This window comes from Ochotona curzoniae, unplaced genomic scaffold (genome assembly GCF_017591425.1).
Source record: "Ochotona curzoniae isolate NIBS_2020 unplaced genomic scaffold, NIBS_Ocur_1.0 contig_2699, whole genome shotgun sequence".
Lineage (NCBI taxonomy): Eukaryota > Metazoa > Chordata > Mammalia > Lagomorpha > Ochotonidae > Ochotona > Ochotona curzoniae.
In genome coordinates, this window is record NW_024465561.1 from 9,621,020 (window position 1) to 9,691,361 (window position 70,342).

At 51.1% G+C, this 70,342-nt stretch overlaps 2 protein-coding genes across 2 annotated transcripts; both read right to left on the reverse strand.

Annotated features, from left to right (window-relative positions):
• Nucleotides 1-874: 874 nt before the first annotated feature.
• On the reverse strand, nucleotides 875-36,916 carry LOC121153816 (periphilin-1-like). The gene is made up of 3 exons (XM_040976559.1): nucleotides 36,896-36,916; nucleotides 33,627-34,146; nucleotides 875-1,884 (listed from the first exon to the last, which is right to left on the reverse strand). Exons 1-3 carry the CDS (start codon nucleotides 36,914-36,916, stop codon nucleotides 875-877), a joined length of 1,551 nt encoding a protein of 516 aa, XP_040832493.1.
• A 10,209-nt stretch (nucleotides 36,917-47,125) lies between these two features.
• CCNE1 (cyclin E1) lies at nucleotides 47,126-58,088 on the reverse strand. The gene is made up of 12 exons (XM_040976496.1): nucleotides 58,000-58,088; nucleotides 57,470-57,521; nucleotides 57,285-57,372; nucleotides 57,017-57,085; nucleotides 53,932-54,068; nucleotides 53,679-53,814; nucleotides 50,859-51,005; nucleotides 49,891-49,986; nucleotides 49,643-49,777; nucleotides 49,444-49,555; nucleotides 49,191-49,348; nucleotides 47,126-48,613 (listed from the first exon to the last, which is right to left on the reverse strand). Exons 2-12 carry the CDS (start codon nucleotides 57,490-57,492, stop codon nucleotides 48,491-48,493), a joined length of 1,224 nt encoding a protein of 407 aa, XP_040832430.1. The 5' UTR covers nucleotides 57,493-57,521; nucleotides 58,000-58,088; the 3' UTR covers nucleotides 47,126-48,490.
• Between the last annotated feature and the right edge of the window lie 12,254 nt (nucleotides 58,089-70,342).

Below are 70,342 nucleotides of genomic sequence, written 5' to 3' on the forward strand. Positions count from 1 at the left end.
TGACAGCAAAGGGCCCTAGCAGCCCACGGAGCAGTGTTCATCGCTGCCCTCAACCGGGGGCTTGAAACTGATCGACTGGGTACCAAGCATCTGGAGGCACCCGTCAGAGATAGGTCACATCATTCACATTACATTCACTCTGGGGTTGCTCTTTCGATATTTTCAACAAACGTTATCCAAACAATGGCCATGCTGGAGAAGGGAGTGGGAGACAGGAGGCCGGAGAAGGCCCGGTGAGGAGACAGCCCGAGCCCTGGGACCACCTCACTCTCCATCCAGATGCCGCTGGGCTGCAGCCAGTGCCCCAGTGGCCCTGCAGCACACGGAGGGCAGTGATGAGAACACCCGTCTGCCCCGGCACAGCCCAGGAACCCTGGGTAAGCTGCACACGCTTTAACTGTAGGCATTTTATCAGCCATGGCGTCTATAGAAAAATTAAAAGCAGACTTCCGGGTATTTCAAACATATTTAATGTTCTGAAACTCCCAACTTTAAACCCGAGGCCATCCCCTGAGGGGGCCTGCTGAGCGCTCTGTCTTGTCCACTAGAACCCCCACATGTCCCAGTTACCAGGACACTACACTCGAACACAGATGAAATGGGATGTCTGGGCCCTGGGCCTCACGGTGCCAGAAACTCCCACAGGAGGGACACACGAGGGGGAGGCCAGCACGTGGCTCTCTGGGGCTGATTCTCAGAGCGGGAGTCATCCGCTGTCCCACGGCCACTGTTGTAGGGGGAGACAGTTCTCCCCGAGAGAGCTGCTGAAGAAGCTCTATTTGACATGGAAAGGTGGTCACCTACCACAAAGGATGTCTCTTCAGAGCACAACGTCCATCTATGAAGGTTTTACACAGCTCAGGGTTCAGGGCATCTAGGAATACTTCCCTGCTGAGCGAGGAACCTCCTGGCTCAGCTCTCGGAGCCCAGGGGTGGCAGTGTCGTATTCGGTGATGAAGCATTTGAGCTCCCCCAAGCAGTGCTCGGCCAGTTCCTGTAAGTTCTGCCTCAGGGCAGGCTGGATGGACTTGGCTAAGGAAGGGTCCTTCTCCACCAGCATCTTCACAACCAGCCCGAACGTTTCACAGTCTTGCCGGTAAACCTGCTCAATCTCTCTGGTTTTCATTGCTATGGCTTTAGAACGAGCGCTGAGCTGGCTGAATTCAAAGAATTCCACGCCTTGGGGCGCACTGGATTCAGGTGCCTCGGGCTGCTCCGTGAGCAATGGTGCGGTGGCTGGCGCCTTTGATGAAGGAACCACGGCACGACTCGGTGGCGAAGTATCCCGTGATGTCTGCAAAGACTGGACAGGTGCCTCCTGACTTGGATGCTGCTGGAGTGAGTGAGCTTTGTTTCTTTCCGGAGAGCAGTTCCTGCTGCTGACGCTGTGAGCAGAGTCCCTGCGGCCCACGGGGCAGTGGCGGAGCAAAGGAGCGTCTCTTTTATGGCGACACCGGCCCCTCCCGCCATGGGAAGAGTGGATACTTGTTCTTCTAGAGCCATCTTTCCTGTCCCTCGTGAAAGAGGGAGCCTGCTGTCGCAGGGGCAGCGGGGGGAGAGGGAGTAAGGTCCGCCTCTTCCCGTGCTGAGGCTGTCCCCATCCAGGCCACCCACAGGGAGAGTCATGTCCTCCGTGAGGCGGACCGCTTTTCCCATCAGAAAAACTGCGGTCCTCGTCGCACACCCGGGAACCAGCATGACTGTAGGACCTACTGTGGCTTCCTTCACCCGGGCTGTCTAGCAGTGGGGGCTTCCTTGGCACAGTAGTAGTTACTCCCTGGCAGCCATCAGCAGGGTGGCTGCGCCCAGGCGCGGGTCCGCTTGGGGGTCTCGCATAGTCGCAGCGACCTTGAGGCCACATCTCACCTCCAGCGTCAGCCACGACTAGCCGCCGGAAACCAGGAGCGCGCAGGCCAGACTCCGCCCAGCCACTTCCGGCGCGCGCCGTGACGTCACACACAGGTCTACCAATTCCCCTTTATCCTCTAGACGATGAAGTTGGCTGGCTATACCAGGACACAAAAGAAGTCTGAATTTCTTTCTCTCTTTCTTTCTTTCTTTCTTTCTTTTTTTTTCTTTTTAAGATTTGTTTATTTTGGGGCCAGGGGCCATGGCCTCGCTGCTAAAGTCCTCGCCTTGAACGCCCTGGATCTCATATGGACACAGGTTCTAACCCCGGCAGCTCCACTTCCCATCCAGCTCCCTGCTTGTGGCCTGGGAAAGCAGTCTGACTCTGTAATAACAATAAAATAAATCTTTAAAAATATGTTTATATTTTTATTGGAAAGGCGGATATACAGAGAGGAGGAGAGACAGAGAGGAAGATCTTCAGTCCATGGTTCACTCCCCAAGTGACCGCAACAGCTGAAGCTGTTCCGATCCGAAGCCAGGAGCCAGGAGTTTCTTCCAGGTCTCCCACGCGGGTGCAGGGTCCCAAGGCTTTGGGCTGTCCTCTACTGCTTTCCCAGGCCACAAGCAGGGAGCTGGATGGGAAGTTGAACTGCCGGGATAGAACCGGCGCCTGTATGAGTTCCCGGCGCATGCAAGGTGAGGACCTTTACCACTACGTTATCACACCGTGCCCAGAAGTCTAGATTTCTACTTCTCGTCCCTAATAATTGTTTTTTGCTTTCTTTCTTTTTTTCCTAAAAAAATAATTAAAATAAAATAATAAGACTCTATGGAAGTCTTTAATTGGTTTTCCAAAGGCTCAGACTTGACTTCCCATACATTTAGACTTCTATTTTTTTTTATCTCACTGACAGCTGTTACCTTTATTTTTCTATATCTTAAAGTTTTTTTTCTTAAATTTCAGTCTTAATAATAAAACAATTGATTGACTCTAAAATCTCCCTGGATTGCAGCTCTAGCTGATTTCTTCAGTTTTGTAGTAAAATAGCTTTTTTTTTTTTTTTTACTTATTTCTTCTCTGATCCAGATATTAATGAAAAACCTGCTTGATTTCCAAGTGGTTTTCCCTCAGTCATTTTGAGAGAATTTGTTTAACCGCATTGTTCCTGCTGGTTTGAATAGAGCTTGTGACTTCTGGATTCTCAGTATCATTGAGATTTCCTGAGGCTTTGTTTGGGGGCAAGAAATTCCTGCTGCCTGGGAGCATCCTCATCCGTGGAGCAGGACCGTAACAGGGAAACTAACCCTAATGTGTTCCTCTAATCTCCTGCGTCTGCGACAGCTGACATATACCACTTCCTGAGAGGGACGGACGGGGAAGACATGGCCATGACCCAAAAACAACCAGAGGGAAGAGAAAAAACTGTTAAAGTGGAGCCTTGTGGAGGAGGCGAACTTGGACGCACACGTCAAAAGGCTTCCTGGGCCTTCCTTGCTGGGACATTAAACGGGATATTATGCAAACATATATTTTAGCCAACATTTACTAAAATGTAGGTTTCCATGCAATAATGTCATCGTTTTGAAAACAATGCACACATGAATACATCAGCCAACTTTCTTATATGTATGTTGCATTTGAATAAATTAGGATGTTTGCCTAAAAAACTTAGTCAAGAGGCCAGCACTGTGGCACAGCATATTAAGCTACCCATTGCAACACTGCCATCCTAGATTGGATCCCTGGTTTGAGTCCCCGCTGCTCTGCTTCAGGTCCAGCTCCCTGTTAGCAAGCCTGGAAGAGCAGCAGGTGGCTGGCTCCCTGGGCCCCAGGTGGGAGACCGCGCTGGAGCTCGGTTTTGGCCTGGTCCAGCCTGGCTTTTGCAGCCCTTTGGTGGAGTGAACCAACAGATGAAAAATCTCTGCTCCTCTTTCTCTGTTACTCTTTTATCTGTCTCTCTGTCTTTGATTCTTTGCCTTGCGAGTAAATACATTTCAAAAAAGACAGGGAAGGGCTGGCACAATAGCTCAATTGGCTAATTTTCTGCCTACACGTGTTGGCATCCACATGTGCCAGATTATGTCCCAGCTGGTCCACTTCCCACCCAGCTCTCTGTTCATGTCCTGGGAAAGCCTTTAGACTCTGCACCCGTGTGGGAGATTCAGAAGAAGCTCCTGGCTCCTGGCTTTGGATTGGCTCAGTTCCAGCCATTGCAGCTACTTGGGGAGTGAACAAGCAGATGGAAGATCTTTCTCTCTGTCTCCTTGTCTCTTTCCAATAAAAATAAATACATCTTTAAGAAGACACAGGCAGGGCCTGGTGGCGTGGCCTGGCGGCTAAAGTGCTCTCCTTGAACACGCCCTGGGATCCCATGTGGGCGCTGGTTCTAATCCCAGCAGCTCCACTTCCCATCCAGCAGTGAGTACGGCCCAAAGCTTTGAGACCCTGCACCCGTGTGGGAGACCTGGAGGAAGTTCCTGGCTCCTGGCTTTGGATCGGCACAGCTCCAGCCATTGTGGTCACTTGGGGAGTGAATCATCGGATGGAAGATCTTCCTTTCTATCTCTCCTCCTCTCTGTATATCTGGCTTTGTAATAAAAATAAATCTTTAAAAAGAAAACACAGGCAGTCTAATGTTGGTTTTGGAAAAGTAGTGTTTTCTGTAAACTTGCACAAAGACCTGGCGGTGTGCTCTTCACTGCACATCTGACTCTTGCAACAGCGCCGTGCTTTGTAAGTGGTAATTGATGGTACGGCCATTGTCCTAAGGGCATCTCTCTTAATCTTTGCTGTTTGTATCAGGCAGATTGCATTTAACAGAAACCCAGTTTAGCAACTTGCGATTGGAGCTTGTTTGTCTCATAAGACTAAAAGTCCAAGGGTAGACTGAAGGACAGTGCCATGCCCAAGGAGACCCTCACAGGCATGTGGCACCTCTGGCTTCTGGCCCCACCATCCTGCGGGCATCCCCTCCCTCCTCGCATGCTGCAGACAGCCTCTGCACCTCCAGCAATTCCATCCAGGCTCCAACTCAAAGGTGACGAGACCCAGGATAAAGAACCCCGCACGACCTGTCCCTTATTGATCAGGACAAGTAGACTTTTCTATTTCTCACTGGCCAACACGTCGTCAGATGTTTATCCCTGCCTTACTGTAAAGCAGTCTGGGTGGCAAGAACACACCCTGAGCAAACATGGGCTCTTCTCGGGGAGAAAAGAATGGTCAGCACCATCACGGACAGCTTCTGAAGCAAACATGCAATCACTTTCTTGTGAAAGCTTTTCGTTGTCTCAGTACGGTCCGTCTCCTCTTGGAGCGGGCAGGTGGTATTCAGCTGCAGCTCGGGAGGCTCACATCAGCGTACCTTCTGTTCAGGTTCTGGTTCTGTTGCTAAGGCAGACCCTGGGACGCAGCAGGTGGTGGCTCAAGCAGCGAGGTCCCTGTCACCCTTGTGGGAGGTCAGGGCTCTTGATTTCAGCCTGGCCCTGCTTTGGCTGTTGCAGGTACTTGGCAAATGAATCAGAAAACGCAAGATACCTCTCTCTTTCTGCCTTGATATAAATAAAAATGTAAACAAATATAATAATTTCTGCTCTCCGTTGTTTACCAGTCTCACCTGCGCAGTGGTTCTGCATGTAACTGCAATTCTCCAAAACTACTTTTCAAAAACTTCATTAAAATCTCACTTTTTTGCTTAACATTTGTGGATTCATTTCGCATGTGACAGATTCCATAATATTAAATTCTACAATTATCGAGAGGCTGACCATCAACAAGCTGGACACCTTTGCCCGTGTAAACTGCGGAGAACATGTGAGGAGGGGGTAATTTTATAAAATCTCAATTCGCTGGAACTAGATTCAAACAGTGGCTTCATGTCTAGCTAGCTGTGAAACTTTGGGCAAATTACCTAATCTTTTTGGGCAATTTGCCCTATTTCTTCATTTGTAAAATTGGTGGGGGCAGTGCTGATTAATTACCTATTTCTGCAAAATTACTCACCAAGAAATCCTAACCTACCATTGTTTTATTTTCTCATGTGAGTCAGCAGTTTGGGTTCAGTGGTTCTCCTGTTGGGGTTGCCTGGGTTACTCATCCAGCTGGGACTGGGTGGCTAAGAGAGGGCGCACACCCCTAGCTGGTGACTGCTGATCTTCAACAGGCTTGTCCAGGCTCCTACACAAGAGGGCAGAAGCGGGTGAAGACAGCAAGAGTCAAAGCTGCAAGGTCTCCTGAGCCTTAGCTCGGAAAGCAAAAAGCAGCTTCCGACACATCACATTGTCAAAGCAAGTCACAAAGCCAGGCTCCAGTCAACGTAGGAACAAGAGAGACTCTGCCTAAAGAACATGCAGGCTGCACGTGCTGGCATGGGAATAATGATCATCATCTTCTTAGCAAATACATAGACATAATCATGACAGTCTGTGGTAGGGACGGCAAAGGGAGATAGATAGATAGATAGATAGATAGATAGATAGATAGATAGATAGATTAATGATAGATAGGTAGATAGATACATAGATATATTAAGACAGGGAGACACTTAGCACCTGGAACCTTGGCTGGTAATTGTAAGTGATCAGTGTCTGTCAGTCTTTATTATCATCCTTTTTTTTTTTTTTTTTTAAATTGTCACTGTGCTGGGAATACTTTCATTTCCCAAGGCAACCCCAGCTGCAGGACCTGGAATATTACGTACTCAGTTAACAGGTCCGTTAGACCACAGCCTTCTCTTTTGTTTCTTCATGTCCTCTGTGATGCGACTTTTGCTCTCTGTGTTTGTCTGCCACATTGTTTGGAGCGTACATGTTTAGAAGGTGAACAATGCTTAAATGTTCCAGGATCTCCCTCTCCTGTTTGGTACTTGGCCCCTTGGGTTCTGTGTGCACCAAGATTGCTACCACTACTGAGCTTTCTTGTTTTCTGCATTTTCCTAGTCTCTCTTTATTCTAAAGTAAAGTCTTCACCTTTTTTTTGCACCTGCTGCAGACTGGCCTCCCCAGAAAGGGAGGGGCACTGAAGGGGAAGAACTGCACCCCACATCTGGGTACATGGTGGCTGAGCAGAGCCAAGAGGAATCCATGAAATCCAGGAGCTGCAACAGGGGCGAGAGGGCTTAGAGTTCTTCAGAATTGCTTGGGTGCTTGCCAGGCCAGGCTCGCCAGCAGTTAGGGGAAGTGGAGATGAGTGGGAGAAGAGGGAACCTGCAGACTGGGGTTGGCAGTGTGGGCAGGGACAACACTCTTCACATGGCAACCTCCTGGGTAGCAGGGACCACCCCTGGCCAAAGGGGGCCACCTGAGCCCAGCCCTCCTGGACCTGAAGGTGGCACGCAGTGTGTCTGTGCAGTCCCTAGTTCTGTTCTGTGTGTTGTGTGGCCCAGCACCTAGCAGTGCCTGACAAAGCATTGAGTCCTAAATGAACGAATAAATCTGTATTTTAGCAGCAGTGAAAAACTACATACAGCTCCCCCCAAAGGCCCTCCAGCCCCAGTAAGCTACAAGATTCATCACACACTTAACAGGCAGAGAAACCAAAGCCCACAAGGAAACAGGAACTGCCTGGACGGTCCAGCCTGGGCTCCAGGGCAGGATGTATTTAAAAGGCAGAACCATGGAGAGAGATCATCCCTCTGCTGGTTCAGTCTGGGCCAGGCAGACTCCTATATGGGTGTCAGAGGCCCAAGCTCCAGGGCCATCCGCACTACCTTTTCAGGTGCACCAGCAAGAAGCCGGATAAGAAGCAGAACAGTCGGGACCCTAATTAGCACTCTGACAAGGGATGCGGCTCCAGTAAGGGATGCTGGCATTACAAGGGTGGCGTAACCTGCTATGCCACAACGCTGGCCCCACACCATGTTCTTTCTAAGTTTGTGCATATGTTGTGGGAGGTGCTGCTGACTCTCACCCCCAGGTTGGGAGCACCGTGGCTACTGCACTCTGATCTCCATCCTCCATCTCCATAGCAGGCCAAGTCTCTGCCTGTGGCACTGGCATCCAATATGGGAGCTGATTCAAGTTCCAGCTGTTTACATTTGATCCTGCTTCCATCTAATTCACCAGGGAAAGCAAAAGACCATAACCCAAGTGCTTGGCCCCTAGTATCCACGTGGGAGAATTAGCAGAAGCTCCTGACTCCTGGCTTCGGACTGCTCAGCTCTAGCCATTGTGGCCATTTGGGGAGTAAACCAGTGGATGGAAGATCCCTCTTGCTCTGCCTCTCCTTCTCCCTCTATTAACTCTTCCTTTCAGATAAATAAGCCTTAAAAATATATAAATAGGGCCCGGCGTGATAGCATAGTGGTTTAAGTCCTCGCCTTGCACATCCGGGATCCCATATGGGTGCCGGTTCTAGTCCCGGCAGCCCCACTTCCCATCCTGCTCCCTGCTTATGTCCTGGGAAAGCAGTGGAGGACGGCCCAAAGCTTTGGGACCCTGCACCCCTGTGGGAGACCTGGAGGAAGCTCCTGGGCCCGGCGCGATGGCACAGTGGTTAAGGTTCTCGCCTTGCACATCTGGGATCCCATATGGGCGCCAGTTCTAATCCTGACAGCCCCACTTCCCTTCCAGCTCCCTGCCTGTGGCCCGGGAAAGTAGTCAAGGACGGCCCAAAGCCTTGCAACCCTGCACCCTCTTTGGAGACCCGGAAGAAGCTCCTGGCTTCAGATTGGCTCAGCTCCAGCCATTGCGGCTGCCTGGGGAGTACTCATCGGACGGAAGATCTTCCTCTCTGTCTCTCCTCTCTGTACATCTGCCTTTCCAATAAAAATAAAATAAATGTTCTTAAAAAGTATATAAAGAACTGAGTATTGGAAAAACAGCCTAATCTAGTCACCAAATGTTCACTGAACATCTACTGTGCACAGCAATCTACAGGGACATTGCGAAGAAGTTGCACTGTAGTGGCCAATGATGCCCATTACCCCTGCAGATGCATGAAGCTCCTCCCACCAAGGGACCCTTAGTTTCCCTCCCCTGGAATCCTGGCCAGCCTTGTGAACTGCTCTGACCAAGCCATCTTGACCTTCCAGCTCTGGCCAAGCACCACATTCACTTCAGTCTTCAGCATGACCCTAGCCAACATCACGTACAACAGTGGGACTGCCAAGCCGAGCCCAGCCACTGCACGCTGACTGGAAGCCCGTGACTTCTGCAGTGGCTGCATCAACATGTAATTGACACACAAGAGGAGCTATATCATAAACAATCAGCATCACAAATATCATCTACTACATTACTTATTATATCAATGATTAATGATTCCCAACTCTTTGGTTTCATGTCCATAAATATCCTCCTTTCCTTCTTTTAGGAATACGCATCCCTACACACTCAGGGCCTTCCCCAGCAGGTCTCCCTCCTTGGGGCAAGGCTAGGTGATCAAAATATCCCCCTAAAATGCAATGTCCACATCTGCTGCCTTCTTAACACATCAGGTGGGCTGTGTCAGAAACCCTCCACTCTCTTCCTCTGCCCCAGCTGTGCACCTGGCTCTAGACAGGTTCCCTCCCACCCACTCTGCCACCAGGGAAAGAAGGAAGTCTCGAACAACCCAACTTTTTGCCAAACTCATGGTATATACAATTTGCCCCCTGCTGCTCCCCTCCTGTGCCAGCCTCACCTCTACTTCCACACCCAGACACCAGCCTCTATAGGGTAAAGTTTCTGGAGTAGGGAAGGTTCCCAGGCAACAAGTCCTGTGGGCACCTGCACCCCTTTTCACCCACATCCACTCACCCTTGCTGTGGTGAGCTTGCACAGGGAGCTCCCCACCTCACCCTCTCTTCCTCTCTGGTATAGTCTAACCATGGCCACAACGCTGGGTTCAGGTTTGGATATAGAACCCAAGGCTCTGCAATCAGGGTGAATTCCAGCATATCCGTGTTTCTTTGGGGAAGGGAAACAGCATCTGTCATTAGATTGCTCCTTGCAAGAACAATATAAGCTTGGAGCTGCTAGGGCTGCCCCAGGAAGACGGCTTGCTAGGGAATGAGACCCACATGGCAGACAGCAGAGCTGAGCTAGAGACAGGGACGCGGGGATGGAGTGGGGAGGGGAGAAGGCAAAGGAAGACAGGGCGTCACAGAAGCAGGATGACCCCAAGAGCAGGAGTCAGGTGTCTGAGGGGTCCACCCTGGCAGGCCTGGGGGCCCCTTGCATTCTGTAGAGCACAGAACATGTTCAGGGAGACTTCAACAGATTTTACTGGCAAGTTCTTGAGTGTGAGCTACTAATGTCATTGACAAGTTAGATCATTAGCTTTTCATGTTCATCTGCATATAAGCTAGGGCTATAATGGGACTTGCAAGTGACAGGAAACTGATTTCAATTGGCACAAACATCCAGGGTGCTTATGAACTCACCCATTCTATCACAGGAAGAACAGGTGGCTTCACCTTCAGAACAGCCAGATGCAAAGATCAGGACACCCCAGGGCTGGGGTGGGCATTTGACTCAGCTGTGAAGGCACCCCTTGGAACGCCCCTAGCCCATAGAGTCAGCTTCCTGCCAAGACACATGCTGGGAGACAGCAGCTGATGGTTTGAGCACATAGGCCCTGGCCACATGTATGGGACACCCAGAGTGCATTCCAAGCTCTAGTTTCAGCTTGGTCCAACCCTACCTATCACAGGCATTGGGGAGTGAGCCAGCAGATCTCAGTCTCTGTTTCAAATACATGACAATAAACACCCTGGACCTTCTTCGCATGTCAGATCCATTCTGCTACAGACCGGCTTTGAGAGGCAGGGAAAGTGACCTCAAGCCTTGCCCCTCTAGCGGGAAAGCTTTTGATTGGCCAGAGTGTATCACATGTCCTTCCACGTGGCCAAGGCTAAGTAGGAAGGTTGGTGCAGATTTGGCCTCCAGGTGAGCTTCACAGCCAGTCTTTTTTTTTTTTTTTTAAATATTTAGTCACCTATGAGGTGAGTCTGAAGCTGCAGGTATGGGTGCTCTACTATCCTGACCATGTGGCTGCACTGGGAGAATCTGGGCCAAGTCCTTGGGCAGCCTGGCAATGCACTCTGGCATCTGGGGGGTGTGGGCTTATAGGGAGTCAGAGAGATGTCATAGATAGGGATTAGCAAGGACCTTAAGGTTCATGTCCAGGTGAGGAATGACTTCTCTGGAACTTCCATGGACAAGGCCACTGTACTTGAAAGGCTACAGCATGGAACCCACCAGAGTGTCAGAAAAGGGAACAGGTTCTGTGAAGCTGTGCCATGCAGTCCTCAAACACATGCGTGCATCAGGTCTGGGGGTAGAATCTGCAGGGGAGTATGTGGGCTCACCCGTGTGGAACAGCAATTTCTGCTGGCATGCACAAGAACTGTGGCTGGGAACAGGCCTGTTTTGGGAGCTAAGCGGATGCCTCAGCTGGGCCAACATCAGTGAACTCGAGTGCCAGAATCGGTGTATTGTCCTGGGATGAACACAGCTGCAGTCTGTCTCAGCATGGGTGTGGCCTGGCTCTGGGGGAAGACTGGGTTGGGCCAAACTCCAGCACCCACTGGTACTTGTGAGAGTCAGGGTGGGCATAGAACGGGTGGGGCTAGGTCTTGGCTCCTGCTGAACCACATGAAAGCTGTGTCTGGGTATGGACCAGGTGTGGATGGGCTGCAACATCTAACAGTAAGAACCAGGAAAGGGTATGGGCTGACTGGGCAAGGACACTGGTCCTGCCTGGACAAGGCCAGCCTGGGCCAGGGACCCACTGGTACGCTCAAGTGCATTAGCGTGGAACGCAGGCACAAATGGGGCAGCCAAGATTTGAACCGGCACCCAAGAGGAATGCCGCATCGCAGACCGTGGCTTATCTTGCTGTGCCCAGCAATCAGTCTCAATTTTGTGCATTTGGGATGGAGAGGACAAGAGGGGAGAAGCCACCGGGTGGACAGCACAGCCAGCCTGGTGTCCTGACAAGCAGCAGTGCCTGGGCCAGGGAAGCCCGGAGCCTCGGAGTGGGAGAGTGGCTTCCAGGCAGGAGGCCTGCCAGCCCTGTCAGGAGGGAGGTGCACGCACAGAAAGCTGACTCGCCTGTGAATTATGCAGAGTGGAGTTCATGGTAGCTTTGATGGTGTTTAATTAAATATTTGGCACATTTAATTAATTAAATATTTAAACGTTAAATACAGAATCAGATGTGACTTAGTGGACATTCTATCTCCACAGCTATTAGTCATTCAACAGACCTCTGAAAGGAGCCTGCAGAGCCCCCACCCCCACCCCTGCATGAAGAAAGACTCTGGGTGACGGGGGGGGGGTGGGCATCATTAATTAATCACCGGTAGGGACTGCACTGGCTCCACTGCCTCGAAATGTCACTTGTCACTTGGTGGAGCTGCTCTTGTTGGGTTCCAGAGTCAACATACAGGACGATGCAATAGGCAGAGTCCCCGACTCTGGATGGCAAAACCAGCCCTGAACACACACACCCCTGTCCCCTCCGTCAGTGCTCAGGGCCCCACAGGGCCATGGTGACAGGTGGCTTCTGTGGCTCCTGTCCTCTACCCAGGAGAGTTACGGGCTCTTTGACCGCCACGGAAGGGGGTGCCGCCTCACGTGGGGGGACATGCACACTGCACAAAGCGTGCTACCCTCAGTTCCCCTCCACTTGGGGCTGGGGAGTCCCTGCGGTTCCCAGCTCTTAGCACCTCCAACAGCCAGGATGGTAGAGGTCCCCGAGACAGTAAGGTAGGTCTGCTGTCACCTTGTTCTCAGGGTGGGAGGTGTCGACTCCCCCTACACACTCAGGCCCCGCTCCGACCAGGCACGGGGAAGGCCTGCATACGGTAAGAATGGAGCCTGGGGATGACAGGTGTTGGCAGCCTAGACAGCCTGGCAGGCCTAGCATGTTCCCTGCCTTTCGCTTGGCTGTCTTGCTCTTGCGGCCCCTTGCCTGGCGAGCCAGAGTCCCGTGCAGGATCTGGGCTTCCTTAGATCTTGGCACATTCTGTTCCCTCTGCCTGAAATGTCAAGATGCTGACTCCAGGAAGCCCAGCATCTCAGGGATACGCATGCAGTCCCAGGCAGGAGCAGCTGGATGGCCACCAGACTGCCTCATCTCGTTTCTAGGCACGTTCCAGGGTCTGGATGCGCAGAAATCCCACAGGCACCTGGGACCCTGTTGTGGAGAACAGTGGGTGCCAGTGGGTACAGGGGAAGTGGCCAGGAGAAAGACTCGGAGCTGCCACCTACTGCTCGCTGGGAGAAATGCCTGGCTGGTTCCAGAAATCACGACCTGAAAGGTGCCTGAGCAAGGGCTCCTGCCAGCCTACCTGGGCTCCAAGCACACACGGGAGCAGGGAGGAAAAGCAAAAAGGGGTGGGAAAGAAGTGGAAAATGGAGAGCATCGCTAAGACAGTACTTCAAAGAGTCTGGAGAGCGGCGTTGTGGAATAGCTGACTAAGCTTCATGTCTGTACCTCCAGCTTTTCATATGGGTACCAGCTGAGTCCCACCTTCCAATCCAGCTCCCTGCTGACATCCTGGGAAAGCAGCAGAGGACGGCCCAGGTGTTTGGCCTCCTGCACCCACAGAGCAGACCCAGAAGAGCCTCAGACCAGCCTGGCTCTGGCCGTGGTAGCCATCTGGGGAGCGAACCAGCGGATGGAAGATTTCTGTCTCTCCTTCTCTCTGCAATTTCGCGTTTTAAATAAAAATAAATAAATAAATAAATAAATAAATAAATAAATAAACAAACAAATCACCAGACCCACGGTCTATTTAAAACTGAACGATTTAGCATATTTTATACCAAAAATAAATGTGATGCAATACCATTAGTCTTTTCCTAAGAATCAGGCTGACACGGTGTACAGAATGAAGCCACTGTCTGAACTGGCATTCCTTATGGACGCTAGTTCAAGACCCAGCTGCCCCACTTCCCATCCAGCTGTCTGCCAACACACGGGAGACGATAGGTCAGCTGTTGGCATCCCACTGTCCACGTGGGACAGACAGAGCTCCAGGGACCTGGCTTCAGTGTAGCCTAGCCCTGGCCTTGCAGCCATTTGGGGAGTGAACCAGCAGATGGAAGATCTCTCTGCCTCTGCCTCCCACTGTCTCTTTGTAACTCTGCTTTTCAAATAAATCTCTTTAAAAAAACAACAAAGAAATAAACTGGAAGGAATGGGAGGATTTAATCTAAAAGCCATGCACTTGCTTATGCAGCTGCACAGGTGTGTCCTGCTAGGCGGCATGGGCCTAAGGCTGTGACGCTGAGTGACCTGCGATGGAGCCCGGGCCGCCATCGCTCCTTGCCCACAGGAGAACTGAAGCCGCAGCATGGAATAGGTTATCCCCAAACGGGGTCTGGCAACCCAGGCTGGCCCTCATTCCTCCTCCAGCTGCCAGTCCTGGCACAAGCCCCGAGGGCTCCAGGCTTCAGGGTCTGGGCGCCCACCTCCCCAGCCTCCCAGCCTTGCCTCCCTGCCCGTTTTATAAATCTGTATTGGGCCGGAGAGATGGCGAGGAGCTATTTTTGAGGGAGAATTCAGCACATTGACAAACTTCGTTATTCATGCAAACAGCCAGCCTGGCAGCCCTGATTACGCACACCGCGCATTTGTGAGTGACTGAGCGCTCATCAAAGACGCCAGCGGGTCGCGAGGGCGCCACCCGCCCAGCCCACCTTGCCCGCTGCCTTTGTGCTTCCCGCACACCCTCTAGCGGGCTGCCGAGCCGCGTTCCCCGACGTGCGGAAACCCCTCCGCGCTCCGTGTTAAAGGCTTAATTAACCTTGTGCATTGGCGGGGCCGGCTCCACCTGGCTCTCCACCGCATGAAAGCGCGGCGCAGCAGAGAGCTCGGGAGGCGCGCGGCGCGGGGCACTCGCGGTCTTCCACAGAGCAGGAGTTGAAAGCACTCGTTTGTTCCTTCCACAGAGTGCTGAAGGGCTTGGAGTAGTTCATGAAAGCTTCAATGTGCCTGCCTGTGTGCGCGCGTTCGTGTGCGCGCGGCAAGCGCATAGAGTTGGTGTGCAGAGAAGAAAAAAAAAAAAAAAAGACATCACACAGATTTATTTTCATCTCTCTGCCAGCCCACCCCATAGCAACAGTGAACACTTGGTCTATGTAAACTCGAGAAAACAAGAAATATTTTAGCAAGCCGTCTCTGCCGACGGCGAGTGCCAATTTTTCCTTTTTTCCTTTTTTTTTTTTTTTTTTAATTGGAGCGTTCTCCTTGGAGAGGGAGGCCCCTGCCTTCAGGGGAGGGAGGGAGGAAGCCAAGGAGATACTCAGCTTAGGGACAGGTGGTGGCCAGGACAAAGGGAGACAGGGCCACCCCCACCACCAAGAACCCTGGATGTGCAACTTCCAGAAACCCTTGTCGCTGTGGACTTTATCCCACCAGCGTCCTCTCTCCCTTCCAGCGGTGGAGAACCCCCCTCTGTCCGGGGACTGGAGTGGTCGCGTGCAGTGCTGTGTCTCTCTGGCTTCTGGGACTGGCGTAAGGACAGACCAGTGGGGCTCAGTTCAGAGGCTTGTGCTGGAATGCACCGGAAGGTCGTTCGTTCCTCCAACAGACTGGTCAGGTGGGGTTAGAGCTCATGACTAACCTGAGCTCAGACACACATCTTGTGACAGGAGACTCCAGATGTCAGCTCTCCCAGTGGACCTCTCTTAGGAGAGGTGGCTCTGCTAAGCAGGAATAGAAACCGAAATCCTATAAAAATCAACAACAACAACAACAACAATAATAAAACCCTACTGGGCTAACTGCCCGAGCCCCTTTAGATCCTCTCATGAGAAGGATGAGAAAGTCATGAGACCTGCCCCATCAGACAGCAGGAACTGTGAGGATGCCAAGCTGCCTTCCCTTATCAGCTCCAACTCTGCCTGCAGGTCCACAGCTCCGGGGAGGGGAGGGGGAGTCTGAAGGGGAGGGGAGGGGAGGATGAGGGAGGGGAGGAGAGGGCAGGGGAAGGGAGGGGAGGGGAGTGAAGGGGAGGGCGGGCTGCGAGCCCAGGAGCCTGAGACCTGGGGGTAGTGGGGGTGGGGCGGGGCCACTGCCTAGGAAGGGGTCCTAGACCCTGGCCCCCTGGTATCACAGCTTGTGAGTGCTTCGCAGACTTCCAGGTCTCCCCTCCACCACTCCGCTGACCGTAAAACAGTAGAAAGGAAGAGGAAAGTGACTTTTGACCCAGATCCAAGACTTTTCCTTCATTTACTGCAGCAGGGAAGATATGCCCAAGACAGAGCCAGGAAAATGTCATTTACTGTGAGTCCTGGCATGGGTCATGGGGGAGCCCTCCCAGCCACCGAGCGTCTCCCTCCAAGCCTCTGTTCTTGTCCCCGCAAAGGAGCTCACACCGGGCCATCCTTCTGTGGATAAACAGCCACAGGTTCCAACCCGACCTGAAGGCGCTGACCAGGGAGACACTGGTGGACACTGGTGGACACTGGTGGACTCAGCTTGCACCACTGGGCAACCATCTCCCAAAGCCTTCCCAACTTCAAGTCCAGGAACCTGCAACAAGAAAGTGACTGGAGAAATGGAGGCAGGAAGGGGCTCTTGAAGGGGAGTCTCGTGACCAAATGCTTAGAGCGCTTGCAGACTGTGGGACCTTACAAGGACCTGAGCAAGGTTACAGTTAAACACACACACAAATAAACCCGCAGGTGACAGGAGCTTAGTTTAGTCTCAACTTCATTGGACACAAAAGAGTATCCCTAACATTCAGAAACTTCTGAGATTTTCAAACTTGTCACCACTCAGAGAAATGACACATATCTGTGATGACAAGCATAATAGCTTGGATTGAATCACTTACACATGCATTTTATAGTATATGCGTATCCCAAAACATTAGGTTGCATACTGTAAATAAACACAATGTATGGTCACACCTTAATAAGGCAGGGGTTGGCAGGCATCAGGACTCTTTAGAACAGTATAAAGAATGCAGAGTTTCTGTAATATGTCATCACAAAGTCAACGCTAAAATCAATCACCCAACATATGCAGGTAGGAAACTGTATCCCAAGAGTGAGGAGGAGGCCCAGCGCGGTAGCATAGCAGCTAAAGTCCTCGCTTCGAAAGTGCCAGGATCCTGTATGAGCGCTGGTTCTAATCCCGATGGTGCTGCTTCCCATCCAGCTCCCTGTTTGTGCCCTGGGAAAGCAGTTGAGGATGGCCCAAAGCCTTGGGACCCTGCACCCTCTTTGGAGACCCGGAAGAGCTCCTGGATCTTGGCTTCAGATTGGCTCGGCTCCAGCAGTTGCGCTCACTTGGGGAGTGAATCATCGGACGGCAGATCTTCCTCTCTGTCTCTCCTCCTCTCTGTATATCTGACTTTGCAATAAAAGTAAATCTTAAACAAAACAAAAAAGCAAGATTGGTGGGACAAACAAAACAAATGGCCAAAATACACAATGTTATTTAACTATGCTATATATAAATAAAAATGTTCTAAATTTTCTAATTAAAAAGCAGAGACAATAACTAACTTTATTTTTCAAGTGTATGGGAACCAGTTCAGGCTGCTCCACTTCCCATCCTGCTCCCTGCCTGTGTCCTGGGAAAGCAGCAGAGGACGGCCCAAAGCCTTGGAACCCTGCACCAGCGTGGGAGACCAGGAAGAAGCTCCTGGCTCCTGGCTTTGGTTCAGCTCGACTCCAGCTGTTGTGGCCATTTGGGGAGTGAACCAGCAGATGGAAAAGCTTTTTTTCTGTCTCTCCTTCTCTCTGCAAGTCTGATTTGCCTTTTCAATATGAAGGATCTTAAAAAAATTGCTAAAAATAAAAAAGCTGGCATACTTTTATTAGTATATTAATGTCAAACTAAGTAAAACTCAGAATAAGGAATATTGGCAAGCAGAAAAAGTTACATTTCATCAGAATGAAAGGATCAGTTAATCATGAATACACTGAATTATAGATTCATGCACATCTAATAAAAGAGTTCTGGAGTGGATGTTTCATGTAGTCATTAAGATGGTGCTTGGGAAATCAGAAAAGATAAAAGTTAAAAAATTTTTTTAATTTAAAAAAAGATGCTGCTTGGGACATCTGTGTCCTACATTGGAATATTTGGTTTAAATTCTGGTCTGGCTCCTCTGCTTCCTGGCCAGCTTCCTGCTAAACGCACATCCTAGGCGATGCTTGTTCAAGGGCTTGGGTCCCTGCCACCTGTGGGAGGCCCCAGCCTGAGTTCTGGCCTCCGCACTTAGATCTGGTGTAACTCTAGTTGTTGCAGGTTTGGGGGAGGGAATCAGCCGGTAGGCTCTGTCTCTCTCTCTCTCTTTAAAATAAGTGAAACAAGTAAAAAGTGCAAATTTGAAAAGCTTCAAAGTATTTTAGAAATAGAGTAAAGAAACTGAAAGCAGAAGTGGAACAATTACATGGGTGGAGGCGTCACCACTCCTCCCGCGGTAACTAACAGCCAGAGTAGAATGTGAAACTGCCGTAGCATCAGGATGCACGTGTTTTCAATGATTTGTTTAATGTCTGTCTGACAGCATCATGGGCCTCAACTCTAGCCTCAGTGAGTCAGAAGGCTGAAGTCAGTAGAGACAGAAACTGACCATAATGAAATCAATTTAGAATTCAGTGACAAAAACAGTATTTGGAAAAATCTCCAAATATCCAGTAACTAAATAAGAGATTTCCAATAAAAGTAAATAACAAATTCATAATCAATCAAGTAGGAATCAGATGGCAATAAACAAAAAAAAATTTTGAAATGAGTGAAAACGAAAATAGAACATAACAAAATTTATGAGACAGAGCCCAGCATGATGGCTCAGTGTGTAAATTTTCACCTTGCAAGGACAAGAATCCCATATGGGCAAGTTAGTGCCCCAGCTGCTCCATTTCCCGTCCTGGGAAAGCAGTAGAGGATGTAGAGGATGGCCCAAAGCCTTGGGACCTTGCACCCACATGGGAGACCAGGAAGAAGTTCCTGGCTCCTGGCTTCAGATCGACTCAGCCCCAGCCGTTGCAGCCATCTGGGGAATGAACGGTGGATGGAAGGTCTTGCTGTCTCTCATTCTCTTTGTAAATCTGATCTGTCTTCCCAATAAAAATAAACAAATCTTTTTCAAAAGTTTTATGAGATACAGCCAAATCAGTATTTCAGGGCAAATTTATAGCTTTGCATGCTTTTAGTAGGGGCCAGCATTGTGGCTCGGTGAGCTGACAGCTGCACCGACAACATCCTACGTTGGAGCATGGGCTTGAATTCAGTTCCCTGACAGTGTGCCTGAGGGGACAGTGGAAGAGGTCCAGCTCTCTGAGCCCTGCCACCCACAGGAGACATCCAGACAGAGCTCCAGGCTCCTGGCTTCAGCATGGCCTAGCCTGGGCCATAGGGGCCATTTGGGGAGTGAACCAGTGAATGGAAAATCTCTCTGTGTTTCTGTCCATCCTCCTTCATATTAATTAATTAATTTTAATCTTTGCGGCCATTTGGGGGCGTAAGCAAGCAGATGGAAGATCTCTTGTTCTCTGTTACTCCCTGTATATCACTCTGCCCTTCAAATAACAAACACATGTCTTAAAAACGCTAATAGTACTGGGTCAGGGCCGCGGTGTGTTATGCTGGGCCTCTGCTGATGGCACTGGTGACCCATATGGGCACCAGCTCATGTCCCTGCAGCTCCATTTCTAATCCAGCGCCCTGCTTCTGACCTGGGTGAACAGTGGAGGATGGCCCAAGTCCGTGGACCCCTCACCTACTTGCGAGACCCAGTGAAGCTCCTGGCTTCGGCTCAGCTCTGGCCATTGCAGCCATCTGGGGAGTGAACCAGTGGATAGAAGACTTCTGTGTCTCTCCTTTCTGCAGTTGCCTTTTCAATAAAACTAAATCTTCAAAAAAATGCTCATTGACCTAAACCTAAATGCTCAAGACCTAAAACCTACCCTGAATGTTGAAAATCTAGGGCCCAGCGCCGTGGTCTTGCAGCTAAAGTCCTTGTCTTGAAAGCGTCAGGATCCCATATGGGTGCCAGTTCTGATCCCAGCGGCCCCACTTCCCTGCCTATGGCCTGGGAAAACAGTCAAGGATGGCCCAGGGACTTGCTACCCTGCACCCATGTGGGAAACCCAGAAGAAGTTCCTGGCTCCCGGCTTCAGATCAGCGCAGTACCAAATATGGCTGTCACTTGGGGAGTATATCATTGGACAGAAGATCTTTCTCTCTCTTTCCTTCTCTCTGTATGTCTGACTTTGTAATACAAATAAATAAAAATCTTTAAAAAAAAAGTTGAAAATCTAACCTGAAACAAATGAAAATAAAATAGTTTTAAATATACGAAAATGGGCCTTTTCTTTGAAAAAAAAAAAAGTAAATATGATACAATTTTAGGGGAGACTAATTAAAAAAAAAAAAAGAGATAGTTCTTCAAGGAAAAGCAAATTCCATCTGGCCACAGCGCACCTTTGATGACCAGATGTGTATGTTTTTCCCACATATTAACAAGGAGTAATTCTCTACGCTCCCCAGTGGGATCTAATTCAACCAATCCCAGGGCTGTCTACCTGGGACCAGCAAGGCCTGGTGCCCAGACCCCTCCCACTGCAGATGGCAGCAACAAGCATACCCACACTTTAAAAACTGAGTTCCACAATCTCTTCCTTCTGTTGACGTAGTCTGTCCAGGCCACTCAGAGATTTCCGAGAAAAGAGTGAATAAAGTAGGCAGTACAGATTCAGACGGAGGGCTCGCGGTGAGATGCAGGGAAGACAGTAGGGGGGAGGGACAAGGGCTGCCATGGGCTCCCTCTCTGCCCTTCACAAAAATGAAAGAACTGGGAAAAAAAAAAAAGAAAACAAAAGAAACTGGAGACATAAGAAGACAGAAATTCTAAGCCTCGCTTATCCATTTCTAAATTGGATTGAATTGTCCTTTCTACAAAGAAAACTCAAGGTTGGACAAATTTCACTGGTGACTTTCATCAAACATAAACAAGGAACCTCACCAAGCCCACGAAAAGTCCATCTAAACATGACACAGGAAGCAATATCTGCCAAGTTGTTTTACAAGGCCAACAATACAAGACAGAAATATTATGAGAAAAAAAATAAAACAAAAAACCCAACAGACCAATAGCACTGCTAAACGAAGATAAAAAATTTTTTTTCACAAACCAAATCTAGAAATATAAAAAAGGTGGGCATTATCACAACATGGGGCAGATCTGGTCAAAAACGAGGAAGTAATTTGGTTAAACATATAACTCAATCATGGGGAAGTAGCACATAATTTCAATGGATGCAGAAAAGACACTTGAAGAAGCACATATGGAGCCAGCACGGTGGCCTAGTGGCTAAAGTCCTCACCTTGAAGGCACTGGGATCCCACCTGGGTGCCAGTTCTAGTCTTGACAGCTCCACTTCCCATCCTGCCCCCTGCTTGTGGCCTAGGAAACCGGTCGAGGATGGCTCAGGGACTTGGGACCTGCACCTGCGTGGGAGACCCGGAAGAAGTTCCTGGCTCCTGGCTTTGGATTAGCTCAGCTCTGGCCGCTGCGGTCACTTGGGGAGTGAGTCATCGAACGGAGGATCTTCCTCTCTGTCTCTCCTCCTCTCTGTATATCTGACTTTCCAATAAAAATCTTAAAAAAAAAATCTTAAAAAAGAAAGAAAAAGCACATATGGCTACAAAAAGACTGGGGCCAGTGCCATGGCATGGTGCCAGTATCCCACATAGGCACCGGTTTGAGTTCTGGCTATTTCACTTCCAATCCAGCTCCCTGCTATGGCCTGGGAAGGCAGCAGAGGATGGCCCAAGTCCTGGGGGCCCTGCACATGTGTGGGAGAAACACAGAAGCTCCTGGCTCCTGGCTTTAGATTGGCTCAGTCCCGGTTGCTGAAGAATGAAGAATGGTTCATTTGAAGAATGAACCAGCGATTGGAAGACCTGTCTCTCCTTCTCTCTATAACTCTTTGCCTTTCAAATAAAAATTAAATATCTATTTTGAAAAAAAAAAAGTAAAAAAAAAAAAAAAGAGTTGTCAAAAAAAAGCTCAATAAACAAAAAAAATGGAACATTCTCAATCTGTAAAAAAAAAAAAAATTGCATCTTAGGAAAGCCAAAGTCTAACATTGCCCTTCACGGTGGAAGAACGCACGCTGCCCCGAGGTCAGCCCGGGCAGGCAGCCTCCTCTCCCTGCTCACACTCCACAGCGCACTGGAAGGCCGGACACAGGACCAAAGACAGGAAACAGATCAGAAAGGAAAGCCCAAATCGGACTTTGTTCACAAATGCTTGTCTATACAAAAAAAGAAACACACACACACACACACACACACACACACGTGAATGTACGCAAAGGAGATAAAAATGATTAGACACCAAAATTTAAAAATCAACACCACTTTGGTGCCACCTCCAACACTGGCATCTCGCGAGGGCTGGCTGCTGAGTCCCGCGTGCTCCACCCCTTATCCAGCTCCCTGCCAATCCACCTGGCAAGGCAGAGGAAGAGTCCGGTTCCCGCATAAGTGGAGCCTGCGATGGATTTCCTGGCCTCTGTCGTTGCTCTGACCAGCCCCTGCCATTGCTGCCACCGAGGGAGTGGTCCAGTGGATGGAAGCTCTCTCTGTAACTCTGCCTTTCAAATAAATAATTTCTTTTTTTTTAAATCTTTTTTTAAGGTGAAATAAATATGGATAAACCTAACAAAATATGTTAAAGGGCTGTATGCTGAAAATACTGTTCAAAGAAATTGAAGAAGTCCTGAATAAACAGAGGTATATGCATTCACCATGTCATGGATTGGAAGATGTGATACCATGAAAATGTCAGTTCTTTTCAAACAGATCCACAGTTTCAACGCGTCATAGTGGTATAGGGGGCTAAAGCCATACGGTGATGATTTGAGCCCCGGCTCCTCCACTTTCAAACAGGCTCCCTGCTAACAGCCCGGGGAAAGCAGCAGCAGCAGACGGCCCAAGGCCTTGAACCCTTTAACCCAGGTGGGATACCTGGATGAACTCCTGGCTCCCGGCTGCTGCGGCCACCCAGAGATGGACCAGTGGATGGAAGATCTCTCTCTCTGTCCCTCTCTCCGTAACTCTCTCAAATAAATAATAGCACATTTAAAAAAAATTTAGATGACAGAGCAAAAGATTTTAAACAACTAAAACAATTAGAAAAAAACATGAACCAATTTCGAATATACTTGTTACCTGATTTTAACATTAATTGTAAAGCTAAAGTAATCAAAATAGTAATATAAATATAATAATTATATATCAAAATAGCATATTGATATACAATTAATGGAATAGCATACGTATAAAAGTTTAACTCAAAGGAATCCATAGACCTAAATATAAAACATATAGCAATTTCTAATAATCAAATTAGCAAGAGAAAATATTCGTGACTTGGATTAGACAAAGATTTTCTCAATAAACAAAAAAGTATAAACCATCAAAGAAAAAGGAAGGTTACATTTCACAAAAAGTAAAACCTGAAGTTCAAGACTTATGAAGAGGCAAGGCACAGACAGAGAAAATATTGTCACTACATCTTTTTGGTAAAGGACATTACCCTGATGTTTATCTCAATAATAAGGAAGATAAACAACCAATTGAAAAGCTGGGGTGGAGGGCAGGTACTCAGCAGAGCAGGCAAGCTAATCCTCCTGCAGCCCTGGCATCCCCTTTGGGCACCAGTCTGAATCCTGACTGCTACACTTCCCATCTAGCTCCTCACTGAGGGCCTAGGAAAGCAGCAGAGGACGGCCCTAGGTCTCAGGCCCCCTGCACCCACCTGGGGGACCAGGAAGAAGTTCCTCACTCCCAGCTCTGGATCAGCTCAGCTCTGGCTATTGCAGCCATTTGGGGCATGAACCAGCAGGTGGAAGGTTCTTTCTCTCTCCCTTTCCCACTTCCCCTCTCTCTGTAACTCTTTCAAGTAGAATAAGTAAGTCTTAAAAGAAAAGAAAAAGAAAAAAGGAAGCACAGTGGGGGTGGGGGGTTGGAGCTTGAGCTAGCCGTCAAGACACCTGTTAGGACGCCCACATCCGTACCAGAGTGCCTGGGTTCCAGGCCTGACTCCATTCCCTAGCCCAGATTCCTGCTAAACCCTGGCAGGCAGCGATGAGGCCTGCATCATTTGGGTTCCTGGAACCCATGCTGATCAGGATTGAGCTTTTCACACCTGACTTTGGGATGCAGACTTCCCGAGCATTAACTTCACCCCTGTGCCAAACGCACACCCTTGGTGCACATCTTTTTTATTTTATTTTATTTTTCAAAATGTGAGTATCATTTACTTTAAGCCACAGTCCCGCATTGTGAAGTACAGCACACGTTGTAAGGATGAGACTACCGTTTCATGGTCAAGCACCAGCATCAAGTTATTTAGTACATCTTTTTGAAAACGGTCCTTGTGGTGCAGTAAGCTGAAGTACCATCTGCAATGCCAGATCACTCATTGACGTGCCAGCGTGTGTGGCACTTCAGTGGGTTTCTGCTCAGGTTTCAGCCTGGCCCAGCACTGACCACTGTGGCAGCGTGGGGGGGACGAGGGAAACACTGAGGTGAATCCACAGATGGAAGCTCTCTTCTCTTTCTCCTTCTTTCTCTGTAATTCTTTCAAAATAATAAAATCAGTCTTTTAAAAAAAACTTGAAATGAGAATGCCTTATGGTGAAATCATACCTCACACATTTTAAAAATATATGTGCAACTTTAATCTTAAAATAAACTTTAAAATGCAGAGAGAAAACCCCCAACAGCACCACCTTGGCAGTGTCTATCAGAGGATAAAGCAGATTCTCACACACAGGGAACATGGGGCACTGCTGGACAGGAGGTTGAGTCGGAGGGAGGGGCAGCCCTTGAGCCCCAGCCTGCCAGGCCCAGGCCCTGTCTGCTGCAGCCCCTGGAGGCTTGCCCCCATCGGGCCAGGGCTGTCACTCCGTCATGTCATGCAAGCAGGCAGGCACATGGTGAAGGCTGCCCACGGTGAACGTCCAAAGCCCGCCAACAGCATCCAGGCTCCCCTGCTCCATACTGACCTGCCCAGTGATCTAGAGCAAGCAATTCCCCATTTCTGACTTGAGGGGTTTGGACAGATGGAAGCCCTGCCAATGGTGAAATCAGACATCTCCCAGGGATGCCAGCCCCTACACCCCTACCTACTAAGGCCCATTCCTGCAGTCCTTATCACTGAACTAATGTTTTTTCAAGACTTTTCTTTGAAAGACAGAGTACTTTAAAGAGAGATCTGCCATCTGCTGGATCAGGCCCTAAAGGACGGGGTTGACACTGGCAATGCAGAAGTCCAGCCTGATCGCTAGCATGGGTGGCAAGGGCCCAAGCAGTTGTGTGCTGCTGGGTGGAAGCAAAGCAGCAGAGACTCACACTGGCACTGCAATATGGGATGCATAGCACAGGCAGTGGCTTAACCCATGGCATCAACACACTGGCCCATAGAAGCTTTTTTTTTTAAAGATTTATTTATTTTTATTACAAAGTCAGACACACAGAGAGAAGAGACAGAGAGGAAGATTTTTCCGTCTGATGATTCACTCCCCAAGTGGCCACAACAGCCGGAGCTGAGCTGATCCAAAGTCAGAAGCCAGGACCTCTTCCTGATCTCCCATGTAGGTGCAGGGCCTCAAGGCTTTGGTCTGTCCTTGATTGCTTTCCCAACCCCCAAGCACGAAGCTGAATGGGAAGCAGAGTCGCTGGGATTAGAACCAGTGCCCATATGGGATCCTGATGCATGCAAGGTGAGGACTTTAGCCACTAGGCTACCATGCCAGGCCCCATGAAAACATTTTTAAATGCACAAACCTGAAGGCGGTACACAGCCCAACCACTGCAGAAGGAATATTTAGCCTGTGCAGTGACACGGGACGCACTCACAGTCCCATGCCACTAAGAAAGCATGTCTCACCCTCGTGCCCTGTGATGGGCACTCAGTGAGTGGACTCAGAGAACAGAATGAAGGCAAGCACATGGTGTTTGGAGTCTGGATTCCCAGCTGCACCTCTGACGTTCAAGCCTAGGACACAGCAAGCAGGCTGGCACTGTCTATCCAGGGCGACGAGGTAGCGGGCAGCAACTCCACGTTGACCATTTCACTGCCAGAACAATCCCAGGAGCCAGGGCCTCACTCAGGCCCGGCCTGGGTTACATTCCCACCCTGCCCTGGTTTCCCAGGACTGCAGCCTGTATAGTCGCAGAGGGTTCTGGTTTAACACCCCGCTGCCACCATTTGAAGGTTGTTCTCCCTTTGTTTTAACTTCACTCTATTTTTTGTTCATTTATTTTTATTTACTTTAAAAGCAAACAGACTGAGACAGCCAAATTTTCCATCTGTTAGTTCATCTTCCAAATGCCTGCAACAGCCAGATCTGTACCAGTCCAAAGCCAGGAGCCCAGAACCCAACCCGAGACCCCCACACTGGTGTTAGGGGCCCAGACAATGAGCTCCCAGAATGCATATTAGCAGGAAGCTAGAATTCCAAGTGGAGCCAGGATGCAAAGCCAGGTATTCCTATATGAAAGTCATCTTAACTAAGCAACATCTTAACTTCTGTCCCAAGCACCTGCCTCTTGAAATCCTTATTTATTTGTAACACAGAACAGGGAGAGAGAGACAGAAAGACAGTTAATTTTTTTAACAGAATGGGTACACCTGTTCACAGAGGCCCACAGGCTCCAAACCCTTGGTCAGCTGGGTGGGCACTCCTGGGGGTGTGCCTCTGTCTACAATCAAAGGTGCAAGAGCCAGGTGCTTGGCCTGTGTGTGAGGGTGGCAGCAGCTGGGTGCCCCAGCTCCAAAGCACAGGGCATCTTTCCCTCAGCCTTTTTGTGCCATCTGAGCACTGGCCAGGCTAGAAGACGCTCACTCATGTTGGCAAGGCTGAATCTCCTCGACTCGGGCTACTGATGCCAATGCAGAGGCCCCTCCTTGGGGAGACTGACCATCACATGGCCCCTGCTTCACCATTCCGTACACCTTGCCAAGCACTGCTCCAGAACGCGCAGGCCGAGTTGACAGCATGTTAAACAAGACCAGCTTGAAGTACAGCTTTGTCCTGAAGCCATGCTGCATTGGAATCAGAGTTCCCTGGGTTAAGGTATCCCTTGCTCTCGGCTTTAAAGAGGTCTCCACTCCAGGGATCAGAAAGGTGTGTTCAGCAGCCATCCACTCTTCCCCACAATACTAGCCAATCTTAGTCTTTCTCTGAGAGTAAGGGGTGTGTGTACAAACCCCCGCTGCACTGTATGCACAGATTGCTTGGCCAATGATTATGTCTGTGAATCTGAGACTTGCATTTGTAGCGGGGAGTTTGTAGACTTTTCGTTTATATACCAAAGGTTTTTGCATGTGTGTGCGCAGTTCTCATTGCAAAAGTAAACATTTTTTTTTCTTTCTTTTTTTTTTTAAAATATTTATTTTTATTATTTTTTCATTGGAAAGGCGGATATACAGAGAGGAGAGACAGAGAGGAAGATCTTCCGTCCGATGATTCACTCCCCAAGTGAGCGCAACGGGCCGATACTATGCCGATCCGAAGCCAGGAGCCTCTTCCGGGTCTCCCACGCGGGTGCAGGGTCCCAAAGCTTTGGGCCGTCCTCGACTGCTTTCCCAGGCCACAGGCAGGGAGCTGGAAGGGAAGCGGGGCTGCCGGGATTAGAACCAGCGCCCATATGGGATCCCGGGCGTGCAAGGCGAGGACCTTTAACCACTTGCGCCACCGCGCCGGGCCCAGTAAACATTTTTACTGAAAAAAAAAAAAAAAATGTGTGTTAAGGGCCCAGAGTGGTAGCCTTAGCAGCTAAAGTCCTCGCCTTGAGCATGCTGGGATCCCATATGGTCACCGGTTCTAATCCCGGTAGGCCTGCTTCCCATGCAACTTCCTGCCTGTGGCCTGTGAAAGCAGTGGAGGACGGCCCAAAGCCTTGGAACCCTGCACCCGTGTGGGAGACCAGGAAGAAGCTCCTGTCTCCTGGCTTTGGATTAGTTCAGCTCTGGCCGTGGTGGCCGCTTGGAGAATGAATCTTCCTCTGTCTCTTCTCCCCTCGGTGTGTCTGACTTTCTAATATAAACAAACAAACAAAAATTTTTTTAAGTTTGTTAAAAAAAAAAAAAACCCAACAAACAAAAACAACCCAAGGAATGATAACCTCCTGGCTCCAAGCATCTTCTTTCCCTGATCCCTGCCACCTGCTCCCTGAGTCAAGCTTTGTTTTTATTCCCAACACACTAGGAAGAAAACAAGATCTGCTATGCCCAGGTTTCCAGCCCCAGCTCACATCTATGCAAGAAGCAAAGAATTTGGGACACACGTGTGAACTCTAAGGCCAGGGCTCTGTCCCTAGAGCCCATCTGCCTGCACCTGTCTGCAAACTCCTGGACCCTCCGATGTCTGCTCTCTCACAGTAGTGAAAACACACCCTACCTGCCCAGCAACCCCCCAGCCCAGCTCCCACTCACCTTCCCTCTTCCTTGGGTCAAAAGTCACTTTGAGGGCAGGACCGGGAGACCAGTAACAAAAACACAGAAACCCATAAACGCCTTCTGCAGCATTTGTGCTGCAAAGCAGGGCAGAGCTATGCTGCCCTTTGTGCTCAGTATTCCTTCACCTGGTTGCCCAAGTTATCTGCCTAGGGCCCAAGAACCCAGCCACTCTGCCCTCCACCAAAGTTGCTATCACTGTCTCCACTCAGCAAACACTGGTGACTAGGTCCGCCGGGGAGACACCTGCATCTGCTGTCCTCCATATCACTGAGGCCTCTGAGCCACCGCTCCAGTGTACACCTGATTCCCCAGGCACAGGGCTGGAGGAGGGTGATGCAAGGAGGTGCCAAGGTGCAGCGAAGAGACGCGCCTGTCTCTCAGCGCTGTGCAAGTGCAGGGCTGTCTCCGGCGGTGCCTGCTCCTACTCCACCTCCACAACCTCAGCCTCGCCCTAGTGTGCACACAGATGCTTGGCTGTATCTGGGCACACACCACTGACAGCATATGGGAGCTTCTCCTGGCCTCCATTCTACCCAGGCTGGGGGGACAGTGGGGACTCTGCTTCTTTGCTTTGCCATTTCTGGACCACTAGGGTGGGTGAGCCTCTTTTGGCACGGCTTGGTCATTCTGATTTTAGTTTCTTTGAAAGGTGTTCTTTCATCCCTTAGCTTACTGTGCTGATATTTTAGGGGTTCCTTAGTTATTCCAGGTATTTCAATTTGTTGACTTGTAGTTCAGCATATTATATTTTGGTCTGTAATAAAGCACCTTTTTTTGCTTATGCATTGTCAAAAATCCATCCCTTTTTCATCTATGGATGACCTTTCGGGTCACACAAGAAATACCTTCCTTCACAGGGATGTTAAACTACCTGTTCATTTAGCTACTTTATATCTTCTTGTGTTCACTGAGGGTTTTCTTTAGGATGAAAGCTTTGCCACACTCATCGCAGTGTGAATTCTCTGGTGGTCCATAATCTTCGTATTAGAACCACAGGTTTTCCTACACTCCTTACATTTGTAAGCCTTTTTTTCCCTTTGTGCATTCTCTGATGTTGAGTAAGGTTTGAACTGCGGCTAAAGACTCTCCCACACTCAAGACAGGTGTAAGGCTCCTCTCCAGTGTGAACTCCGTGGATGTGAAACCAGTCCTGAACTCCGACTAAAGGCCTTCCCACACTCCTTACATTCGTATGTTTTCTCCCCACTGTGGATTCCCTGGTGCCGAATGAGGTGTGACTTACCACTGAAACATTTCCCACACTCACGGCACGTGTAGGGCTTCAAGCCAGTGTGAATTCTCCGGTGAACAACAAGGTTGGAGCTGTGACTGAAGGCTTTTCCACAATCCTTACACTTGTATGCTTTCTCCCCGTCGTGGATTCGCTTGTGTACTGTGAGGTTTGCGTTCTGACTAAAGGCTTTGCCACACTCGGCACATACATACTGTTTCTTTCTAGCCCGAACCCTCTCATATGACGGTGAGTCACACTGCTGGCTGTCGTCTTTTTCAGATTCTTGGTCAGTCAGGTCTGAGAGGGTTTTACCGTCTTTAACTGTCTTCCGTTTGAAGTTTCTGGTCTTTCTTCTCATTTTCTCCTGCTTGAAGCATTCCAGTGGCTTCTCGAGCCTTTTCAAGGAACTTTCCGAATGTTCGCTGCTTTGGCAACACCCCTATGCGATATGTTGACAGTGTGTGATGCCGTTTTCAGGAAGGCTGCTTTGGAATCAACCTTCTTCAGTCCCACTTTCGCCATCCAGCGAGGCTGCGTCCTCTTGCCAGCATCACAGCTGCTTGGTCAGGGCCCTCTGAGGAATGAGCACTCGGTTCCTGCTGATCAATGAGCTGCAGTGGAGTGAGGAATAAGAGGAAGCCTGCATGTACAGCGGCTTCACACCCAAGGGTAAAGCATCACCTCATCCTAACCGGTTTCCTCCGTGATAGAATGCCACACTTCCTTGGAGGAGACATCTAGTGAAGTGGTTTAGACCCCGCTGGGGATGCCCGTAAGCTACACTGCAGGCCTGGTTTCAGTCCTGGCTCCTCACCTTCTTTCTCCCTCCCTCCCTCTCTCCCTCTCTCCCTTTCTTTGATTTATTTATTTTTATTACAAAGTCAGATATACAGAGAGGAGGAGAGACAGAGAGGAAGATCTTCTGTCTGATGATTCACTCCCCAAGTGACCGCAGCATCCGGTGCTGTACCAATCCAAAGCCAGCAGCCAGGAACTCCCTCCAGGTCGCTCACACAGATGCAGGGTCCCAAAGCCTTGGACCATCCTTGACTGCTTTCCCAGGCCACAAGCAAGGAACTGGATGGGAAGTGGAGCTGCCGGGATTAGAACCTGCGATCATATGGGATCCCAGCAGGTACAAGGCCAGGACTTTAGCCACTAGGCCACCACAACGGGCCCTTACCCTTTCTAAAGTGCACCCTGGAAGGCAGCAGCAGGTGGCTTGGGTCCTTGAGTCCCTGCCACCTAGAGGGGAGAGCTGCATGGAGCCACAGGCTTTGGCCTGGCTCAGCCCTGTCTGCTGCAGGCAAAAGAGGAGTGAACCAGTGGACAAAGATCTCTGTCTCTCTCCCTTTCAAATAAAATGAAAATAAATCAATGCAAAGCACCATCATTTCCAGTACCATCGACTACACAGCTTAGCCTTTCTCCAACATCTGTGATTTTATCTCTGTCACACGTTAGCATGTAGCTGAGTTTATCCTCGACTCTTCAAGCCAGACCTCTGGGTTTCTGAGTCACTAGTATACTCTGGCTACCGGTTTCAGCATCACGCCAACAACCGTCCCTTTACCCTTTTGCAGAGTTGTCTTGATGGCTTATGGACCAGTGTTATTCCACAACACTGTAGAATCTACTTTCCAATTCCTGTGCCATTAGGCCACACTTGCTACTGAAACTGTATTAAATATATTGATTATTTGGTAGAAAACTCAAATTATTTTAAACTTAAGGCATTTCTCCATCATTTACGGTGTTTTTAAATAGACCATTTTGGGCCCGGCAGCGTGGCCTAGCCTTGAACGCACCAGGATCCCATATGGGCGTAGGTTCTAATCCCGGCAGCTCCACTTCCCATCCAGCTCCCTGCTTGTGGCCTGGAAAAGCAGTCGAGGACAGCCCAAAGCTTTGGGACCCTGCACCCATGTAGGAGACCCAGAAGAAGTTCCTGGATCCTGGCTTTGGATCGGCATAGCATCTGCCTGTTGCACGCACTTGGAGAGTGAATCATCGGACGGAGGATCTTCCTCTCTGTCTCTCCTCCTCCCTGTATATCTGACTTTCCAATCAATAAATAAATCTTTAAAAAAATAAATAAATAGACCATTTTAAAATCTCTGCATTAACAATTTAGATTTTTCGGGCCCGGAGCGGTGGCGCAAGTGGTTAAGTCCTCGCCTAGCACGCCCGGGATCCCATATGGGCGCCGGTTCTAATCCCGGCAGCCCCGCTTCCCTTCCAGCTCCCTGCCTGTGGCCTGGGAAAGCAGTCGAGGATGGCCCAAACCTTTGGGAACCTGCACCCGCGTGGGAGACCCGGAAGAGGCTCCTGGCTTCGGATCGGCATAGTATCGGCCCGTTGCACTCACTTGGGGAGTGAATCATCGGACGGAAGATCTTCCTCTCTGTCTCTCCTCTCTGTATATCCGCCTTTCCAATGAAAAAAAAAAAATAATATAAAAAAAAAAAATTAAAAAAAAAAAAAAAACAATTTAGATTTTTCTCCTTAAACATCTTGTGTGTTTTTCAATAGGCTAATGCCTAATATATCAGTCCCGTACAGGACGAATTTTTATTACATTCTCGAGGAACACATTTTTACTGCAGAGGAATCCAGTTCTATACACTCTGTTTTAAAACTACCTGTTTGATTTTCCCACCAAGTTAATTTGCCAAGTGTTCTGTCTAAAGAGATGTTATTTATTTTCATTTATTTGGAAGACTGAGTGAGTTGAAAAGAAGGGCTCTTTCATCCACTGGTTCACTCCCTAAATGACTCTGACAGCTGGAGTTAAGCCAGGCTGAAGTCAAGCGCCAGGAGCTCCATGCTGCTCTCAGCCCTAGCAAGTTCAAGGCACACTGGGAAGAAACTGTATCAGATGAAGAGCAGCTGGATGGAGTGAAAACTGCTGCTCTGCTGTGGGAAGCCAGCATCACATTCGGCCACTTGCCCTGCCGTTCTACAATGCCAACCCTATGTTCTAATCTCAATAAACTGTCCTGTCCCACTCATTAGTTCAAAACTGTCTACCAAATGTTTTCTAACATACTGCCTTTTGCCTCCATCCCTCGGTTGTCACTCTTGGCCACTGGCCTGGATTTGAAGTACCATGTTCAACAGCAGCAGGCTCTGAAGGCAGGATTGTTTATTTTTCTGACTTTTGATGAGCCCAAGAGGTGCAGAAAGTGATGGTGGATGGCTGGGGGAGTGGGGAGGAGTGTGGAGGAGGCAGCAGAGATGCTGGGCTTCTGGTCAGGTTAGTCAGCAGGAAGGGCCCTGGGCTGGCATTTGCTAGGGTCAACAGCATCTCTCATGGAGCTCAGCATCCCCTGGATGAGCACGGGTGATGGTTGCCCTTGATGTCCTCTGAGGAGACCTCGATTGAGAGCCTGTCTTGGCTTCAGCCTAGCCAGTCCCATTTAGAGATGGGCTTTCTATCTTTCAAAGAAGTTAAATAAACAATAATTTGAACAGAATGTGAAAGATGGAAGCCCTGTCTGGGGCGTGGACAGGCAAGGCCTCCACTCACTGCACAGATTAAACAATCTTCTGTCTCACACATGCTGGTTCAGAAAGGCCTGTCAAACTCAGCTCTGGCAGGGTTGTGGCTGGGAATGCTGCACTGCAGGGGCTGGGCTGTGGCGCTGCCTGCCACACAAGCAGCCCGTGTTGCAGCACGGGTTCAAGACCAAACTGCTCTGCTTCTGATCCCTCGTACCTGGAAAGGCAGTAGATGCTGACCCAAATCCTTCGGCCGCTGCTGCCCATATGGGAATTTGAGTTTTTTGCTTTATCATGGCCTACTCCTGGCCACGGAGGCCATTTGGGGAGTAATCGCGGTGGATCTCTTCCTGTCCCTCTCGCTCGTCAGCCTACCTTTCCAAATAAACAAATCTTAAAGCACAAGGTTGCTGAGGCCTGCGTCCTGATCGGCAGCAACCCGGCGAAAAGGAAAGGCAACAGACGCAGCCAAAAAACCAAGCAGGCGGTGGCTCGGCCGAGGGGCGCAGAGGGAGGTCCGAGCGTTACTTCTTTCGGTTGCCTTCCGTGGTCTCCCTGGACAAGGGCTGACCCAGAGCGGCCCGGGCACCGGCTTCCAGCCGCAGCGGTACCCGCGGGGCGCGCGGGGGCGGAGACGCAGCCGGGGCGTCTGCGCACTCCCGACTCGGCCGGGCCCGCCTCTCCCTCGGCGCGCACCCCAAAGCGCCCGAGCAGGCAGCAGAGCGCCCGGGCACTCGTGGCGAGGCCGGCCGGCGCGGGGCAGCCTGGGCCTGGGACCGACAGCGGTGGCGTGGCCGGCGCGGGGCAGCCCGGGCCTGGGACCGACAGCGGTGGCGTGGCCGGCGCGGGGCAGCCCGGGCCTGGGACCGACAGCGGTGGCGTGGCCGGCGCGGGGCAGCCCGGGCCTGGGACCGACAGCCGCGGCGTGGCGGGCGCGGGGGGCGGGCCGGGGGCGGGCCGGGGCGGAGCCGCGTCACGTGAGTAAACACGCAGCACGTGGAGCGCAGGCTGCGCGCCGAGGGCGGCGCCGGGGAAGGCCCGCCTGCTGCGGCGCGCTGCGCCGGCGCCCACGTGGAGGCCTGCAGGGGCGGCGGCGTCCTGGCCAGGCGCTGAGATGTGGACGGAAGAGCCCTGCGATCAACCGAGGAGGTGGGTGCTGGCCCGCTTCACAGATGCCTGCCGCCACTTGGCCGCCCAGAGGCACCCCCGCGGGCGGCCGGGCTGAGGTGCCGGGGCTGCGGCCTAGGACGCGCTTGGTGAGGCCTGGGATGCAAAGGTGACCGCCCAGGGGAAACCTAAAGGCGGCGCTCACTCAACCGCCTGCCTGAAGGTGGCTGGAACGCTGGCCCGGCTGGGCGGCTCAGCAGACAAGCACACCCTGTGTCTCCTGGGATGAGTGGTCAGCACGGCCCGGGGTACTCGCGGCTGGGCTCCCTCCTCTCCTGCTGACCGACCTCAATCCGGAGGCACTGCCTGCAGGGAGGGCTTGGGAAGGCCCCCTGGGAAAGGGCACTAAAGCGCCCCAAGGCTAATTCTAGGAGAACCGTGGCCCAGGCAGGAGCTGAGCTGCCAGACTCCAGGGGGGCAGCACACACCCTTTTTGGGGTTCCCATGAGATTGGACATCCCACTTCAAGGGCCTTCTCTCGCGGTGCACGGTAACCGCCGGCTTCCTGTGTGTGACCTTGGGCAATTACTGAACCTCCTCCCTCGTTTCTCGGTTTCCACTCGAAAATGGGGCCTGTGATGGACTTTTCCAGAAACGAGTGACTAAAAAAGAGAAAAGCGTTAACCAGGTCCCGACCCCTCACTGCTGCCCCACCCGGGGTTTGTTTTAGGAGTTCGCAGGTAGATTCCTTCCTGCAGGGGGCCGCCCTAACGCCTGCTCTGAGCCTGGGCCAGGCAGAGGCCAGCTCCTCCCCCATGGGTCCGCTGCTGGTTTCTTCCTTCCTGCCAGCCTGTCCCTGAGTGGTAAGGACTGTTCCCTTCCCAGGACCTTCAGCCATGTTTGTTGCATTCCTTGCTGGCCTGCTGCAGGCTCTGGAGCTTGGGTGCATGGACCCTGGGCACTTCTGATGGCAGACCAGGACCTGGGGCTGCGGAAGACAGGCCTGGGTCTTTGGCTAGTAGAGATCTTCCTGGTCCTGTTGGCTTCCCCTCTCTCCTCCACACTCACCCCTCTGTCATGTTGGGGCTCCTTGGGGGCAGTAGACCCAAGGGCAGGCGTTGGTGAAGCTGCTGTTTGGGATGCCAAAATTCCATACCAGAGTGGCTGGTTCAAGTCCTGGCTCATACGTAATCCTGAGAGGCAGCCAGGGATGGGGAAAATGCAGTGCATGGGTTCTGGCCTCTCTGCACAGGAGACTTGGGGCAGAGCTCCTAACTCCTGGCTGGCACTGCGGGCCCCTGGGGAGTGACCCAGCACATGGAAGCTTCTGTTACTCTATGTATGTCACTGTGCTTCCCTGTAGGAGGAAATAACGATCTTTTAAAAACAAAAGGAAGGGGGCCCGGTGCGGTGGCGCAGTGGTTAAGGTCCTCGCCTTGCACGCCCGGGATCCCATATGGACGCTGGTTCTAATCCCAGCAGCCCCGCTTCCCTTCCAGCTCCCCGCCTGTGGCCCGGGAAAGCAGTTGAGGACGGCCCAAGGCTTTGGGACCCTGCACCCGCCTGGAAGACCCGGAAGAGGCTCCTGGCTCTGGATCGGCATAGTATTGGCCGTTGCGCTCACTTAGGGAGTGAATCATTGGACGGAAGATCTTCCTCTCTGTCTCACCTCTCTGTATATCTGCCTTTCCAATAAAAAATAATAAAAATAAATCTTAAAAAAAAAAAAAAACAAGGAAGGCAGAAATTCAGACACAGGAAGAACTGGGAGACACCCAGAGAGGAAAATAGGAGGGAGTTGGAGGTGAGGGACCTGTACCAGGAGCATGCCCACTGGCTCCTGCTACAACTGACAGGGGTAAGGTGACCTCCCCACAGGGGTGTCCTGGGCCTGGCGGTGCTGAGAGGGCTCACAGTGGTAGTCGCACCCTGCAACCAGACAAGCCCTGCCCAGGGAGAGAGGATGCATCAGAGTGCCCGACCTCTGCTGGCACTCATTTGGGATGGCCTCTCTTGTTGTTTGTTTCTGTGTTTGGAACCCTTCGCTTTTGGGTAGTGGAAGGTAATTCCGATGGGCTTGGCCAGGGCCCTGTGCTGCCTGGCCACGGTGATGGGAGAAGGGATGTGTGTATGATGCGAAAGCTGTGTGCCTGGAAGCGTCTCCAGGATTTGGGCTGCTTCTGGGAGATTGTTGTTGGTGGAATGCTGGTGGGAGATTGGGCCACCGCACGTGGGGAATAAAGTGAGAGCGGAGTGTAACAGGGCTGGAAGGGACAGTCAGCATTCCAGCACTCACACAGCCATGCCAGAGGTGCTATGCCCACGCAATCTCTCCCTTAGAATCCTGTATTCCTTTTTTTTTTTTTTTTCATTCCTGGGGTTTGAATGGACTTGAACTTATTACTGGGTCATCTCACCCAACTGTGGCCAGCATTTCTGGAAGAGTCTTGACGCTGCAGGGCTCAAGCAGAAGGGGAACAAGATTGCAGGTCACTTCCTGAGTGTCCCGAGCAGGTCCTCCTTGCTGCCGTGACTCTCCTGGGTGGGGAGTCTGTGGCCACCCAGCCTACAGGAGACTGTGACCGTGTGCCGTCTCACTCTGTCTGTGGGCTGTGTCTGGGACCTGGACCGGAGGACTGTGCTGTGTGCACTAAGCCGTCCCTGTGGGCTCCCCAGTCCCCAACACTTGCAGGGGCACTGGCATGCCAGAAGGGGTGAGAGAGAAGGCACAGGAGATGCACTCTGGCTGCCAGGATGCAGGCTATGTGCCTACCGGAATGTGCAGGCGGCACATCTGCCCAGAGAATCAGGGCGGCCCGGCCTCGCAAGTTCCGTTATTTTTACTTTGTGGTGCGAGGGGCCATCTGTGCAGGTTTGCGCTCATCTGGAGCAATCCAGATTTGGGGATGTGAGTCAATTACGGGGTGACTTTGCAGGCTGTCACGCCAAAACCACCTCCAGGAGCTGGAGGGGCAGCACTGATATGTGTATTTATGTATATATTTTTAAAGATTTATTTATTTTGATTGCAAAGTCAGATATATAGAGAGGAGAAGAGGCAGAGAGGAAGATCTTCTTTCTGCTGATTCACTCCCCAGGTGGTTGCAATGACCAGAGCTGAGCTGATCTGAATCCAGAAGCCCAGAGGCTCTTCGGGTCTCCTACGTGGGTGCAGGGTTCCAAGACTTTGGGCTGTCCTCAACTGCTCCCCCAGGCCACAAGCAGGGAGCTGGATGGGAAGCAGGGGCTGCCAGGATTAGAACCAGCGCCCATATGGGATCATGGTGTGTTCAAGGTGAGGACTTTAGCCGCTAGGCTACTGCGCCAGGCCACAACACTGATAGTTTTATGGCAGCGGAGCATGCCAGGGTCCAGCAGCCGTGCCGGATGAGTGTGTATACGGGGCCTCTGGCAAAGGCTGTCAGCCACTGCAGCAAGGCTCTGCCCGGCCTCGGCTTAACCACTGACCCCCACTGCTGGCGGGACGGCAGGAGTGGGGACTCTGACTCCAGTAGATGCCTGGCTCCCTCCCACATGATCCCTGGGGCAGACCCATCCTCAGGATGTACTCATGACCTCCACTTGAACTGCAGCCCACCCTCAGCCTCCTGCCAGAACATTCCAGAACTGCCCTGTATGTGCTGTAGGTAGAGATGGCCATATTGGGAACCCCCTCCCCAACCAGGATCTTTCCCACAAGCCAAGGCTACCTGGGGAAAGGGGGCAACACTGGAAGTGGGGGTCAGTGAACTCATCCAGACCCCATTATCAAAATTCTGGTTCAGCCTGGCGGGGTGCTCGTTGGGACAGCTGACCAATGCTGGCACTGCGATGATGGAGTGTCATTCCTAGACCATGGGTGTCGGGGGTGTGTGTGTGTCACTGATTTGTAGCAGAAGCGCTTTGTTCCTTTCCCAGGGCCCATCTCCAAGCCAAATGTGTGGGTGGCCCAGGAGGAGGAGGAAGAGAGGGGCCATGACGTTTGGCACTTGTCAGTGTGGAAACTCTTTGGTGCTTCTTGACAACTGCTTGTGGTTTCTGAAGCGGGAGGATGAGGGCCACAGTGGCAAATGAGGTGTGACTTCTGGGTGTGCACCTGCCCCTGTAACTTACCCGGATGATAGTGAAGTCCAACTACAGACAAGGATTGTGGGAAGACAGCAAACCACAGTTAAGTCTTTATTTTTTTCCTTCTTCAAAATGAACCTGTATGTGAGGAATGCAGTTAAAGGGCCATGCAGCCGGAGGGTCCTGAAGGCAAAAATACGGCCTCAGCACATGTGCAGTCATTCCGCGCACAGGGCCTCAGTTCCCCTGTTGGAGAACCTGCACATGGGATCGTAGCAGGGCAGAGTGGAGAGAGTGGGCACTGCCAGGTTGTTAGCCTCGCCAGGGAGACCCAAGGCATAAAATGACAGAGGGGGGCTCAGAAGTGGTTTCAGGGTCTTTCACAGCTCCTGCTGGGCTCTGAGCTTGGACACAGGGCAACCTTTTTCTTTCTTCTTTTTTTTTTTTAATATTTTTGACAATCTTTACATAGTTAATTAGGGTAAAAAGGTTCAAGGGCTATAGGAAAGTGGCTAAGACTATTATTTCCATATTGTTTCCTTCATGTATCTCAGGTAAAGGGGGATATTGAGAAGCCCCACCCAGGGCTTCCACCCACCCCAGGTCCTGGATGTGGGGCATGTTCCGAGGTTCTTGCTCAAGTGGTTTTGTTAGTTCACCAGTTATGAATTGCTGCCAATCTCACCACTCCAAGCATGATGAGGTTGTTGAAGAATCCACTGATTGACACAGCCCATCATAGAGTCTCCGTTTGACAAGGCAGCCTTTTTCTTCATAGCAGATGCAAAAACTTGAAATCATTAAACAATTGGGCACATTCCTTGCAGGTCTCTGACATACCTTTTTTTTTTTTTTTAATTTATAAATTTTTCCATCCACTGGCTCACTCCCCAGATGGCAACAACAGCTGGAGCTGAGCCAATCCAAAGCCAGAAGCTTCTTCCAGGTTCTCCTATACAGGTGCAGGGTCCTAAGGCTTTAGGCCCTTCTCCACTGTTTTTCCAGACTACAAATGGGAAGCTGGATGGGAAGTGGAGCAGCTGGGACACAAACTGGTGCCCATGTGGAATGCTGGAGCTTGCAGGTAGAGGATTAGCCTATTGGGCCATTGTGCTTGCCCTGAGATGCCATTGTTAAAGGATAAAAGAAATGTCATTAATAAAATCCAGCTCACCGCCCTGGGTGCTCTTATGGGTTCCTGGCTGCCATCTACATGTGTCTCATCGCGCACGTGGGCTGTGTGTCCAGCTGCTCTGGATATCACTAAAATGAACCAAGCAGAACATTGCTCCCAGGGCCTTCTCTTTCCTGCTGGGTTTTCTGCACCCCCCGGGGTTAGAATTGGAGAGAGTGTCCAGCAGCGGGAGGCAGGAGTCCAGAGGAGGAGGGAAAACACCCACGCTGAGGTGGGAGTGTTCCTCTCTGGGAGGCCTGAAGCCCCTAACCAGACTCTTTGCAGGGTCCCTTGACTGGGAGCTGGTGACCCTTGAGGCAGCAGTGCTGGGTCAGGGGTGGGAGGACTGGGCTCTGTGGCTGCCGCCCTGGAATCTCGTCAGCCTCACCTCTGGCCTTGAGGCAGCTCAGCTGGCCTCAGCCTAGGGTCAAAGGTCAGTGTTGGTCCCTGGGAAAGCCCTGCCTGCCAGTGTGCTGCTGCCTCATGCATGTGCATGGGGGCCCTCTCCAGAAATAAAACTGCTGTGCATGGGAGGAAGCATGGGAGACTCCCGAGTTGTGATGGCTAACCCAAAAGCTCCCCACGCTGGTGTTTCCTCACCACCTGGAAGCCAGGAGTCTGAGCAGAAGCAGGATGCAACTGTTAAGCCTAGCGAGGCAGGGCACCCTCCCTCCTTGTGGGCGCAGAGGTCCCCGAGCTTGTACCCCACCAGGCAGATGAGACACAGGGGTCTCACAGATATTAGGGTTAGAGTAAGACACTCCGTAACTTGGAAATCTCAAACTCCAGGCCTGCAGTTACCAGGCCGACCAGAGACGCTGTGCACTTGTAGTGTCTACCTGTGGATGCTCCAGGGAGAAATAGGCTCCCCCTGCTGTTTTGCAGGAGACGCAAGACGTTCTCTGGTGCATGAGAACAGCAGCAGGAGAGCTGGGCCAGGGCCCTGCCGGCTGCCCCAGCTCACAGCCCACATTTTGCATGTTGTCTCCAGCGTTGTCAAACCCATTAGCAATCCAAGCACATCCAAATTGTGCTCCGACATTTCCCGGAAGGCAGGGAGAGGAGAGAAGGAGGCACTTTAGGCGGCAGCTCCTGTTGTGCAGACTGGACTCAGCAAAGGACACAAAGAACTTCCTGGGAGTGCTTGGGATTGTTCTCAGAAACCCACCTGACCCGAGTCTGGGTGGGGCTTGATTTGTTTCTATTGAAGTCTCTTTTTAATGCTAGTTCTGGTCTTTAAAAACAACCATCGAGGGCCAGCTTTGTGTCAGAGCAGATAAAGCTGCTGCCTGCAGGCGCTTGTGTCCTGAGCACCAGATGGCTGCTTCACTTCCAAATCAAGCTCCACACTAATGTACCTGGGGAGGCAGCTTGGGCCCCTGTAATCTACAGAGGAGAACTGGGTGGGGTTTTGGGCTCCTGGCTGGGCCTGGCCCAGCCGCAGTAATTGCTTCCATTAGGGAAGTGAACCACTGGATATGTGATCTGTTTTTCTCCTGCATGTCACTCTGCATTTCAAATAAATACATGAATTTCTTAAAAATTGTTTAAGGGAGGGAGCTACCATCTTGTCTGCTGGTTCAGTGTCCATACCGCCTCACTGCTGGGCCCGGCTGAAGCTGACTGCTGGTGTGTCTACACTGCCTCACTGCTGGGCCCGGCTGCTGGCTGAAGCTGACTGCTGGGGTGTCCACACCGCCTCACTCCAGGGCCTGGCTGCTGGCTGAAGCTGGCTGCTGGGTGCTTGGTGCGGGTCTTTTCACATGATGGCAGGAACCTGCTGAGCCATCACCACTGCTTTACAGCATGTGCAACAGCAGGTAGATGGAGCTAGGGTTGGAGATGGGATTTGAACCCGAGCACACAGATGTGGGATGTGGCTAGGCCCAATGCCCAGGCTGCTAATGTCAGTCTATTGCAAGTGAATGGTAGCATATGTTCTTCTGGGCGTGGAGGAGTAGGGAATGCATTGAAAGTAGCATGTGTGTGAGAATTCATCTGTTCATTTTTGGAGCACTTGTTTTGTGCCCAGCCCTCTGCTGGTTCACTGGTGCACTCCCAAAATGGCCACAGGGACCCACAGTGGGCCAATCCAAAGCCAAAAGCCTCTTCCAGGTCTCCCACGTGGGTACAGGGGTCATTCGTACTTTTTTCTGTTGTGTTCTCAAGCTAACAGTAGGGAACAGGATTGGAAGTGGGGCAGCTGATTGCAGGCAGCGGCTATACTTACTATGGCACCATGCCAATCCCCTTTCCCATCAATATTTTTTTAAAACCTGTTTTAAAACCTGTTCATATTCACATGGAGGAAACCTCGACCACAACTAAAAAATGAATAAACTCAATCTTCACTGTTGTCAGCGTGGATAAATCTTGAAGATAAGATGGAAAGAAAATAGTGTTATTGTGATGCAAAAAGATTGATTACATTTAGATAGGCTTTCTCCAGGCCCAAGAGATCTCTTCCCTCAGGGTAAGTACACCATGAGGGAAACTTGGGAACTAGATTAAGGCCCTGGGCGCTAACATCTTGCAGCAGGAAGTTTGGGTGGGGTTTGGCTTTGGGGTTGGAGCTAAAGCAGCTCCCTGCAATGTGGCTGGACCCACTGTTGAGGACTCAGGCTAAAGTCACTGCCAACAGGTGGTGACCGAGTCCTAGACTTTGGGTGGTCAGTGTGCCTATTGGGCTTAAGGCTCTGCCTGCTGGCTGCCTGGCGGCAATCTCTGGGTTTTTTAGGATATGTAATTGCTGCCTAGGGACACCCATGGATAAGGCCAGTGTGAGGGTAGGTGAGGGATCTATTCTGGCTGATTCCCAGCAACAGGGTCCCAGAACTTTCTGGCAAGCATGGGGACAGAGACCTAGTGGTTTGGAGGGGAGAGATCCTAAGATCTATTTGGGCTAGACTGATTGACCATCCCACATGGGAATCCTGAGATGGGCTGTTAGCATAGAGCTTCACTGACTGCCACACACCAGTCCACATGAAAGCTATGGATGGGGGCCTCTCTATGGCAGGGCTAGGTACCAGTTCCTGACTGACTGGTGGAATAGTGGATGGGTCACATTTGGCAGGGTCAAGACACTAACTGGAACGCGAAAGAACCAGGTCTGGGGGTAGATTTTGTGGGGGAAGTGTGGGCCCAATCCTGTGATGGGCTGAGCTAGATGTGACCATGGAACCTGCCATCACTTATGGATAAAGGAACTGACAACAGTCTGGGCAGGTCAAGGCAGCAGCACCCGAAAGTGCATCCTAAAATAGGATCTGGGGTGGTCCGAGCAAACCTCACCTTACAAGGAAGAACAGAATTCAGGATGGAACACAGGACATGCCGAACTAGTCTCTTACACCTACTGGTTTGCATGAGCCAGGGATACTAGGCCACAGCATCGAAGGCAAAGGCTGACAGGTGAGAGGCTAAGCCAACCGGGTCACAGCAACCACTGGCACGCACATAATCTAGGGCTAGAAATAGACTCGGCTTGAGAGCTCTGAGAGTACACCCTTGTTGGGTTGGGGTTCCCACGGGAGAGTGCCGGAGTAGGGGCTGCGTTCTGGTCTGGATATGGCTGCAATCTCCCTAGACACAACTGTGACCTGGGGCTGGGCGCACCTAACCAGGCTAGACACCAGCACCATCTGATGCTCTGGAGAACCTGGGTAGATGTAGAATGGACTAAGCTATGTCTCTGCTCCTACTGAGCCATGTGTGAGCAGTGTCTGGGTATGGACAAGCCTTGGCTGGGCTGAAACATCCAACATCAAGAACCGGAATGGATTGAAGGCCAGTAAGGACGGCTGGCCCATGGACCCACCAGTATGTGCAAGATCTGGCATAGGGAGAGGTTCTGATGGAGGAGCTTGGGAGATTCCTCTGTTGGGACACAGTCCCTGCAGGTGAGTGCAAGAACCATGTTAGTGAGCAACCTAGACCAGGCCAGAGAAAGATACCCACCATCATACATTTGGCAAAAGTGGGGAGCAGAACAGGCTGAAACAATTCACATCACCTGCGGGCAAATCTGAGCACCAGCACAGAATGTGGGTCAGGCCAGGTTCAGTCGCAGCACAAACATTGTGGAATGCCAAGGTGAGGTGAGCCATACCAGATGTGGCCGCAGTGCCCAAACAGCACGTGAGAACCAGGGAGGGAGGGGGCAAAGCCAACAGGAGGGATGTGGGTTCCCCTGCTGGACAACCATTCCCACTGGAGAGTGTGAATTGGCGTGAGGGCCCAGTATGAAATGGGCAGGATCGGGCTGGACTGCAACAACCATTGGTTCACAAGGAAGACGGCTGGAAACAGAACTGACCCAACAATTGCAACCACCGGCATGTGCTTAAACTAATTGGGGTGACGGACTGTGCTGGACCCTGTACTGGCAAGCACACACAAGAATCACAAATTTATTTGGAGATCCCTCCAGCTGAACTGCTGATCTCAGAACCCCAACTATGAAGAGACTATGTCAGCCAGTGGATTCTGAAGAGATTTCATCGCGATTGGAACGGTGAGATTGGCAGCAATTCAGAACAGTTGAACTATCAAAAGTGCTTGAGCAGGTCCCTGGGATGGGTGGGAGGCTGGGTAGGGCTTCTCCCTTTGTTTCTACCTTGATCCCAGATACAGGAGGAAAAATGATATTAGTGTGGAAACAATGGTCTTACCCACTTTACTGTAGCCCTTGACCCTTTGTACCCTAATCAACTATGTAAAATTAAATATATATTTATATATATATAAATAAAAAAGTTTGAGGGAAGAAAATATTGTTATTGTGATACATAAGGATTGATTACATTACATACTTTTTTTTTTTGGAGATTTATTTTCTTTTTTCATTGAAAAGCCAGATATAGAGGGAGGTGATAACAGAGAGAAAGATCTGTCCGTTGGTTCACACCCCAAGTGGCCACAATGGCTGGAGCTGAGCTTCTTCAAGAGTTTCTTCTGAGCCTTCCAAGGAGTATGGGGTCCCAAGGCTTTGGGCTGTCCTCGACTGCTTTCCCAGACCACAAGTAGGGAGCTGGAAGGAAGGTGGAATAGCCAGGATTCAAACAGGTGCCCATATGGGATTGTGGCATGTGCAAAGTGTGGCTTTAGCCACTAGGCTAACATGCCAGGCCTAGATAACATTTTTAAACACATAGAGCAGTGTTTTACATATTTTTTTGCATGTGGATTCAAATATAAACAACAGAAGTGTAAAAAATAAATATGGACTAGGGCCAGCATGGTGGCATAGCTGGCTAACCCTGTGCCCTGTGGCACTGCCATCCCATATGGGTGCTACTGTAATCCAGCTCTGCTGAAGGTCTGAGAAAGCAGCAGAGAATGACCCAAGTCCTTGGACCCCTGTACCCTCATGGGAGACCCTGCTCCTGAGCACCTCAACTCTGGTCATTGCAGCCATTTGGGGAGTGAGCCAACAGATGGAAAGGGCCTGCAACTGTCTGTAATGCACTCTTTGAAAACAAACTGAGTGGGGCTCACATAGCAAGTCTAGGTAGTGTGTCTGCAAGGACTCGTCTGTATTATTCTCTGCAACTTGACACAAAAATGTCGTGATTTTGTTTTGCATTTCATTAATGAGTTTCTTTCCAACTGGACATTCACATAGGTGTATTTTGTTTTGCCAGTTACTGGAAGGAAAATGATGAGTTTCCCTGGAAGATTCTAAAGTCCTCCCAAGTGGAGGCACCTGCAGACAGGTGTGCATTCGGGTTCAAAGTCAGGGAGAGAACGGGTGAAGTGGGGAAGGCACGAAGATGGTGGTGACTTGCTGCAACTCCTTACCCTCTGCTTGGAAGGAAGGCTACTTGGCTGTGACGCAGGGGCAGGCAGGAGGGTCTGCAGAGATAAGCCTGGCAGAGGTTCCATGGGCTTTGCCACAGGGCACGAGGCCCTGGGTGGCCTTGCAAAGGGGTTGTCTGATATATTGGGCCAGAATCCTGGCTGGAGGTAGAAGCGCCTTTTGATGTGGCACCTGTGTCTTCGTCCCCACTGCTCCTGGAGGCCACCTTTCACAGAACGGCCTTCTGTCCCACCTGCAGGCTCACCTGACTCCAGACACTGTTAACTGATCAATGAGGCAAATGGCTTTAACGGGGCAGGGTGGGAGTGTTCAGTTGATAAAAGTTCATGTGGCCCCCTTGTCTGAGGCTTCTGAGAACTAGGATCTGGCAAATCTGTGAACATGAGCCCATCAGTCTTCTGGTGTTAAATCTGGAATTAAGATGAGGTAGGAAAAATCTATGCATATTGAATGCAAAATGCAATTGTCTGTCAGTACAGGAACTGAAGTATCTGCTGCAAATTATATTTAAGGCTCTATTGTCCCAGGCAGATTAGCTAATGCTTGATTTTTAAGTATAGGCTCCTAATGCTATTACTCCTGGTTAACTCTGCCTGGCAGGTAACCTTGTGGAACAAATGACTGCATTGCTTGAATAACATATTTGATCAAATAGGACAATTCCTTCAAAAATTGAGTTCTCTGTGGCAATTTGAGACCTGTAATCAGCAAATTAGATGATTACAGCAGGGATAAAAATAGTTCTCTAACAATGTCCAAGGTAGAAATGTGATTTGAATTTCAAAATGTTGAGCATGTAGAAGGCAAAAGCCTGGATAAATACGGCTAGACATTATCAGACTTGATTTCTCTCACCATCCCTGCCCTGGGCTACAGCCTGATTTTGCCCAAATAAGCTCCAGTTGTGCTTGTGTCTGAGGATAGAAGCGCATAGGTCACTTCACCCTAATCTTAAAAAGCCCCACAGCTTTCCTGTGTGGCACACACCTCAGCATTCTTTGTCCACCTAGTGGCTACGAAAGAACCACCACAAATCCATGTCCAAGTTCCCCCTAGGAAGATGGCACTGGACAACTTCAACAGCGGCCACCTAAGCCCCACTGGACAGAGATGACCCCAACTCTGGGAAGGTCTAGCAGGTCAACCCTGAGCTGGGGAAGGCTATGCAGATATGGTGTGTTTGCCTTCCACTCGGCCTTTGTGGCCGCTCAGTGGATCATCCCGTTTCCCCAGCCCTAACATCAAAGCAGGTGAGGCTCAGCAGCATTTCTGCCTCCTGTCCTTCCTGCAGACACTTCTGCCTCAAACCATGAGTCACCAAGCTGATGTAGCTCTCCCTCTCAGCCCCGTGTCTGTGCTGGTGTCACTTGCCTCCTCTGGTTTTTAGCTAATCAGCACAGTTGGCATGGGCATTCGGAGCCAGAGTGCAAGGCCACAAACTGGTTAGTAAGCACAGGAAGTTCCTCTGAAAGGGGTGACTTCACTTGTACTTAGTAGCAGCTCTTGGGCTTGCAACAGAACCATGGAAATTACTGGTGACTGCAGATTTCATTGATGCATCCAGTGACTGACTGCTGGCTATGGCAACACTGACATTTGAAATGTTTGATTTTTCAGAACCTGTAGCATTGCAACCACTACTGCTCAGGATGCTTTTACACAGCACTCAGTAGCACCCTGTACACAGTCATGGCTTGCAAAGCAATCCGAGTGGATACTTACTTCAGCTGGGATCAAATCAGTGTTGGCTCATGTTTGTCAGGTTCACAAATTTATAACAAAATTTGGAAATGTCCTTTGTGCCACATTTTTTTTGCATAGGAAACACCAAATGTAAGGTAACCACGTGGGAGAGGCCTAGCGGCCCGAGGTAACTACAGAACTCTAGAAGCCACGTCATTTCATTATATACCATTGCATGTAGATTTATAATGCATTTATTAGGAAAACAGTATCAAAATTTGCCAGAACTACATCAATGTCAAAAAGTAGGGACTCTTTCCAACTTCATACAAATATGCTACAGGTTTAAATGGCTCTTTTAGATAGATTTTTGCAAAGTGAGATAAAAAAGAACAAGTTAAAAGAAAGTGGTACTTGTCTCTCACCCACCCTCGCTTCAATACAATCCCCCAACACAATACCAGACCATGTGGAGAACAAAGGCAAGACGAGCCGTACACTTGAGGCGGACAGGGACTGCTGGCAAGGCACTTGGCGACTTCGTCAGTGGCCAGGGGGCAGACGGTACTGACAACATGGCCTTGAACTATGCACAACTTTACTTTGCATTTTCTTCTTAAATGCATAGTTTTAGGCTACTGTGTTAACATGTTCTCCAAAGGAAACTTAATCAATTCTTTAGGTTAAGAACGGGATAAGGTGAAGAGTATATTAAATAATATTAATCACAGATTTGTAGAGCTTTTAACCAGTCCTGAGAAAATTAAAGCCACAAGTCCTGTTAGATATGAAACTGACTTAGTACTCCTGCCCATGAGCCTGGTGTGGGCAGCCACCCGGGCAGCATGTGTGTGCAGAATGCCACACTGGTGCCTCACTTCCAGCTCAGCATTCTCAGAAGGCAGACAGGACCACACCCGACACTGCCCCCGCACCCTAAGTTTTCTTCTAAATGGATTTGCTTGAAAAACTTGATCTTCCAGAAGCACAAAGTCAAAAATACATAATTTGATACAGGTACACTTCAACGTTGAGGTCTAACTTAAGTTACCAAACATAGCTCATAAAACTAGCTGTCTCAAAGACAGTATTATCTTTATTAAAAAACGGATAGACATAGCAGCACTTACAAAACAAGTTCATAAAAGGCATTGTACGCTGTCAACTGATAGTGTGAAAGGTGCAAGCCCCGGCCGGCTGGCTGCAAGCCTGGCTGCAAGCCTGGCATCACCATGCTCACTCATGAACACCTGTTCCATTTACCAGGACGTACCCAGAACACCCAGGAGGAGAGCAACAGCAACAACGGTGCTGCTCAGCTTGAAGCCTTTGTCACGGTGTGAATAGTCAGTCAAACCAGGCAGCACCCTCCTTAGCAGCATCTGGAGCACTCACTGGTGTTCTGGAGGCGGCTGGTGTACTTGACCCACTCATTCAAATATCGAAGCATCCAATAAAAAACAAAAAATCACTTCTCCCTGTCCAATGTCATCCACAGAAGGACTTCTGTTGTGGAAGAGGTACACTCTTCCACTTAAATATCTGTAAAAGCGAATGCAGCAGACAGGGGAACTGGAAGTAGGCACCTCTATGCGACTCTTTGGTGGAGCAGGCTGGTGTGGTCACACGCTCTCCTGCTCGCTGCTCTGCTTCTTACCGCTCTGCGGTGGGGTAAGGACCCCAGTAGGGAGAGGAGAAATCCTATTTTGTTCGGACAATATGGCTTTCTTTGCTTGGGCTTTGTCCTGTGGATGAGAATCAAAGGGGAGACATGTCAGAGTGGAAGGGCCTGGCTTGCCATCACTCAGTGCTTTCTCTAAGAGGTGAATGAGTGAGACTGAAGGAGCAAAGAACACAGCCATCTACTGAGTGACTTGTTATTTCTCAAGGAATTAAGTTTGTCTTGGGCCCGGCGCGACAGCACAGTGGTTAAGGTCCTCGCCTTGAACACCCGGGATCCCATATAGGAGCCAGTTCTAATCCCGGCGGCCCCGCTTCCCATCCAGCTCCCTGCCTGTGGCCTGGGAAAACAGTCGAGGACGGCCCAAAGCTTTGGGACCCTGCACCCGTGTGGGAGACCTGGAAGAGTCTCCTGGCTTTGGATGGGCATAGCATCGGCCGTTGCGCTCACTTGGGGAGTGAATCATCGGACGGAAGATCTTCCTCTCTGTCTCTCCTCTCTGTATATCCACCTTTCCAATAAAAATAAAATAAATCTTTAAAATAAAAAAAGTTTGTCTAGGGTGTCTGGAGCCTGCCTGAAGGAGCATGCATAGGCTGCTGAGACGATGAACCAGCAGTTATCCAAGGAAGGGCACTGACCAGCAAATCCAAGCTGTTGATGTGGGTCTGGATGTTGTGTGCGTCTTCGGCATGGACCCCCTTGAAGTGCTTAAGTTTGGAACTTCCCGTCTCTCTTATGACCATGGCAAATGGAACCATCCACTTCACACACTTCTCTATGTCGCACCACTGATATCCTGCAAGGAAAACCAAAGTGTGGGTTCAAGCCAAGGCCAATGCTTCGCTCAGTTCAGCACACCCTGCTTGTGAAATCACTGGAAAATCAACGTACCTGAAACCTTGTGCATCAGTTCAGACGAGGAGAAATGATACAAGGCAGAAGCAGCCAGGATGCCATAAGAAAACTCTAGGCAGTCGACATCCAGGACACAGAGGTCCAAAAGCTGCAAGGAAGAGAAGGACACTGAGTCAGCTGGCCCACACACGCGGCTTCAGAGAGGTCCCCGCTCTGGCCACAGGTGGCCGCTCACCTCCGCAATCTGTATGAAGATCTGCTGGGGGTACTGCGGTAGCAGCACTTCATACACGTCATTCAGATATGCAACCTGCATGTACACATTCAGCCAGGATACAATGGTGAGAGGAGTTAAGTGCCACTTGAGGGCCTAAAAGGAACAGAGAAAGGAGACACAGGGTTCAATATGCAGCCATGTTTCGTGCCAAAACGTGTCCAGTGGGAGGAGGAAGCCTACAGTTGCACACAGAAGATATAACCTACCTTCATAATCACTAGTTCCATGGTAAGAATTTCATCCCCTGAACAAGCCCCGTCTGTAACATAGGCAAACTGGTGCAATTTAGGAGGATAGATTTCCTGGAAGAGAATAAACGCAAGACACCATTAGCAAAAACCAAAAACCAAATCTCTAAAGGGGTTTCCACTTCCAACGCACATCCAGAATTGTTCCCTGGTGCTGGAAGAGGGCTCGCTGTGGGATTAAGCTGGGAGTCACTCCAGTGCTACAAAATGTGGTTCCTGTGAAAGCTCTCTCCAGAGAGGCAGCTTGTATGCTGTACTGGTGGTGCTGACACCCCCACCTTTTCAGTACCTTGAACTACACAGCTGAAAGTTGGGACATATACTCAGATATAATCACACTATCTATTTACATTTTATTTTAGTGGCAAAGAAACAGAAAGGAAATGTTCTTCGTTGCTTTTCCAGTCCCCAAAACTGGGTCCCAGGAACCGTGCCCAGCACCGCTCTGTGGGTCCCAGGAACCGTGCCCAGCACCGCTCTGTGGGTCCCAGGAACCCTGCCCAGCACCGCTCTGTGGGTCTTGCCCACTTGCCTCCTGGAGTTCAGGGCAGCAGACCCTTGGAGTCAAGAACTGGAGCCTGGCAGCAAATCCAGGCACTCCAGTGTTGGGATGCAGGTGCCTCAACCAGCATCTGGATTGCTGGGCCAGATGTCTGACCAACCCCCTTTTCCCACAAAATTAGCCTCTGATAGTTCAAAGAATGTTTTAAAAAAAAAAAAAATAGTTGTGCTTAATGTAACGACGTCAACCTATGCATTCTATATGCTTACTATACTAATTTCTTCTCAGCTAGTTTCCAGGATTTTGTGCTTGTCTTAATTAGATACATTTAGATTATGTATTATAGCCTAGTCCATCTCTTCCCCAAATCTTTGTGATGTTCAAGAAATACATCATTATGGAAAAAATGCAACAAGTTATTTACCTCAAGTTTGGCAGCAATAAATAATGATGAAATCCCAATAAGCTGTAGAAGTGTTTTTACAATATTTTCTTGAGTGGCCATGTACCGATCAAAGAAATCTTGTGCCAAGTAAAATGTCTCCCTGTGAAGCTTGTAGACTTCACACACCTGAAAAATATTCAGTACATGTTTAGAACAATCAGTTGAAGAACCAAACAACCTAGGAACTTGTTTTGAGTTCTGGGCAGGACAGCATAACCAGTCACAAGAGAGCAGAGATACTCTGGCTTGTTGGAAAGGATGGATGCCTGGCTGTCCCCAAGCTCACACACATTGAACAACTGGGACTCAGATGGAAGACCCAGGGGTTCTGGGATCTGAGACACATTCATTACCAGGTGAAGGCAGCACTGAATTGTCACAGAACAAACAAAACTGCATGTTCTTAAAGAACACTGCCCTCCCTAATATCCCCATAGTGAGCCTTGCCATTAAGAATGGCTAATAGCTGCAATATGAATGTCCTTCAGGACAACCTGCCCAAATGCTGCAACCCTGAGCGGCTGAAGCTTTTTCAGACAGCATGAAGCAAATAACCCAGGTTTGGCTCTAATTTAGGATTTATCTCAGACTGCTTCAACTGAAAAGATTAAGACAATCCCTGCCTTGCCCACCTCACAATGATCTGGTAAGAGCACCATGGTAGGGCTGAAGGGAACAAAGAACTCTCAGACTTCAGCTCACCACCACAACATGGCAGACTGTGCACAAGCCATTGCATGGAAGTGCAAATCCAGAGAATATGTACACAGATGCCAGAGAAACAAAACTGCCAAACAGCGGCCTGCAGTGCTGTCAGACCTGCTAAAACACCTCTGAAAGCAAACTATGTCCCACGTGCTTGAGCTTGGATCCTGGATGGAGTTTGTGGTTCTTGGCTTCAGCCTAGTCCAGCCCTGTTCCACTGTGACCATCTGAGGCATGAACCAACAGATAGATGTTTCTCTGCCTCTTCCTTTGTCTGTCAATGATACATAATAAAGAATCACTCAAGACCATTTCTAAGGTCCAGGTGAGGCTATTTTAACTTCAAAAGTCTTTTATTTATTTAAAAGGCCAAGTGGCAGACAGAGAAGGAGAGAAGATGCAATGGTGGGGCAGGCCTAGCTAAAGCCAGGAGCCTGGAATGCCACCTGGGTCTCCCACGTGGAGGGCAAGGGCCCAGGTGCTTGGAGTGCCCGCTGCCTTCTCTGGCACCTTAGCAGGGAGCTGAACTGGAAGCAGAGTAGCCAGGACTGGAAGCAGAGCTCCGATACTGGATGGTGTCACAGCTGGCAGATTAATCTGCTGTCCCACAGCACCAGCTCCCAGTCGCACTCAGATCTTTATAAAACCATTCCTGCAAAGTATGATGGCATCAACTGCATTGTGACAAACCAAACTCGTCAGCCACAACATTTTTGTGAGAATCAGTTGAAATCCAAAGGATTCAAGCATACTATATCTAATGCCTCAAGGATTTAGAAAATGTTGCAGAGTCCTTGTGACAAGGGCTGTATGGTCTGAGGTGGACAACTGCAAGGCCTGCCAAGGAAATCAAGGGAGTACTGACATCCCATGGACCTTTGCACAAGCACAAATCAAGGATGACAATCTCCATACCATTTCTGTTCCACACAAACTGCAAGTCAAACACTGCTAGCAAACACCTAATGAGAAAACCCTGACTGCAGCTGAAGTGACCGGCCTACTGAAGGCACTTGGGTGGCAAGTGGCACCAGGGAGTCTGAATCTGGAACCAGCATAAACTGGGCACACGACTCTGGAAATAGTGGACTTCAAAGGGCATACAGCGCCGGGTCAGTTTTAGGCAATTAGACGCCCAACATCTGCATGTGTTCTGTACAATAAGCCACCTGAGCTGTCCTTCCCCGCTTAGGGCACACCATCTATAAGTCACTCACAGTTCATCCCAGTAACAGGTGCACTGCTGATAAAATTTCACTTTGTGTATTTAACAAATCTCTTGTTAATTTGTAATAACTTGTTCTTTTGATCAATTGTTGCAGAAGGACAAGCGTATGATCAATAAAACATGTAAACTTTTTTGTTAGGATATCATTCTGCAGCAAAAGGGAAATGCATTCCAAGAAGTCACAAATGAACAATGTAAGATCCGACTTTTCAAGATAAGCATGTTCATTTATTTCTACAACTTGATAGTATTATCAAAGAGCTGATACTCACATTCCAGTAGATACAGTCAAAAGCTATTTAATGACCAAAGCTCAAATATCAATATTTACAATTTATTGGAAAATATACCTTTGCAGCTATGTAAACTTTGATGGAAAAAAATTTAGACGCCAGCTTTAAAATGCCTAAGGCGCAAAGATACTTTAGAAATTCTTTTAAGGGGCCGGCATTGTGGTATATAGCATGTTAAGCTGTCTGCAGGCGTCCCCAAAGCAGGCTGCAGCTCCACTTCTGATTCAGCTCCCTGGTAATGCACCTGGGAGAGCGGTGAAGATGGCTGAAGAGCTTGGCCCCTGACGCCACAAGCAAGACCCAAACGGAGTTCCAGCTTTCTAACTTTGGCCTGGTCAGCCCCTGGCCTCTTAGACCATTTAGGGGAGTGACCCAGCGGGTGGGAGAGATCTCTGTCTTTCCTTATCTCTGTAACTGTGCCTTTGAAATAAACAATTCCCGCCACCGCCCCGGAAGTTACTTTAGGAAAGCAGACAAAAAAAAAAAAAATGACAGTTTCAAAGCTACAGAATGTCTTAATGGAATCCAACATACACAGTGCGATGCCCCCAGCAATGAGAAGATGCACCTCACCTCCATTAGCCAGTCCAGGAGAATGGCTCGCATCTTCGGCTGCAGAAGAGGGTGGCGCTGCAGAAAGTGCTGATCCCGGGAGTATTTCTTTTCCTTGTTTAGCATGATTTTCCAAACCTCCTCTCTATTTGCCCAGCTACCAAAAAACAAACGAAAAACAGAGCACACAGGCGTCAGTGTGCCTCCATACTAACGAGGACTGGGAACCTGTGCAGGAGACCCTGGAAGCCACGGGGCCCGCCCCAACACTCACTCCAGGACAGGCAGCGGTGAGGCTCTGGCGGGCGCCAGGCTGTATGGATCAAACGTGGTGTTTGCGTAGACCAGCTCGTCTTCCTCCTTGTCGGGTGTGGGGATCGAGGGGCAGGGGTTGGCATTGTTGTCCCACAGCTGTCAAGAGAAAGCAGAGTTGAGAACGTGTGATGTAAACCAGCTCTTTTTACATTACCTAGTACTTCAAGGAATATCTTCTCACAAGAGAATCACTGCCCTGCCTAAGCAGTCACGTAACAGCCACAGGCGTAACTTCAGGCTTTCGTTTAATTTCTGTCACTAGTTGGAGAGTCTGCGCAGTAAGCTCCCAGGAAAACGGGCAGGCAGTAGCATCTCAGCCTCTACATCATGATAAACTAAGGCACTTGCACAGCACAGTAGACGCAGGAGGGGTAAAACAAAATGCAAACAACTCTCTCATTACAAAAAGCACAAATTAATTAGTGGTTCAGCAGGTAGTGAAATGCTGTGGGATTACTTGATCAAACTTCAAGATATTTGGTTTTTGAGGGTTTTTTTTTTTTGCTTTGTTTGAAAAAAGAGACCAATCCTGTCTACTGGTTCACTCCCCAGTGCTCAAGATGGCCCAAGCAAGGAGCAGGAGCCTCAGGAGCCAGCCTGGAACCAAACGCAGGCACGCTGGTGGGGGCCTCTAACCCCAGGTCAGATGCCCGATCTCCCAAGTGGGTCTTCAGTACAGCTACACTACTAAAATGTCATTTACATGAGCATTCCACATTCACACACAATAAAGATCAAAAATGCAAACTGTCATTTTCTAGTATCTTCATTCTTAAAACAAACCTATCAAATGGCCCATCTTCCTCTGGTTATAAGCCTAGCCAAATACTTAAACAATGAGGATCTTTTGTTATCCTGAACTCAAAGCAAATCTACCTAATTAAAACCAAATCAAGCCACAGATCATGCTAACTCCATGGAGGCAGACCTCAGGGGCTCCGAAGGATCTGAGTTCTATCGCAGAGACCTGCAGAGAGCAGGATTCATACAACATTAACTGATCATGAAAGCCCAAACACTGCACTCCTCCAAAGGATTTCCAATTCCTCCTCACTCGAGTCAATTTTCAACATTTGGAAAATTAGCCATTCATATAGTATTTTCTTTTTAAAGCTACTGTTTGTCACCCCTCCCTACAGAGAATCCAAAGTTTTCATTGTGAAACTTAGGAAGGAGTGACTTTGCTGAAGATCCCAGGGAGTTAATCCCTTAGCACAGAGGATCTGTGAAGTAAGTCTGACAGCTGAGAGATGGTCACTGTTGGCTAGAGCAGACAGTGGGTTGAGGACCTGTGGATGAGGGCCCTTAAGGGGCCCCCGTGACTGTGCCTGTGGCAGCTGACCAGGAAGCCCAGAGTGAGAGGAGCAACGCTGGAGCCTGCCCTTTCCCCACCTGTGCCCCAGCACTGAGCATGCAAATTCTGCAGGGACTCCCTGCCACCAGCTGCGTGAGAAAAGCCACTGCCTTTCAGTTCTAGTGGACTGTGCTGGTAGCACTTCCTTGCTACACCTGGGCCAAGTTGCTCTTCTTTCAAGAATGAATCTGCGTCTTGAAGTACAGCTGGGTTCCACCACCAGTGGCACATCTCACCACTGGCTGAGAATAATTAAGATTATGGCCTCTAATTCTGATGTATGCCAAGTTTCACAGGGCCCTTTTATAAAATGATCAGATTCCACTTCAGATCAAACAATTGGGACTCATGTAACAAATGGCCGAACAGCCATGATAAGTAGAAACTGTCCCATAAACACATATCTTCAAGCTAACTTCCCAACAAAATGTGCAGAACCTTCACCATCCGTGTGGACAACGGGGACCCTGCCTTCTCTCGGAAATGGTGCGGCTATGTGTATTCCAGCTACCACCTCCCTGCCTTCCACGACACAGCCAGCCTTGGGCATGCTCAGGGCACCCTGCAGTACAGAGAAGCCAATGGTGATGGCTTTCCCTCACCCTCAGCTGCACGTTTCTCTTCAAAACACTCCTGGGGAAATAGCCTTGAATTTCACAAGGAGAGATTCATTTTATAACACCCATAAAATCAATCTGCTTCACTAAAAGTTTCTTTTAGGAGGAGAAAACAATAATTTGGGATGTACCATCTTGTTTCCTTTGCTACAATGAAATTTTTCTTCTAACAAGGAAATCAATCCCTTGTTCAAGTCACTGGGTCCTCCCCTTAAATGCCTAGCAGAGACTCAGGTGCAGTGATAACTGGCTATTGCAATGGTGTGGTCCTGCACTTCAAAGTCCCCAACCCCTGAGATCAGCTGCCACAGCCCCCAACTGCAGAGTGATGTGCTGGGCCATAGCCCCCAGGCCAAAGACAGTCCTGCTCGGCCTTTATCTGGGATAGTCAGAAGGCCCGGCCAGCTAGCCTGGCGATAGGCTCCTTCCCCGACTGCCACCATAACTGCAGTCTCCAGCCATTTCTGGAGGTAAAGAGATAAAGCAGGCCTTCTCTGCGCGGAATGTCTGATATTACAATGATATCACGCAGCATGCAGCATGCAGGAAATTTGGCAGTAACTCGGCTAAGGAGGGGCAAGATGAATGGAGTCATCCTTAAGGGTGTCGAGGCACACAGAGCGCTACCCAGGTTCCACCACTGAAGCGAGGGCAAGCCCAGGCAGCAGGCCGCTACCTGGGCTGGGGCAGCCTCAGGGGCCACAGAGGGAAGGAGCGTGTGTAACCTGACCTAGAGGGGACAGGTCACGCCCACACAGCACCAGTGGGGACTAGGGACAGTGTGGTCATTGGCACACACACGCAGGTCACCAGCCTTTGGGGGAGGTGGTAGCCCCAACTCTGCCACTGGGATCGGCCCCTCACCCAACCCAGTCTTGGCTTCGTCAAGGGCTAAAGAAAGGACCGCATTCCTCCAGGTCCACTCCAGTTCTTCCCAGGGCACACCTGTAACCTCAGAGAGGTCCAATGAGCCACATGGCCTGCCCTGGAATCCGGAGAGCACCTGCTCAGTCACTCTGTGTCCCACAGGGGCTGAGAGGCCCCGGGGCAGGCCCAGGCCCAAGGCCACCTACCTGACTGCCACACTGGCCTCTCACAGGCCTGTCGATCTCGGCAATTTCTTCATCTGGATCCTGCAAAAACTAACAGAACCACCACCAGCCCCAAGAGACAAAAACACAGAGAAGGGGGGGGAGAGGAAGGCTGATTAGATGTTGAGCACCCAAGGGACCCAACCTGTCCCCCAAACCCTTACCGGTAACTGTGAAACCCACCCATGTCTAGTACCCAGGTAAGACGGAGGGGGTCGAGCTCTCCTCAACCTGTGCCCTTTGTACTCACAACAGCCACATCTGCCTTCCTTTTCCTGGTGCGGAGGGTGAAGTCGGTGCCACCTTCGTCTTTCATGGTCTCCAGTTCCTTTGCATCCCTGCAGGCCAGGGTGGCACCAAGGCTGGGGTGAGTCTCCCCTCCCCCTCCCCCACCGCCGCACACCCTCCCCGTCCTGCAGCGGCCGGGCCACTCACCTCTCCTTCCTCTCCCTCGGCATGGCGTGGGGCTTCAGCTAGCACCTCGGGCCTGGGGGCATCAAGCAGGCAGTGGGGTGAGCACACCGGGGGCCACGGGACTAGAGCCCAAGGGCTGGCCCGGGGCACCCCTCCCCCTCCCGCGAGGGTGGTGGTGGTGACGGCGGCGGGAGCCTCCCGGGCCGGCCGGGAAAATGGCCGATGGGCCCGGGGTGGCCTGTCACCCGCCACGCCGTCCGCGGTCCGTGGTCCCGGGTCCGAGCCCGGGCGGGGGGAGGCCTCCGATGTCCCCAGAGACACCCCCCCCCAGCCGACCCATCACCTCCCTGGGGGCCCCGGCTGCCTCGGTCTCCCCTCAACACCTCCCCGTTCGTACCCCATCTCCAAGCCACCATGCCCGGGGCACCCCGCGCGGATGCCCCCCGGCACCCAGCGACCCGCCCCACCCCCACCCCCACCCCGGCCCAGCCCGGGCGCTCGAGAAGTCGCGCCGCGGCGCCGGTCCCAGCAGCCCGCAGCAGGGCGCTTACCCGGAGCCGTCTCCACGGCCGACAGCGGTGCACGAGCCGGGGCAGGAGACGGGAGACAGGAGATGGGCAGCGAGCGGAGAGTCGGCAGGCGGCGGCGGCGGGCCCTGCGCGCGGCGGTGGCGGGATCCGCGCCTGCCCCCTACACCGCGCTGGCTGCCGAGCCGGCTGCTCCTGCGCCCGGCTTAGAGCGGGACATTTAAAAATCCCTGCGCGCGGAACCGGCCCCGGCCCGCCCTCGCACCTCCCCGCCGCCGCCCCGCCCCGGCCCGCCTCCCGGCCCGCCCAGCCGCCGCCCTCTGCGCCGCCGGCCAGCAGGGCGCGCGGACGGCCGGAGGCGGGGACCGCGCGGGGCGGGCCCCCGGGACGGGGCCTGCGCGCCAGACGGGCAGGACGCGGGACGTGCTGGGCGGGGCCGGGGCCGCGGCGGGGCCTGCGCGGGGCGGGACGCGGGAGAGCCGGCCGGCGCGCGCCGAGGAGGGCGGGGCTGCGCCGGGCGCAACGCGGGAGAAGTGTGGCGCGAGCGCGGCCCGGGGCGGAGCGCAGGGCCCGGGGCGGAGCCGCGCGGCGCCCGAGCGGCAGCCGGCCGCGTGGCGGGCGCGGGAGGAATGTAAACACGGCGGCGCGCGGGGTTCGGGGCCCGGCGGGTCTGCCCAGGGCAGGTGCGTGAGAGCGTGCGGCCCCCGGCCCCCGCCGGCCTTGGACATGCCGCGCGCCGCGGCGTGCGCACCGTCCCGCCTGGCACGTCTTCCCCGCCCCTAAGACGCAGGGTTCTGGGACCTGCGTGTCAGGGCGGGGATGTCCCCAAGGTCACAGCGCCTAGGCCCTGGGCCTAGAACCTGGGCTCTCTGGAGCTGCGTCTGGGGTCCCCTGCGGTGCCTATGGCTCCCTCTCTCCGTGCGTTTGTTGATTCATTCGTTCCACTCATGTTCCAGCACCTTGTGTCCTGTGCCTTACCCCCCAGAGCCAGAGCATCAGAAGGCCTCTTTGACCAGGGGCTCCGTTGCACCCGTCTGTTTGCCGTCAACCTCAGGCTTTCAAGCAGCTTGTTACGAATTGGACCTCAGGCCCATGGGGTCTTGCTCCCGCACGCTCTCCTGTCCCTTCTCACCTCAGGGCCCTGGAATTCGTCCTGGGGGAGTCCTCTGTGCTACTGCCCTGCTAAGTTGCCTTGCAGCACCTGCTGCCCTGGGTCTCTCCTGGCTTGTTTCTTTGACACCCCCCGCCCCCCTTGTCAGTCTCACCCTGCTGGAGCCCTCAGCTCCTGGCCTGGTGCCTGGAGGAATTTGTGAATGAATGGCTGGTGAGAGAGACAAGTATGGACCAGTTGTTGCTCAAGCTTAGCTTCTGTACTCAGCTTGGAACAGGTCTTTGGAATGTGTCCTCAATCTGGTCTTCCCCAGTGACCCACTTGCCTTCAGAGTCTGGTGACGGCCCAGGTGCTCAGGGTGTCCTAAGCAGGCAAGAAGCCAAACTTCTTCACCCCAATCCTGTGCCCACTAGAAATAGCAAAAATCCAAGTATCGTCACAGTGTTCTCAAAATGGCAGCCGCATGCCTTGTTCTAGCAGTCCTGTTCTGCTGACTCCGGGACAGCCTCTGGGGTCCAGGTCGTGACTGGAAGGGGACGAGGGACATGTCTGCCAGATCTAAACACTGGCCACATGGCTGTAGGCACACATGCCAGTTCCCTGAGCTGGGGGCTCAGGGCTAAGCACTCAGGCACGCCACTAAGTGTGTCTTACTGGGATGGTGCTGAATCTGTTGCTCGTATCAGTAACAGAGGACTCAATGAACTCCATGAGCTATTTAGCACTTTATTGTAAAATACTTTTGTGTTGGAGTATCTTGCATATCCAGGTTAGGCATATTAAGTGCGTTTTTAAAAAGATTTATTTATTTAGGCCCGGTGCGGTAGCCTACTGGCTAAAGCCTCACCTTGCATGTGCCGGGATCCCATATGGGCTCTGATTTGTGTATCCTGGCTGCTCCACTTCCCTTCCCTGCTTGCAGCCTGGGAAAGCACTCAAGGGCGGCCCAAAGCCTTGGGACCCTGCACCCACCTGGGAGACCTGGAAGAGACCTCTAACTCCTGGCTCCGGATCAGCTCAGCTCTGGCCATTGTGGCTACTTGGGCAGTGAACCAGCAGACAGAAATTCTTTCTGTCTTTCCTTCTTTCTGTGAATCTGACTTTTTTTTTTTTTAAGGATTTATTTATTTTTATTGGAAAGTCAGATATACAGAGAGGAGGAGAGACACAGAGGAAGATCTTGTGTCCGATGATTCACTCCCCAAGTGAGCCGTAACGGCCAGTGCTGTGCCTATCTGAAGCCAGGAGCCCAGATCCTCTTTTGGGTCTCCCACGCGGGTACAGGGTCCCAAAGCTTCGGGTCGTCCTCGACTGCCTTCCCAGGCCATGAGCAGGGAGCTGGATGGGAAGCGGGGGTTGCCGGGATTAGAACAGGTGCCCATATGGGATCCTGGCAAGTTCAAGGTGAGGACTTTAGCCGCTAGGCCCAAATCTGACTTTCTAAGAAAAATAAACAAATCTTTCAAAGAAGGTATTTGAAAGGCAGAGTGAAAGCAAGAGAGAGGTATTTCCTCTGATTCATTCACCAGAATGGTCTCAACAGCAGAGAGCAGCCAGGCTGAAGCCGGGAGTTGGGAACTTCTCCCAGGTCCTCCATGGGTGTGGGGGCCCGGTCACATCCACTGCTACTTTTCTGGATGCATTGCCAGGAAGTCGGATCAGAAGTGAGTGGCAGGATTCAAGCCAGTGCACATATGCGATGCTGGCATCTCGGGGAGCTGCCTAACCTGCTATGCTACAACTTCAGCCCCTTAAATGTGTTTTTTATCCCATTTTCCACTTAATGTGAGTTTATCAAGACATAAGTCCATGACGAGTCGGAGAGCATGTATACTTCCATAAATAAGAAGGTAATTTATATATATAAAACAAGACACAATCCCTGCCCACTTGGGAGCTGCCAGTCTGTCAAGGAGGCAGCCTGAAAGTTTCCATATAGAGCAGCAAAGTCCAGGCAGGGAGGCCTCTGGAGCTGTGACTTCATGTGGGAAGGGAGGGGGGCATGAAGCCTGCACGTGGGGGCTGAGGTTGTATGGAGCAGGAAGGAATCAGGTTATCAGTAGACAAGACGAGGCTGTGCGAACAGCCTGTACAGCAGCTGGAGGTCTTCCGAAGTTGCTGATGGCCAGCTGCCTGGAGCAGCTCACCTGTGTGTGTCTGGGTTCATTTCATTTTTGTGTCTGCTACAGAGCTGGGGTCTCCAAGCAATAACTCCGTCTTGGGGGAGGCTGGAGACCACATCGCTGCTGACCAGCTGCTGTGTAGGAAGAGCAGCGCCTCCCCTCTGCCGTGAGACTTCGGGAAATTTCCATACTCGATGCTCTGGTTTCCGCATTGTTTTATGAATTTCAAATATTTATTTGAGAGGCAGAGAGCAAGGAGAAAAAAATGAGAATGCATGAGATCTTCCACCCACCAGTTCATACTCTACATGGCTACAGTGGCCAGGCTGGCCCAGGCTGAATAAAGCCAGACCCCTGGAACTGCATTCAAGTCTCCCACATGGGTGACAGGGGCCCAACTACTTGGCCCGCCTGCTGTTGCTTTCCCTGGCACATTAGCAGGGAGCTGGATTGGAACTTGCTAGAACATGAACTGTTGGTCTTATGGAATGCTGGTGTCACAGCTAGTGGTTCAACCGACTGAGCCACAAGGCAAGCCCCACTTTCTTCATCGTTAAAGTAGAAGTGATTCTCATTGTCCCAACCTCAGCGTTACTGTGAAGAGCAAATATTTTTATATCCAGGATGCACTCGCAACAGTATCTGGCACATAGTAAATGCTCGTTATGTATCCATCATTGTTATAAAGAAAACTGGGGACATTTGCTTAGATTCACATTAATCCGGGCCCTGGGGATGGGGGCGGGATGAGGTCAGGAGACAGGATATAAAGATCAAGTGAGATGGGGTGTGCAAGGGGAAAGTCCTTCCAGATAGGATTGCTTGACAGGGGGCCCCAGACAGGTGTCAGGAACCCAGGAGACTGCCGCTTGACCAGGCAAGCCCATCCACAGCCTCTGAGTGCTCTTGACTGGATAACTGGGCCCTGCCTTTGACCAACTCCCTAACAGCAGCATAGACACACAAGGGGCTGGCTGCTGGAGAAGGCTGAGCAGGGACCATATGGTGGCTGAGCACAGAGCCAGCCAGGCCTTTGCAGTCAGGCAGAGCTGGCTGCCTGGATGAGTCTTCATGTGGAAATACCAGCAGAGGGGCCAAACAGGCTGTGCTGGGGGAGCTGAGAAATGGGGGCCAAGCTGAAGGAACAAGACCAGAGAGGGACTGCAGCCCAGCGCCAGGAAACCTGAGTGTGGGAAAGCCCTGGAGGCTTGGCTCCCATCCTCCCTCAGCCTGGGAACCCTGCCTGCCTGCACAGGCCTGCCAGGGCAACCAGCATCAGGGCCCCAGTCCCCAGACCGGCTCTCTAAGGCTCCCATTGCTGTGTATGGACCCTGAGGATGGGTGTCTTGCAAGCCCACAGCAGAATGCAGCCCTGCCCTACCCCCATTACTTGGGGGAGCAAGTGCCGTCAACACTTCCTACAAGGCTCTTGCCAATTAGAAAGTTCACCGAGGATCCAAAGTGTGCTCACAGCACGATACGTGCCAGCAGCTGACATCCATGGTCCTGTGCTCAAGAGTGCAGCCTCTGTTGCCAACAGAGATGGGTGTGAAGACCCTCGGAGGAGTAGGAATCAAAGAGCAGTGAGTGGGGGCAGATCTGCAGGTACAGGCTGCCCTGCAGCCTGGGCAAAGGCTCAAGGTTGCTTTCCTCTGCGCCTGTCCACCGTATCCACAGCTTTAATTTAAAACTCCTCTTTTTGGGTTTTTTGAAGACAAGCACAGCTGCAAAGCAGAGCAGGGGCTTGGAGAGGGAAAGCTCTGGCATCTCCTTCTGGTCAGGGATCAACATTTTTCTCTAAGCACCACCCTCCTGCACTTTGATGGGAGAGAAGCCTTGTCCAATCAAAGCACCACATTCCTGGCCATATGATTGGTTCATGCAGAGGCATATGAGTCACACTGGACCAATGACAACCCTCAGGTGTTGCTAAGCTGACTGGAAGTGGGCCTGGAGCCACAAGGCCATCTTACCACGTAAATTGACCTTTAGAGGGAAGCCCTTTCTGGAGTACACAGTGCTGGAAGGCAGGTTTTTGAGCCCTTGAGCCCCTGGGCCTAATCAAGCACAAGACCGGATTCCTGGGAATTTTCTGGCTGCTGGAGCCAATGAGTGATCCTGTGTTTACTTAGCCAGTTGAGGTTGGGTATCTCATCACTTACATCTGAAAAGCTCCTGGCTGTCAGGAGGAAGTAAAAGAGATTAACCCTCAGACCTCATCCTGCTCAGGATAACCCCATTCACAGTGCGCCTCCTGGTGTCTCCCCAACTCCACACCCCACGGACCCTTCTCCTCAAGGCCATCCATCCTCTAGTGCATGGTTCTGGGGGGCAGGGGGGCAGGTGTGGCTATGGGGGAGGGCATTGGGTTCATTTGACTGCAACTGTCCCACAATCCTGACTCCCCCTGGCTTCCGTAAGTCGCACAGGAATCCATTGACGAAGCTGTGCATGGCCCAGGTGAAGCCCTCGTGTACCTGGGTTGAGTGGCTCGGCCCTGCCCTGATCTCACACACTGTGCGTGTGAACTGGACACTCAGCAGGACTCACCACCCAAAGCTCCCCCGGGCAGAGGTCGTAAACAGACTGCCGGCAGCTCAGTTATTTGCAAAAATTTGAGTTCCTGTAAACGTGAAAGTTTCTGCCTCATTGGATAATAGGACGATTCGGCAAAGCGGGTCTATGCAAAGCAAAAGCAGGGAGCTGCCCTCCTCAAACAGGGCAGCTTCTCCCTATCTCCTCCCCCTCCCCGTCCTTACTCCTTTAGGTGTTGTTGACCTTGGAACTTCACTAAGGGATTCAGAGCTGACTCAGGGCCTGCTCAGCAGGATTCTGGATGAGGGAGGGTCTAGATTAAACAAAGGAGAGAAGGAAGAAGAGACCCAGGAGGAGCCAGCCAGATAGGACCCCAGTCCTAGAGCATTCCCCAGATCCCAGCCCAGGTTTTAGAAAACCAGATGGGTTGCATAAATGGATGGATGGATGGATGGGTCAGGGCAAAGGTAATATTACAGAAAGCCTCTTCCAGATGGAAATATGAAGGCAAGGAAGCCAGGTGCATGGGGTCAAGGGCACATTGTGTTACAGACACAAAGGAATTTCCACACCCAAGGCCAGGGCTGTGCCCCTCTTCATCCACTCTCTCTTATCCTGTGCCCCCAGAGCAGCTCCACCTAGCACCTTCCACTACGAACTGTATTTCCCACTCAGCTTCACTTGTTAGGAAAAGGAAACCTACAGTCAGTATGCTAAGCAGGAAACCAGCATCACCAGCAGCACACGGGAGTACCAGGATACTTACAAGGAAAGGCAGGATCACGCCCCGCAGAGACTGCCGTCCGCCCGTGCCAAGGGCCTGTGGCTTGTCCTCTTTTTCAGTTCCAAAAGGAATGTGACCGGAAGACTCCGCTTAGAGGAGGTCCCTGGAGTAGGCACATCCAAAGAGACAGAACGCTGAATGAGGGTTGTTGGGGGCTGGGGGAGAATGGGGGTTACCGCTGAGTGCTACTAAAAGGAGTGGTGATGTCAATCCGTGTCATACATGTTCTGCCGGAAGTTTTTAGGATGCTGAGCAAACATTAGTGACTGCGTTAGAGACTGAAGACTTCACAGATTCACACTGAGGCTTTCTTGATGCAGTACACCATGAAGAAGACTTGGGAAAAAACCCTCATGGTGGGCCCGGCGCGATGGCGCAAGTGATTAAGGTCCTTGCCTTGCACACCCGGGATCCCATATGGGCGCCGGTTCTAATCCCGGCAGCCCCGCTTCCCATCCAGCTCCCTGCCTGTGGCCTGGGAAAGCAGTCGAGGAAGGCCCAGGGCTTTGGGACCCTGCACCCGCGTGGGAGACCCTGGAAGAGGCTCCTGGCTTCGTTGAGCTCACTTGGGGAGTGAATCATTGGACGGAAGATCTTCCTCTGTCTCTCCTCTCTGTATATCTGCCTTTCCAATGAAAATAAAATAAATCTTAAAAAAAAAAAAAACCCTCATGGTGGAAAGTGTGATTATTTAAAAAGTGAGAAATCAATCGGTGTTGGGTGTTACAGAGAAGAGGGGAAGTAGAGGGGGAGCAGGAGGCCCCAGGTGGGCCAGCACCCTTGAAGCTGTGAAGTTTGGAAGAGTTCCCTGAAGGAGGAGGCCTGGAGCAGCTGCTGGGACCAAGGGCTGTTCCCACACTAGTGTCCTGGGTCCCAGGTCCAGGCTTTCTCTCAGCAGTCCTTGACGCTTCCACTTACACTTGTCCAAAGCATTCCCTGGACAAGGTGAAATTGCAATTCCCTACCTGCTGCTCCTCCACCCTAGAAGCTGTTACCTCCATCTAGTTCTTCCCCTTTCGCTTCACCTCTGCAGGCCTCGGTGAGTACCAGTGGCTGCCTGGCCCCCAGATGTCTCCAAGCTGCTTTAGTCTCTGCTGCCATCCTAAACAAGCCACTGGAGGGTTGCCCCGTGCGTGTCCTGAGCAGGGTTCCCAGCCTCAGGCCTGCTCCCTACTAAGATGTCAGCATCAAATAGCAACTCTCATCTCTTCTAGAACTCAATCCTTCAGGTCTAGCCTTGTTAATCTCACTGGTTGTAGGATAATGTCAGGCAGTCCCATAGGGAGTACCGGGCACTGCCTGACTGGGCACTGCCTGTCTGTTCTGGTCTCCATCCCACAGCTGCCTCTGTGCCAGCTCACTGGCTCACTCTCCTTGCCTCTCACACACTGAGCCTTTGCAGCCTTGGTGGATGGATGTGCACCTGCGCTGAACCCCCAAGGCCCTCAGCCCCCTGAGCTCTCTCAGCCACCAGCTCCTTCATTGTCGGTATCTCCTTTCCCAGCCACTCTGATTCCATCTCCAGACTCCTACAGGCTGAACATCCCAAACCTGAAATCTAAAATGATCCAAAATCCTAAGTTTTTTTAAGCACGTTCATGATGCCATGAAAGAAAAATTCCATGCCTTGAAACTTGTTTCTTGCACAAAATTGTTTCGAATGTTGTATAAAAATATTGTATAAAATCACGTTCAGGTTTGAATATAAGATTATAAGAAATACAAAGAATTTTTCAAAGATTTATTTTAATTGTTTGAAAATCAAAGTTAACAGGGGAGATAAAGAGAGAATCCATCTAAAGTTCACTCCTCAAATACCTACAAGAGCTTGGGTGGACTGGATTGAAGCTAGGAACCAGGAAGCAGGAGGCGGGCGCTTCATCCAGGTCTCCCACGTGGTGTAGGGTCCCAAGGGCCATCTTCCACTGTTTTCCTCGGAAATGGACCTGCTGGGGCTTGAATGGGCACCTGTGTGGAGTACCAGTGTTGTAGGCAGTAGCTTAACACGCTACTCCACAATGCTAGCCCTGACAATTTCATTTTTAAACCTTGGTCTCAACACCAAGACAATTGCTATGTCTTTGCAAGCATCACAAAATCCAAAATTTAGTCCTAGATATTTTCTTCTAAGCTTTTCATCAATTTTATCTCAGTACCCTGTGTTGTTTTGCATTTCTAATTATAAACATTTTCAAGCACACACACACAAGTAGAGACAGGATAGCGGTTGGCAATCCCTTGTCACTTACCCAACTGGCTCACTGGGGAGGATGTTGTCATGCTTGCCTCATTGGGCCAGGGCTTTTTTCCTCCGCTGAGGAATTTCAAGGTGAATTGTGAATATGATGTCATTTCACCTCTACCTACTTACACACACATTTCCAAAGGGTAAAGGCGTTTTCTTACATAACCAAAGTTCCAGTAATACATCTAACAAAACAATAATTCTTGGTCTCATTCAACGCTCTGTCTAAAATAAAATGGCCCCCTTGTTTCAGACGTGGCTTTTGAACAGGATTCATGACTGCACCTGGCTGTCGTAGCCTCCAGTGTCCCTGAGAAGCCCCTGCTTGCTCATCTTCCCTGTGGGATGAGACCAGGCTACCCAGAATCACTTCACCGTCTATGCTTGCCCACTGTGTAACTCACTCCTCTCCTCCCTGGAGTCCCTACAGCTGTAGTAAGTTCTAGACACCTGGCTGACATTGTGCCTGAGGTGGTGTGTGTGTTGCTACCTGCACAGCTGTTGTGTCCAGCTGGCCCACTCGCATGATGCTAGGATTGGCCAGTGGCATCAGATGGCAACAGGCCTCTACCCCTTTGCAAAGGGGCCCCTGGCTGAATGCTTTCATTCATTCATTCATTCATTCATTCATTCATTCATCCATTCATTCATCAGACACTCATCTGATAGCTTCATGGTGGTGGACTAGGGTTTGCGCAATGGTGTGTATTATCCAATTTCCTTCATTTCTTTCAAATCAGCAGCACATCCTCCCCATCCCCAGGGAAGGCACAGGTTGTGGTGAGGGTGCGTGGTCTATGTGGAACTGAAAGCCCCTCTGCTTTGTGTCACTGCTGTGTGCTTGCAATCCTGAGCCATGTCTGTAGTGGATCCTGCCTCCTGCCTGAGCACAGCAACCCCACATCCACCCCCACCATGAGAAGCCCCTGTGTGCTTGCTTCTGGAGGCTTCTGGAAGGAATATTCCAAGGAGGTTTACTTGTCTTGGAATCTAGCTTCCTTCTAATGAAGGCCCAGCTTTTTATTCCTAGGGGCACTTTTTATTCACCATTGCACTTGGCTGGCTTGTTCAGAGCCTGTTGCCGGTAAGAAGGAGGCTGCCCAGAATCACATGGGAGGTGCTGCTGCATTTAAACACTTGCATGAAGGCCGAGCAATGGGAATTCACAGTGGTGCTAAGGGGGAAGGGGGGAACATGCCTGGGAGAAGACCCCCCCGGGGTCTGCTGGGTCTTCCAGCAGAGCCTGACTTAGGCAAGGACAGTGCTGCGGCTGCAGGAGCTGGGGCAGCCCTCAGGGCCACACTTCCTAAACAGGAGTGAGGCTGTATCCCTGTGTGTGGGGCCTGCCACCTGCGGCCACTGTCTGCCTGGGAACCTCGTGGCAGAGCCGCTCTCTACCTGAGCACAGAGATTTGGCTGCCTTCTCTGCGAGCATGCGCCTCCCTCACTCCCGCTCTCTCTCTAATTGCTCTGTTTTCCTTCTACTTCCCAAGCGGTTGGCTAGGAACACTGAAGTCTGTTTTATACACATATAGAGAGTTAGCAAACACAAACTGCGATGAGCCATGTTGCAGCTTTATGTTATTAACACACAAAAGCAAGAGAGCTCCAAGTCAGAGCATCTGTAGCTGGGTCCAGCGTGCGGAAGCCATATGGTGTGAGTGCCAACCAAGGACACCACCGCATCCCTGCCTGCCTCCCACGCCCTGCCTGGCCCAGCGGAAGTCAGCCAGCCATCAACCCTTCACTTGTTCATTCATTCATTGGCAACACTCAGTCAACTTCCTGTCACAGACAGAGGATTGAGCTCCCAGCAGGAAGGGAGGGAACTGAGGCAGGCAAAAGCCTGTTCTTGGCTGGGAGGAGGCCAGGTTGGAAGTCAGTCGTCCACCATGTGGTCTCAGAGCTCTTAGGAGGGTAATGAGCGAGTGGGCAGGACGTGTGTGATGCCACGTGTGATGGTTCAGGAAGGCCTCCTGGAGGAGACACGGGCACTAAACCCTGAGGCATGAGAAAAGTCCAACAAGAAGAGCTACAGGGAGAGCATCCCAGACGCAGGGACCTGTCTGTGCAAAGGCCTGGAGGCGTGAGTGAGTTCACCATGGCAGTACAGCAGCAAGCAGCCCGGGCCTGGAGAGCAAGGGGGAGTGGGCAGCTGGGCACGGAGGCTGACACTGAAGAAGAGGGGGAAACTTGCCTGATTTACATATTTAAAGGCCACTTTGCAGCTTGGGGCAGCACGGACCCTGGCAGGCAGGGAGACCAGTGGTTCAAACTGGCCAACCTGGCAGCTTGGTCAAAGCTGGGGCAAGGCAGGGATGGGCACAAGACTTGGTTAGGCTGACCATAGAGAGAGCTGCCCACGGCCAGGAGGTGAGACATGCATCCTTCCCCCCGGGGTTGCAGAACTGCAATGTGGGCTTTCCTGAACGGGCACCTCTTCATCTTGCTCTTCTGCCCTGACCCCAGGCTGCCCAGCCAGCCCCGTCCTCACCCTGTGCTTCTTTGGGACTCTGGAGTTTGAAGCTGCCTCCTTTTCTGCTATTTTCTCTCCTGGCCTCTGTTTCTATCCAACTTGATCTGTCAGCATCACTTTCAAGCCCTGGCTCAGATGCCACCTCCCCAGGGCGTGGTCCTGCTCTGCCTTCTCCACACAGCTGTGTCTCCCTCAGTCGACACCATGGTGCCCAGGCAGGTCTAACCATCAGCAAGGGCTCTCTCTGAGGATAGCCCCCGAGTCCCACTCACCTCTGCCTTTTTTATTAACTTTGTGGGAATGACCTTCGTCACCAGTAGCAGATTCCTGGATCAAATGGGTCCAAGGAAAAATGGAGTTTCCTAGGATACACTATCAAACGTAGGAGCTCCTGGTACAGGACTGCACCTCTGGCTTGGTCCTGCTATCTTGCAGACTCCTAGCAGTTGATGTCTGGGGTGGGCTGTATCGGTCAGCTGCTGACCACTGTCCCAGGGCTCTGATTGGTCACTTCGAGGCTGGGGTGGGGTGGACCCTGAGCAGGCAGAACAGCGGAAGCTCCTGAGATGGTCTCCCCGCCGTCCCCTCCTCAGGGGCTATGAGGTCATGTTGCTCCCCCCCTGGTTCTCCAGGGACACCTGCTCACTGGAGCACTGTGACAGACAGCTGCAGGTTGCCTTCCCCTTCCCCTGCCTAGGCAGACAGCACCTCGTTCTCCTTGCAGCCAGCCAGTGGAGATTTTCTGGGCAGTGGCTCACACAATGCTTGAGACCCTGAGGGCTCCCCTGGCCTCCAGATGAAGGCCACTCACTCTTAGCAGGTGCATCTGGCCACGGTGAGCCAGCCTAGACAGCGAGGTGCTCCTGCAGCCCTAGCTCCTTCTGCCCCTTCCTGCCTCGGCACTCACTCTCCAGGCTCCTCACACCAGCTTGCGTGGCCGCATGCCTCTGCCTGCGATGCGCTTACCCCACCACGGCTGACTGGCTAACTTCTCTTCTTTCATACTTCTCTCTGGTGTTGCTCCCTCTAGGATGTAAGCACACCCATTTATGGGAGTTCACAGCTGCTTTCCCCTCTGAGCTGCGCTGATCAG

What these genes read in the sequence shown, in the direction of transcription:
- LOC121153816 (XM_040976559.1), bottom strand. Translation starts at nt 36,916, where the DNA reads ATGTGCCGCCTGCACATTCCG. An exon ending in TGTGCCGCCTGCACATTCCG is followed by an intron (nt 34,147 to 36,895) that starts GTAGGCACATAG and finishes GGTTGATCGCAG; the next exon opens with GGCTCTTCCGTCCACATCTC. An exon ending in CGCCCCCGCGCGCCCCGCGG is followed by an intron (nt 1,885 to 33,626) that starts GTACCGCTGCGG and finishes TCCGGCGGCTAG; the next exon opens with TCGTGGCTGACGCTGGAGGT.
- CCNE1 (XM_040976496.1), bottom strand. Translation starts at nt 57,492, where the DNA reads ATGCCGAGGGAGAGGAAGGAGAG. An exon ending in GGAAGGCAGATGTGGCTGTT is followed by an intron (nt 57,086 to 57,284) that starts GTGAGTACAAAG and finishes TGGTTCTGTTAG; the next exon opens with TTTTTGCAGGATCCAGATGA. An exon ending in TCTTCATACAGATTGCGGAG is followed by an intron (nt 49,556 to 49,642) that starts GTGAGCGGCCAC and finishes TCTTCCTTGCAG; the next exon opens with CTTTTGGACCTCTGTGTCCT.